This window comes from Citrus clementina, unplaced genomic scaffold, assembly GCF_000493195.1.
Source record: "Citrus clementina cultivar Clemenules unplaced genomic scaffold, Citrus_clementina_v1.0 scaffold_5, whole genome shotgun sequence".
Classification (NCBI taxonomy): domain Eukaryota; kingdom Viridiplantae; phylum Streptophyta; class Magnoliopsida; order Sapindales; family Rutaceae; genus Citrus; species Citrus x clementina.
This window is the reverse complement of record NW_006262201.1, coordinates 41,931,066-41,991,850: the sequence shown is the minus strand read 5'-3', so window position 1 is coordinate 41,991,850 and position 60,785 is coordinate 41,931,066. Positions and strand designations below refer to the sequence as shown.

The 60,785-nt window shown below is 36.2% G+C and overlaps 11 protein-coding genes and 1 non-coding gene across 19 annotated transcripts; 5 read left to right on the top strand and 7 right to left on the bottom strand.

Moving 5' to 3' along the window:
* Positions 1–3,249: 3,249 nt before the first annotated feature.
* LOC18041038 (thaumatin-like protein 1b) lies at positions 3,250–5,573 on the bottom strand. Its single transcript, XM_006435130.2, has 2 exons — positions 4,708–5,573; positions 3,250–3,903 (listed from the first exon to the last, which is right to left on the bottom strand). The coding sequence occupies exons 1-2, from the start codon at positions 5,454–5,456 to the stop codon at positions 3,699–3,701; spliced, it is 954 nt and encodes a 317-aa protein (XP_006435193.1). The 5' UTR covers positions 5,457–5,573; the 3' UTR covers positions 3,250–3,698.
* Positions 5,574–15,674: 10,101 nt separating this feature from the next.
* On the bottom strand, positions 15,675–18,118 carry LOC18041037. Its single transcript, XM_006435129.2, has 6 exons — positions 17,380–18,118; positions 17,207–17,255; positions 17,038–17,089; positions 16,578–16,762; positions 16,284–16,397; positions 15,675–15,912 (listed from the first exon to the last, which is right to left on the bottom strand). Exons 1-6 carry the CDS (start codon positions 17,745–17,747, stop codon positions 15,742–15,744), a joined length of 939 nt encoding a protein of 312 aa, XP_006435192.1. The 5' UTR covers positions 17,748–18,118; the 3' UTR covers positions 15,675–15,741.
* A 1,376-nt stretch (positions 18,119–19,494) lies between these two features.
* LOC18041036 (chaperone protein dnaJ 11, chloroplastic) lies at positions 19,495–20,351 on the bottom strand. Its single transcript, XM_006435128.2, has one exon. It carries the CDS (start codon positions 20,281–20,283, stop codon positions 19,771–19,773), a length of 513 nt encoding a protein of 170 aa, XP_006435191.1. The 5' UTR covers positions 20,284–20,351; the 3' UTR covers positions 19,495–19,770.
* Positions 20,352–27,475: 7,124 nt separating this feature from the next.
* Positions 27,476–29,161, top strand: LOC18041127 (L-ascorbate oxidase homolog; the record flags this gene model as incomplete). Its single annotated transcript, XM_024183872.1, is given in 8 exon segments — positions 27,476–27,586; positions 27,671–27,773; positions 27,872–28,226; positions 28,317–28,345; positions 28,348–28,693; positions 28,776–28,854; positions 28,947–29,052; positions 29,055–29,161. Coding segments are annotated over 8 exon segments (1,236 nt in total), but the record flags the coding sequence as incomplete, so codon positions are not given.
* Positions 29,162–29,753: 592 nt separating this feature from the next.
* LOC112098710 lies at positions 29,754–29,860 on the top strand. The gene has a single exon (XR_002905819.1). It is a non-coding gene; the product is annotated as a small nucleolar RNA Z279/snoR105/snoR108 (small nucleolar RNA).
* Positions 29,861–31,093: 1,233 nt separating this feature from the next.
* On the bottom strand, positions 31,094–35,891 carry LOC18041060. 5 transcript variants are annotated; one of them, XM_024184139.1, is made up of 13 exons: positions 35,645–35,891; positions 35,132–35,407; positions 34,712–35,037; positions 34,494–34,586; positions 34,308–34,398; positions 33,884–33,977; positions 33,317–33,414; positions 32,941–33,010; positions 32,532–32,635; positions 32,323–32,439; positions 32,093–32,169; positions 31,886–31,930; positions 31,094–31,792 (listed from the first exon to the last, which is right to left on the bottom strand). In XM_024184139.1, the coding sequence occupies exons 2-13, from the start codon at positions 35,369–35,371 to the stop codon at positions 31,267–31,269; spliced, it is 1,881 nt and encodes a 626-aa protein (XP_024039907.1). In that variant the 5' UTR covers positions 35,372–35,407; positions 35,645–35,891; the 3' UTR covers positions 31,094–31,266. The 5 variants fall into 5 exon arrangements, with proteins under 5 accessions (XP_024039907.1, XP_024039906.1, XP_006435189.1 ...); XM_024184138.1 differs by having other exon boundaries at positions 35,132–35,392; XM_006435126.2 differs by having other exon boundaries at positions 31,094–31,759; positions 35,132–35,392.
* A 4,473-nt stretch (positions 35,892–40,364) lies between these two features.
* LOC18041059 (BRISC and BRCA1-A complex member 2) lies at positions 40,365–44,353 on the top strand. The gene is made up of 13 exons (XM_006435125.2): positions 40,365–40,605; positions 40,687–40,774; positions 40,871–41,060; positions 41,154–41,244; positions 41,933–41,968; positions 42,103–42,201; positions 42,322–42,452; positions 42,580–42,628; positions 42,731–42,820; positions 42,908–42,961; positions 43,171–43,236; positions 43,885–43,982; positions 44,060–44,353. Exons 1-13 carry the CDS (start codon positions 40,528–40,530, stop codon positions 44,133–44,135), a joined length of 1,146 nt encoding a protein of 381 aa, XP_006435188.1. The 5' UTR covers positions 40,365–40,527; the 3' UTR covers positions 44,136–44,353.
* Positions 44,354–45,024: 671 nt separating this feature from the next.
* Positions 45,025–47,823, top strand: LOC18041058 (tubulin beta chain). Its single transcript, XM_006435124.2, has 3 exons — positions 45,025–45,559; positions 46,624–46,893; positions 46,977–47,823. Exons 1-3 carry the CDS (start codon positions 45,160–45,162, stop codon positions 47,651–47,653), a joined length of 1,347 nt encoding a protein of 448 aa, XP_006435187.1. The 5' UTR covers positions 45,025–45,159; the 3' UTR covers positions 47,654–47,823.
* Positions 47,824–49,729: 1,906 nt separating this feature from the next.
* Positions 49,730–51,506, bottom strand: LOC18042564. Its single transcript, XM_006435123.2, has 4 exons — positions 51,001–51,506; positions 50,787–50,849; positions 50,558–50,635; positions 49,730–50,463 (listed from the first exon to the last, which is right to left on the bottom strand). Exons 1-4 carry the CDS (start codon positions 51,388–51,390, stop codon positions 50,014–50,016), a joined length of 981 nt encoding a protein of 326 aa, XP_006435186.1. The 5' UTR covers positions 51,391–51,506; the 3' UTR covers positions 49,730–50,013.
* Positions 51,507–53,048: 1,542 nt separating this feature from the next.
* On the bottom strand, positions 53,049–56,706 carry LOC18042562 (ABC transporter F family member 4). 4 transcript variants are annotated; one of them, XM_024184112.1, is made up of 5 exons: positions 56,083–56,706; positions 55,738–55,863; positions 55,555–55,625; positions 53,588–53,928; positions 53,049–53,394 (listed from the first exon to the last, which is right to left on the bottom strand). In XM_024184112.1, exons 1-4 carry the CDS (start codon positions 56,353–56,355, stop codon positions 53,625–53,627), a joined length of 774 nt encoding a protein of 257 aa, XP_024039880.1. In that variant the 5' UTR covers positions 56,356–56,706; the 3' UTR covers positions 53,049–53,394; positions 53,588–53,624. The 4 variants fall into 4 exon arrangements, with proteins under 4 accessions (XP_024039880.1, XP_006435185.1, XP_024039881.1 ...); XM_006435122.2 differs by lacking the exon at positions 53,049–53,394 and having other exon boundaries at positions 53,537–53,928; XM_024184113.1 differs by lacking the exon at positions 53,049–53,394 and having other exon boundaries at positions 53,537–53,928; positions 55,738–55,860.
* An 87-nt stretch (positions 56,707–56,793) lies between these two features.
* Positions 56,794–57,453, top strand: LOC18042563. The gene has a single exon (XM_006435119.2). The coding sequence runs from the start codon at positions 57,043–57,045 to the stop codon at positions 57,427–57,429; it is 387 nt and encodes a 128-aa protein (XP_006435182.1). The 5' UTR covers positions 56,794–57,042; the 3' UTR covers positions 57,430–57,453.
* Positions 57,454–57,859: 406 nt separating this feature from the next.
* Positions 57,860–60,453, bottom strand: LOC18040646. Its single transcript, XM_006435120.2, has 5 exons — positions 60,099–60,453; positions 59,843–59,954; positions 59,286–59,350; positions 58,611–59,186; positions 57,860–58,009 (listed from the first exon to the last, which is right to left on the bottom strand). The coding sequence occupies exons 1-5, from the start codon at positions 60,291–60,293 to the stop codon at positions 57,884–57,886; spliced, it is 1,074 nt and encodes a 357-aa protein (XP_006435183.1). The 5' UTR covers positions 60,294–60,453; the 3' UTR covers positions 57,860–57,883.
* Positions 60,454–60,785: the final 332 nt, after the last annotated feature.

The window sequence follows — 60,785 nt, the reverse complement described above, 5'->3', positions numbered from 1 at the left end:
CAGGTCAGGTGATCAGTGAAAAGAGGCAACACTTGTGCTTCAAGATTTAGATTTTACAATTATTTTAACAATCACACTAAGTTGGTATCGCTTAGTCAAGTTACCTTATCTGATCGAATCAGCACAACTAGTCTTAATGTATAATTTACAATGATAATTATAATAATAAATTAATGAAAAGATAACATTTTTTCCTCATGGTGCCTATTCTTTTTTTTTTAAAAAAAAAATTAAATATAAATATAGCTCGCTTTGATTGACAAGTCGCCTATTTTGTGCGTTTGAATTTTGATAACAGACCACTGCTACCCACTTTTTTCTTTTATTCTATGGATCAATGTGTTTCACAAAAAACAAAATTTCTGTTTAACAATTAATGGAAATGATGATGTGAATTATGCTCACTCAATTAAAATGTCTTTTGATTTCTTTTTCAAGCAACGAAAAAGTGGATAGAAGTGAGTCAATAGACGCAAGTAAAAACCGTTTTATATTAAGCGTGTGTAAAAACAATGTTTTTGGGGTGTTATTTGTCTATTTCAAACTTATTCTTATATATTTAAATTTAAAAAATGATATAAATTATTTGTATGTCCAGCGGCCAATATACGTATATCCTAAGAATCAATTTTTTTTTTTCTGGGATTTATGGATAAGAATTTAATGTTAAACATAGTTTTTTTGGAGTACTTAATCAATTAATGTATGGCAACATAAATAAAAAAGATAAAATAAAATAAATCCTAACTATTGGTTAAGTACTCAACAAAAACTCAACTCAATATTGAATCATAATCCATTGACCATACATAATTATCTAATATTGTTCTATGGCAGCTATATATTTTAGAAAAACCCACTTTTCCCAGTAATTTGAATAATTGTGTCTTTTTTCCCTCATATATATATATATATATATATATATATATACACACTCTTACTGGTAGAAGATTCAATTAAATTATAATATTTAAATTTTTGTAATTTAACCTCTGGAGTAGTGCTGACTGGATGGGTAGTAATAATAGTTTGTTGTCATTCTCATACCTATGGGCTATGGCATTGAGATCCAAATAGGGCAATGCTATTACAGGGGTATTGCTACTTAGAAAATATAATTTTGGAGATGCATTCCCTATATCTTAAGATTGTGTTAGCATGGCCAATGTTACACTAGTTTCTAGTCAAAATTTACTTTGGAAAATTATTTTCCCGGGTTATTGCTTGTCAAGAATTTGCGATAGCTCTCTTGAAATTTAAAATAATAATAGTAAACGAACAAGAATTTGTTTTGTTCACATCCGCAGGCTTTACTCATTAGTAGTATGAGCGGTCATACTCTTAGCAAAGAATTTAGCGGCCGTACCGTTTGTTAATGCATAGGTGGTGTTTTCTCTGGGCAGTAGGCAATGGCATACATGGTTTCTCTGGTTTGTGCCAAAACTCTTCAGTTGTGCTATGCATATTTATCGATTAATTTATGAAATAATATAATTTATTTATTTAAATTTTATAAAAAATACTAATTAATTAATAAATGACACATTATTTAAATGAAATTTAAAATTTTGAGATATATGTATAAAGAATTTGGAAGATGCATGATTACTCATCTCGTATAACTTCAATGAATGGGCCACAATGTAGTAACAACAATGACGCATCAGCTGTCGGACTAGAGCAAATACTTTACTCGCTTCTCATGAATGGCCAATCCGAAGCACGCAACGTAGCATTGCGCAACTCGTAAGCAACTCCATGTTCTAGCACATGGCGATTCCAGCAGCCCGTGCTCGGCCGACCACGCTGGTACTGATAGCATCAACTGTCAACGTGGGACTATGTACGCATATGTGCTTGACTTTATGCCCACTTTTGATGTTCTATTTATATTAATTTCACTTGCACTTTCATCCGTCGACGTGCATAGTCATTGTGTACGTTAACTTTAATTCTCACTCAATTTGAGTATTAATTACCTCAGAATTTATTGGTCCGTATGATTTCTGTATAAGAATTGTGCACGTTTGTTTGATTCCAAAACATTTTGTTTTTCCCTTCAACATTAGGTTTAGTTTTATTCATACTGCAATTAACAGATCGTGCTATTCAGATAAAGATCTCGTTTAGAATTGAGGTACTGTACTTTTAAGTTACAGTTGCTGTGGAAAAAAATTGTAACTATCAAATATAAATTAATAATATGTAATAAATATAAATTTAAAATTATTAAAGATATAATAGATTTTTCATTATACAAGTAAAAAATCATATTAACATAGCTTACAAGCTACAGCAGTTAGTGTTTACCAAACATTTTAGTGCTTTATCTTTTAAGTTACACATGCCCAAATCTCAATCCCAAACGCACCCAAAGAGAACCAGGGAAATGACTAATTTAAAGTGAAAAATAATCATTATAGTAAGTTAGCAAGCGAATTGTATATGGGACCAGGATGCATGTATGCAATGCAAAGGGAAGGGATCAGAGTGCCAAACTATGTGGGGCTGCATGCATGTGCCTTAACGGATCATGATGGTGAAACCTTACTCACCAAACTACAACAATATTAAACTTCATTTGCATATATGGCTGATTGGCTGGTGGCCAACAACATGGTGTTATTACTCTCCCGTTGTTGATTTTCAATCTCGATCGAACTTTGGATATGAACATATGAACCTACCGAATTTATTCATAATCAATACTTTAAAAAAAAGAAAAGAAAAAGAGGAGAAGTTTTCAACCCTCAAACAAGTTGAAAGTCATCAGTCTCTTACAAATATTATATTCAACATATGATTATTTAAATTTTAAAATATTAATTTGGTGGGTTTCTCCTTAATGTTGTAATGACCTAGAAGACCATAATCAGAAAAATTAAATAAATGAAAGGAAAGCAGGCCAAAAACTTCTGTAGAATATACAAATGTACCTAAAATGATAGAGAAATCCAACCAACACATGCCTCAAGGAAGGAGATGTTTAATGAAAAGGTATGTACAAATTGGGGAACAACTTTCCACTTGTTCACTAGTACAAGCTGTATATTAGTCATCACATGCATCACCATCCACGCTTTCAACGCACTCGTTTTTTTTTATAATTTTTTTCAAATAATATTATCCAATTGCATTAGTACTCTCTCTATCATTCTTTTGTAATTATTTTTCATGTGCTTGCCAAAATCCATTTATAGATGGATACTATAACATATGAAATAGGACCGCTAATATAAGACAACAACGTTAATGATTAATATTTTTTTTAAAAATCCATTTATTGGATACCCAATGAGCGGTGGTTACATGTAAGGAGAAGAACCAACAAATGAATAATAAATCCTACTCCCCTACACCAACAATAATATATAAAACTCAATGCATATTAAAAAAATAATAATAATAATCCTAAATTCTAAAATAATAAATCCTATTTTCCCCCTTTTTCGTTTTTGGCGTTTGGCCCCAAAGTAGGCATCAATTATCAACGGGTGAGCTTTTCCATCACCACAGACTTTAAGGTGGCATGGCCCAGGCAACGAAGAAGTATCTATTACAACAACAAAGGTGGAGGGTCCACACTCGAAACGACAAGGCAACCTCCGTTTCCAGGCCAAAAAGTTGTATGGGTAATGTATTTTTCTGTATGATTGTATGCCCGTGGGCCTATCCTAAGTTAGTGAATATCGAAGAAATTAAAAGAGTTGCCATGCCCTCCAGACGGCGAATGTGATGCTGACTATACCCGCAATGCCATTGCCATGCGATCCCAGCACGTAGGTATACGTGGAAGGTGATGCGCTGCTTTGGTCCAAAGCACCTTCGTACACCATTGTGCTATCGATGGTCCCTGTGTTGGGCGCATTGCTTCCACTGTTTCCACCTTGTGAGGATTTCTGGCTGCAAAATCCAAAGAAGTAACCGTTAGGTCTCAGAATAATGATTAAAGAATAAAAAGTAACCGTTGACGTGTCTTCTATTAATTGGGTTTTCATATAGATTCCCGTACTGGCCGTTACCTTGTCAGAGATAGGTGTATGTCAGAGTCGCATCTCTAGGCACAATTATAGGTATTTGTGAATATTAATATAGTCGGTCATCGTATTTTTGGTTCAGATTCAGTTCCCCGATCTGGAAAGCATATCCTGTAACTAAGGGGTGCATTAATGTTTAGGTGGCTACAGACAGCAGACTCTCTTAATAAAAGGTACCCGCTAGCTCAAAAAGACTGAAATACCCTTTTTTTTTTTTTTTAATAACTAGATTCACCGTGACTATGCTTTTATTAAAAAACAACAAAACAAAAAATGCGACCGTGTATTGAAAAATGAAAAGAATAGGTTTTTGACTATAAATTTTGTTGCGAATTTAACCAAAAGGGGATGGAACACATGATTAAGGAGTGGCGTCCCGGAAATGTATCCCTGTCGGCATACGCTTAGAGGCGGGGACCTCAAGTGACTTAATTTGCACGAATTTTTTATTTAATGGAGCCTCGTAAATGTCACAACCCCCAAAAAAAAATCTCAGATATTATTCTTTGTCTGGCCGCAACTTTAAACGCCGAGCCATCAATAGGAAATAGTAAGTGCATCCAACGTTCGTATTTACAGCTTTTTAATAACTTTTTTAACGGACGAAGCTACCCTTTCTAACGGAAAAAATGGGTATAGGTAAAAGTTGCGCCAAAAAAAAAGGGTTTACCTGGTGTTGGGGGAAGGACAGAAGGTTATGGTGTAGTCGGGCCCCGAACCGCATGTAAAGGTGCTGGATTTGTCGTCGTACGCATAGCTGTAAGCGTGAGGACACGCGCTTTTGAAGATCTGAGAATAAGTAGATGGCTTGCATGTATCGGGAGTACTAAACGCGCCATTACAACAGTACTGCGGCTGCCTAAAGGCTTCGCACGCGCTCTTGCAAGCAACACCTCCGCTGCCACCGTCGGTCATAACCTTAAGCTCCGAAGGACACGCGGCGTTCAAGTCGACAACGCATCCCGTGCTTGTACAATTGGGTCCGTCACCACCCTGAGGAACGACAAGCACGGGGAGGTTGTAGCCGTCGACCAAACTGACATCATAGAAGTCTTGGCCACCATAGCCATCGAGCTTGAACTCAGCAAGAGTGGCGGGTGGGGCAGCACCACTGCCGGAGCATTCCAGCTTGCCGCCGCAATCACCTGTGACGCAGGTGAACTTACCGGTGGAGTCCTGGGAGCAGAGTGTTCTGGCCCACATGCGGCCGCCCCACGAAGCGGGTGCGTTGAGGGTCTTGGTCTCTCCCTTTTCAAGGGGGAAGCCGGTGGTGGAGAGTGCGGGAGAGTCGGCGTTAGAGAGAATGCCGGGCCATACTGTGTGGTCGCATTTGTTGATCATTGTGAAGGTGGTGGATGTCACACAGGAAAATATTAAATGAGTGATTAAAAGTAAAAGTGTTAGTTGAGAGGCGGCCATCGGAGGAGCTGGCGGCTGGTGGCTGCTGAATGTTAAAAATATAAAAAAAAAAAAAGAAAAAAAAGAAAAGAGAAAAAGGTCAATGAAGAAGAAGAGGGAGAAGGTAGGAAGCAGAGTGATTTTTCAAAATGCGGTGAGGATATTTATAAGCAACATGGCTGCTGGGGGTGGGGGTATTTATAAGCAAAATGCTCGGGGATGTGGCCTTTGGGAGGCCCAACAGAGAAAAGCTTCCTTATCCAATAGAAATGAATCCCTGTGCCTACATCGTTCGGCTGGGAATTCAACAGTGCCTTTGAATTTTGATCACTCTTGTCGCATTGAATTTGCTCAAACTAGTTGAATCAAGCAAAATTTCAACACTTCCCAACGAAGATTGTAATTTGTAACGTTACTGCCCCCTTCCTAGTGAAGTTATAGCGTTGGACTCTTCTGAACCCGTTGTGTGCTGGTCCCTTCTCCAGCACAAATTATTTTCTATTGGACGAATGAAAGTGAAATTTTTCTTCAATAATAATAATAAAAAAAAATTCAATTACCAAGTCCATTAGGATTTTTTGTGTTTAATTTTACTGTATTAATTTAAATAAAAATGAGATTAAGTACTTAATCCATCATTTTGTTTCTTCTTCTTTTTTTTCCTCCCAAATTTAATTTAAAAAAAAATCTCAAAATCTTCCACCTCGTGATTTATGAATAAGGGGAGAGAATGTGTCAATCAATTCACTAGAGTTTGTAAATTAGTTGGTCGTCTCATCGTCTTGTTTCTTTAAATCTTTTTTAGCACTATAAATAATGTCAACCAAATCAATTGGCCCCCCCGTTGCCAATTATTTAGAAATCGGTAATGCATGCCTGAGTTGTCCTCCTTAAACCCCGTTTGATAGTCCTGCGCGGTGGCAACTTCAATTTGCATTTTGGAATTGTTGCACAGCAATCCCAAACAGGGGATCATTCCACTACTTGTTGACCAAGCCTCGCTATGAATGAGTATTGAGTAGTGTATTCTTCTTCATTGTCCCCTGTTCGCGTACAAGAAATACTCCTCCGACAATTGAAATCAATTTGGATTAAACTCAAAGTTGGAATATGGGTTTGATTATTTAATTTCAAATGGATGAATTGCTAGCATATAATAGGATATAGATGCTAAAGAATGGAAGCAACAAGCGCACTAAACGAACGGAATAGAATAAGTGAAGTCAAATGCAGCTGGCAGCCTCTGTTTTTCTCTTATCCAAAGAGTCACCTTTGGTTTGCAAACGCACGCTTTATTTTTCGGGAAGGTCAAATTTGTGAGGAAAATTCTTCAAAAGGAGTTGCTGTTGACTGATTGGTCGTAGCAGTAAACAAAACCCTGGATGGTAAATTTGTAATTAATCAAACAGAGACTGTTCAATTTAGCTTCAACTTCCAACCGTAATAGCATTAGCATCCGAGGTGTGTATTTGGTGAACTGCCTTGTGTTTGGTTTGAATCACGAGCCTTACCCGAAGATAATAGTCGAACCTGAAAACAACTACTCGTTCATTCTTCATTTAAGATGCGTAATTGAAATGTCATAACATTTTGATTAACACATTTTTCCTGGAGATAGAACTAAAATAATAATACTAATTAAAACAAATAAATAAATTGTGGGTTTGAATGTGTCACTTGGATAGCCACCAGCTTGGACCCGAGTGTCATGGTTCTGTTCAATTGGCTAATTTAACACGCTATCGATTTGAGAAACGCATGAACAGCGTGGGCATTTCACATTCGAGACTTATAAATCGATGTATTTGTTATCTTATTGGCCATGCGGTCACCTTCATCACTTGTATTATTTTGAACAGCCAAAATGTGCGACCTTCGAAATTAACTGAATGTTTAACATTTGCAAATGAACTAAAATGACAGGCAGGACCATTAATTTCGGCTCCTGTAAATCAACGTTGCGATATTTTCGCCACTGCATGCGTAACGTAAAGATTTACACATTTCAATTGTAGATTTGAGGTTAGAGTTGGAATTTGAGGATCAAGGGAAAAAGATGAAGATCTGGAACTGTTTTATTATCACAACAACTAATTACAGAAATGAGCTTAGCTCAGTATTTATAGTAGAATCTAATGCTTGCTAATCACGTCAGTTACAGCTAAGCAATCTAACTACTAAAATAATAATTGCTGATGTAACTAATCTTGAACACAATTAACAAGAGCTAATTTGTTAACTAATTCCAGCCACATCTAACAGCATGGGAATCTCTTCATAACAGTTTTGCCATCTGGAGTTTTCCAGCTTCTCACGTGCACCTTTCACTTTCACTCCTAGACTAGCTACTGGATTTACAGCTGGCTTGATTCCAGCTGGCACTCCAACGTGAGTTGCATGAGGTTCAGCTTCATCAGTTAATTCAACACCCCTTCTCAAACTTAAGTCTTTTGGGAAGACTTTAAGTTTGCTTCTGAAGAAGCTGAACTTGGGATAAGTAAGAGGTTTAGTTAATATATCAGCAACTTGATCATTTGTAGACACAAATGCAATTTCAACTTCTTTCCTTTCGACTTTGTCTCTTACAAAGTGAATGTCTATTTCAATGTGTTTTGTCTTAGAATGCATTACTGGATTTGTAGCTATAGCAGCTGCACTTGTGCTATCACTTAGCAGCAGTGGAGTGTTCTGAAATCTGATGTCCAGTTCTTTAAGAATTGAGCAGATCCAAGTTAATTCTGAACAAGCCAGTGCCATAGCTCTGTATTCTGATTCTGCTGACGATTTGGAAATTATGCTCTGCTTCTTTGAACTCCAGCTGATCAAGTTATCACCTAAGAATACACAATAGCCACTAGTAGATCTCCTGTCATCAATATCACTTCCCCAGTCTGCATCAGTATATATCACAAGGTCGACAAAATCAGATCTCTTGAAAGTCAAACCATAGTTTATGGTTTCCTTAAGATATCTCAGTACACGTTTACAAGCAATCCAATGAGGTTGTAAAGGATTTGCCATGAATTGACTTAACTTGTTTACAGCATATGCTATTTCGGGCCTTGTTAAGACTGCATATTGTAATCCTCCAATAGCTTTTCTGTATTGAGTTGCATCAGTGAAGACTTCACCCATGTTTTTGCTCAGTTTTTCTGTTGTGGCCAGAGGAGTATCAGTTCCCTTGCATTCTTTCAAATCAAACTTGGCAAGGAGATCTTTTATATACTTTGACTGGGATAATACCAAAGTTTCATCATTTCTAATAACTTCAATACCAAGAAAGAAATTGAGATTTCCCAAATCCTTAAGAGCAAATGTGCTGCTGAGGTTGCTGATAAGCTGTTCTATTTCAGCATTATTATTTCCAGTCACTATTATATCATCTACATAAATCAGCAACATGATCATATCATTTCCACTTCTCTTAAAGAATAAGGATGTGTCTGACCTGGTTCTAGTAAACTGCCAAGACTCAAGAACTGATATGAGTTTATCAAACCAAGCTCTTGGTGCTTGCTTCAATCCATAGAGGGCCTTCTTCAGCTTGCATACATAGTTAGGATGTTCTGAATTTTCAAACCCTTCTGGCTGAGGCATGTAAACAGTTTCACTGAGCTCTCCATTGAGAAATGCATTGTTGATATCTACTTGTCTCAGCTTCCAGTTGTTTATAACAGCTAGACTTAGTACAATCCTTATTGTTGCTGCTTTAACAACTGGACTGAAGGTTTCTTGGTAATCAACCCCTTCTGTTTGTAGAAACCCCTTAGCTACCAACCGAGCTTTGTATTTGTTGATTGATCCATCTGAATTCTGTTTGACTCGATAAATCCATTTGTTCCCAACAAGCTTTATATTTTGTTCTGGAGGAACTAAGTACCAAGTCTGATTTCTCATCAAGACATTGAACTCTTCCTGCATTGCTTGTTTCCATTTGTGGTTATTCAAAGCATCAGCTACACTTGAAGGTGTGTCAAGGGACAGGGACTTTTCAGTGTTGTAAACTTTTGGTTTGAATATGCCATTTTTAGCTCGAGTTGTCATAGGATGTGAAGGTCTAGGTTGATGTGTAGGCTGAGATGATTCTGGAATTTGGTTGTTTGGTTCAGAAAGAAAAGAGGTTTGAGTATATTCATGTGTGTTGTTTTCACTTTCATATATTGAATTTATTTGATCAATGTTGTTGTCAGGATTATGTTCATTAGGAAGATTATCTGAGCTAGTTGTGTCATCCAATGAACTTGTACTTGCTGCTGTTGCCTCATGATTTTGGGTTGCTGCAGGAAATGATATTGAAAGGAACTTACTAAATGTGTTTATTGGTTCTGGTGTATGAGTGGACTCAGGGGTCATGAAATTTGAATCATTTTTGAAAGGAAAAGAATCCTCATTGAAGTTAACATGAGCAGCAATATAAATTCTGCCATTTGGATTCAAACACAAGTAACCCTTGTGCAGTTTACTGACACGTAAATTAACACATTTAGAAGTATGAAAATCAAGCTTATGTTTGTTGTATGGCCTTAAGAAAGGGTAACACTCACAACCAAATATCTTGATTTAAGAGTAGCTTGGTTTCTTGGAATAAAGAGCCTCAAAAGGTGTTTTATGATTCAATGTAGGTGTACTGATACGGTTGATAAGATAAGTAGCATTGTAGAATGCTTCCCACCAAAACCTAAGAGGTATATCAGCCTGAGCAAGAAGTGTGAGTCCAGTTTCAACAAGGTGTCTGTGTTTTCTCTCAGCTTTCCCATTTTGGTGGTGTGTATAAGGGCAGGAATATCTTATAGCTATCCCTTCATTTCTGAGGTAAGGTTCAAAAGCTTTGTATTCTCCCCCCATGTCACACTGAATTGTTTTGATTTTCAGCTCTAAACTTTTCTCAATTTGGTTTTTAAAAGCAATGAAGGCTGACAGTGCTTGAGACTTATTACCTAACCCATAAATCCAGGTGTAGTTTGTTTTGTCATCAATGAAAGCAATATAATATTTGAACCCCTGATTTGAGATGGTTGGTGCTGGACCCCAAAGATCACTATGAATTATCTCAAGGGCAGTAGATGATTTTGATTCACTACTTTTAAAGGATAATCTGTGCATCTTTCCATATTGACAAGCTTTGCAAAAAGACAACTCAGGCATTTTATTCCCAAATGAAATATTACAAGCTGACAGGGTTTTTCTAAGATCAGAAGAATTTGGATGACCTAATCTCATGTGCCAAAGATCAAGAGTTCTGTTGATTCTTTGATATTTACAGCTTGTACAGAGTTCTTTAGAAACAATTGACATCATAGACTCTGGTTTATTTATCTTACAAATAGAAAACAAACTAGAACATGAATTAGAAGACAACATAATAGACTTGACTTGAGAGTGATTTAGAGGCAAGTTCAGCAGCTTGTACAGTCCATCTTTAGCCACACCTTTCATGAGAACAATCCCCCTTCTCTTGTCCTTAACAACACAATATGTTTTGTTAAATTCAATACATATATTGTTATCATACAAGAGTTTTGATATGCTGATGAGATTCTTGGTTATTTGTGGTACATAGAGAATGTGGTTTAGTTTAATGTGTTTCTGGATATCAGGTTCAAGTGTGCCAAGCAATGTATAACCAACAGAAACAATTTCAAGCTTAGAGCCATTACCTACTGCAAGCTGATGATTACCTTTGTATTCAGAACTTATGCTTAAGTTGTTGAGATCATTGGTGACATGATCTGTAGCTCCACTATCAAGATACCAGCCTCCACTTTTAGCTTCTGCACCTTCAGCCACATAAGCACTCCTTTTGTTTCCTGCAAAATTAGGCACATAGTTTTTCTTAAACCTATACCAGCAGGTTACAGCAGTATGATTCTTCCTGGAGCATATCTGACATGGTCCTTTAGGTATTTCTTCATCAGCTGGAGCTTTCCCTTTCATCTTCTCTTGAGTTGGATTAAAGTTTCCACCACCAGAATTAGTTCCATATTGCCTTCCACTCTGATAAGAAGCATTTCCAGAGTTGTTGAAATTCGATTGCCAATTCCTCCTCTGGTTTCCTCTGTAATAAGCAATGTTTGCTTGATAATCTGAACCACTGACAGAGTTCTGATGTTCAATCCTATTTTCTTGACTCAACAGCATGCCATAAACCTCTGATGGAGTTATGCTTTCTGACTTAGCATTGATTGTAGCAACAATTGAGTCATACTCGGGTCCAAGACCAGCAAGTAGACACAATACAAAGTCATCATTACTCATATGATTACCAGCAGCTCTAAGTGCATCTAAATTCATCTTCATCTTAGTATAATACTCATGAACATTTAAAGATCCCTTTCTAGTTGTCTGGATCTGAGTTCTTAAGTGAAGAACTCTTGATCGAGACCTGGCACCAAACTGTCCAGAAAGTGTTTGCCATACCTCTAGAGATGAGCTTGCTCCAACAACTGCACTTAACACTTCTTCACTCAGAGTTGAAAGCAGCCAGCTCATGAGTTGTTGATCAACTTTTCTCCAGATCTGGAACTGTGGATTGACCACGGTGATCACAGTTTGGTCATTATCGACATTTACAACCATTCGGCTTGGAGGATTCTTAGTGTTGTCAATTAGATCTTCCAGTTCGTTTGCATTGATTGTGGCAATAACTTGAGATCGCCATAGCAGGTAATTGTTGTTTGTGAGCTTGATTGGAGTGTTGAAGATCAAAGAGTTAATCGATGAGTTGTTGATTGAGTTTGTGATTGGATTTGCAGTTGAGCTCGAAGCTCGAGTGCTTGTAGTTTGAAATTCATTGCTAGCCATTGTATCAACTAGCTCTGATACCAAGTTGGAATTTGAGGATCAAGGGAAAAAGATGAAGATCTGGAACTGTTTTATTATCACAACAACTAATTACATAAATGAGCTTAGCTCAGTATTTATAGTAGAATCTAATGCTTGCTAATCACGTCAGTTACAGCTAAGCAATCTAACTACTAAAATAATAATTGCTGATGTAACTAATCTTGAACACAATTAACAAGAGCTAATTTGTTAACTAATTCCAGCCACATCTAACAGCATGGGAATCTCTTCATAACAGTTTTGCCATCTGGAGTTTTCCAGCTTCTCACGTGCACCTTTCACTTTCACTCCTAGACTAGCTACTGGATTTACAGCTGGCTTGATTCCAGCTGGCACTCCAACGTGAGTTGCATGAGGTTCAGCTTCATCAGTTAATTCAACAGTTAGGCCACATTGTTTAGCTATTACAATGTTTAATTGTGAAGTTCGCACCATTTAAAATGACATATCCCCTACGTTAAGATTATATTTATGAAGTTTAATTATTTGAAAATATTAACTTACTGATAAACTACATTGTTCAACTATAATTTGTAATTAAATATCAGGAATATTGTCAAATTTTTTCTTATTGAAATCAAGAAATATCTATAAAATTACAAAAAAATAAGAATATATTTTATTATTAACTTTTTTCCACATCACAATATATATTTCTTATCTTTAGCACTTAATTTTTTTTATTTTAACTCCCATTCATACGATTTTTTTTTGGGTACATTAAGTAGCCCAACAAAGCTAAGCAATCACTCGACGAGGAATCATACGGTTTATTTAATTTATAATAAATATAAATAAAAGTGTATTTTAAAATAAAAATTATGTTGATAGAGATTATTTGTCAATCTCTCTTGTGAGGTTGATTTTTTTTTTAAGATTGATGAGTCTCTTGCGGGGTCAACATGCTTTGAAGGTGGTGTTAAACTTGCCTATAAAAACAGGGACAGCAGCCACAATTACAGGTATAAACGAGCTTAGAAGCAAAGTCCAAAAGCTACATCACTTCCTCGTGTTTAAACAGTAGAATCAGAATGATAATTGACTGCTCATAACCGAACGGGGATATGTTAGGCCATAGTTAGAATTTAATTAATTAAAATTTCCGTAACTGTTTCGTAAACATGCAAAGAAAATTCTCCGTGAAATGTTGAATTAATCAACGTGCCGGCACAGCAATGACGTATGTAATCAACATTTTTGTTTTGTCGCAAAAAGTAGTCTTGCTTTTTACTGTCAAAATAAGAATTTTACAAGAGGCGGCTTGCTAACATTCAAGATGAAAATGACATCACATTATTACCACCAATAATAATAACAAACGGGTTCGTAATTACTATTGCATATTACTAACTAAGGTTTAGGGATTTGTTTAAACCATTTGTAGATAGCTTGTCATGGATGTAATTGGACATGTGAAAAAAATTTCCTCCCACGTACAAATATGATAATTGGACATGTGAAAAAAAATTATCTCCCACGTACAATTAAAATTAACCTTCTATTGGACATGTGTAAAGAGAAACGACGCTGTAGACTAATAAGGATGGTTTTCTAGTGAAAACTTGGTCACATTGACCACTTTCGACGTGCTTTAAGACTATGGTGGCGGTGGCTGCATTTTCAGTTAATTTATCATTTATGTGCATGGGATGGGTAGAGTGTTTTTGTCATCTTCAGGGAAAGGCGTCTATACTTGGGAAAAAGACGGGATTCGGCTGACTAAGGCTGATTGGACATGAATTGATTTCTGTACCAAACTCGTAGATTCGCCCCATTTTTTTTCAAATCAATAGGTGCAAAATTCAACAAAGGAGTTTCAAAAGTAGAAGCATGAAATGAAAAAATATCCATGTCACTGCTGGATTTTCTATAATGATTTTGTATAGAGACACTCTGGTTAGAGAAAATGGAGCACGGCATTTGGACGTGCAGGAAACACGTCACCTGCCGTTTTGTCAGATTATATTCACATTCACATTAAATATTTTGGGCTCTTGCGTCAATTAGTACAATCATGAAATCATATAATCATCAGCTGATTAAACGCATTTTGAAAAGAGGATACCATCATTCGTTCCGTAATTTTCCATCAAGGGGGAAGTGATAACAATATTTAAGCAACACTGATGCCTATTTTTCTGATTTTAAATCACATCTGCTGATGCAAAAAGCAGCCTAGATTGGACAACGGAAGCACCATTATTGACACATAAGATTGCTTAATTTAGCTTTGTTATCTTTGTGAGATTCTATAATGACAAATCTGTTACTATCTTCACCTCATCAATTGGCCCATGCTGTTATCGTCTCCAATATTCCCGTGACAAATTTGTTGTCACTAAAGTGTTAAGTGTGAACCATAGGACTGCTTAGTGATCGGATTTTTTCTTTCTTTATTTCTTTCTCATCCTCTCTTCCCTTTTTTTTTTTTTTTTTTCCTTCTCCTCCAAAAAGAAATTGTTCTGTTCTTAAACGATTTGACAAATACTCGAATTATCAATTGCTTGGCGTTGGGTAGAAGATAAGAACTCTTTTGAATGATTAAATTGGACAAAAACAGAAAAGGGTGAGGATTGCTTCAGTCCACATCATTGCACTTGCAAAATGCCATCTAAGGCAAGTTCATTTTCTTTATTAAAGCGCCTCTGAGAAGAATTTTGACAGAATGGCTGCCAACTTTTTGGATTGGTTATTAGTGTGATTCGATTGGTGTTGGAGAATGGAGAGGGAAATATGCTCAATAAGGAGTACAGACACATGCCAGAAATCATTAACATCATGGGCCAAGCCCAATTATTACACTAGGCTTCAAGGAAAGAGTGCATGCCAAGCTCATAAAGATGAGAGTTGGACTATTAGCACCCCTTTAAATTTCTCTGAAACCCCACTTTTTTTATAAAAAAAAATCGGACTCCACTTAATGCCAAGAATATATTTTTATTAAAAAATAAACATTCTTTTCATTAGTAAATCTTACCATTTCCAAAAATTTTCTCTCTTAAATCTTTTTTCTTTTTGAAATCTTTGGTATCTCTATTTCTATTTTTCTCTTCAAACTTTCTCTCTCTAGAATATTAAAAATCATTAACTTTCAAAAACAAAAATAATCAATTTGAAAAAAAAAACAAATATTAATGTTTTTAATTTGTCAAAACCAATTGTACAAATGAGAGAGAGAGAGAGAGGAATAAAAGTAATTAATAAAGGGTGCCAATAGTCCAACTATGCCAGCTGAGCGGTAGGAATCAGGACTCAATCCCAGCCAAGCCCATATCTTACGCAGTGCTAGAAATTTGGAATCAGCTAACTTTCTTAACGGTAAATGGCACGCATCATTGACTTGGTGAACGGTGAGAACGGTGATTGTAATTGTTTGTACACTCATAGAATGTATAAGCTAAGAAAGGATTATTGTATTAGCAAAAATTTAAGATGTTACAGATGAAGATAATCAATAATTAATTTAGATAGTATTTACTGACATCCCCTTCGCAAGGGTAAGAAGGAAACGAGTAAGGGACTTTTTGGCATGTACAATTTTTGAATCTACTTGTCCCTGTTCTCCCTCATTTCCATCAGCAATAGCCTGCCTTTCTTGAACGGAGAGGACTCCCCTAACAAGTTTCCGCAATTCCTGTCAAAATAACATAGCTTAGTAAGAACATATATGGTCCACTTTTAGATCAACAGCAATTGCATGGCTTATATGCTTAATACAAGCATACTTATTGAAATTGGTTCAATAGGGCAACAATGTTTAGATGATTAGGCAAGGCTGAAACTATTGCCTCTTGTTAAAGTTTCAATTGCACGAGACTTTATGGGATGAAACACACTTGTATGGAAGTTCATCATTTCAGATATAGATAAGTGGTTGAAAAGGTTTCTAGTTATAAAAAATGTGCTTTCATTTGATATTTTAATTTATCATCCCTAAATCAGAGAGACCTCTTGGGCAACAGCAGTGGATAACTAATGCATTAAAACTTGTAAACCAGCTATTACCTGACGATCAAAATCAACACTCTGAACTGAATATACTTCATTCGTAATGCTAATGTCCTTATTGATCAGGCCATCATACCATCTTGTTGCTATATTGACATACTCCTGCAATTCCTGAAAACAATGCTTGAAAAGTAAGAATAGGATGATATATATCTTGAAGGATTCCGCTAGTTTTTTAAGTTCATCAAGTTTTTCAAACTATAAGCTGATTTGGATAGTATAGACTAATTGAACTCGTGGGGTCCAACATGGAGCATTGACGGTCACTTAAACAAAGAGAAGGTGCAATACCTCTTCTTCCTCTTCTTCTTCTTTCTCCTTCTCATCCTCGGATTCTTTGGACTGCTGATTGTTGTCATCCTGAATGTTTTGCATATTTGCAGCAGCTAAAGCCTGCAGAGTAGCGTGATCCCCGACTTTTGTAGCTTGAATTAAACCTTCCATCAACTCAGGTTCAACTTCCCGCAGCAGTTTTCCTAACACACATTTCACCATTCAATTAAGAACACAGGCCCCACAAACTGTAGAAAAAAAATGAATTATTACTTCACAGGGATCAATTTGCAGTTTTTATTTAATGGCTATGACTATCTTGAAATTGCTCTAAGGTAGAGCACGAATTACAACCATATACGCAAAGTAATAAATAGTAAAAAATTCATTATAACTTTGATCGCGTGGTTAGAAAAGGTGCTCTGCCTTAAAACGGTTACAACGTAGCCGGAACCTTATTTAATTATTATTAATTTACCTATATAATTAAACTGCCTCCTTTTTCCTTCTTTAACATCAGGCCCTAGTCTCTGCGACAAAAACACAAGCACCTTATCCTCTGCCGCAATGAAAACTCCCTTCCAAGGCATATTTAAAAAAGCAAAGATAACATAACAGCTAACCAAAAAAAAACTTTATAGAAGCACCTTAACTAGCATTATAGCATCGAGCACATCTTCGTCGAGAGAAGCCACGCTATAATTTAGGGAAAAACCCAAAAAAAGAAAAAAAGACAAAGCGTTAAAGGTTGAAATTTGAAATTGTAATTTGCAGAGAGGCGTAGTGTTATTTTAGAATTAGAATAGATTTTGACGCGTACCTGAGAATTCGTTTAATTTGAGGAGTGGAGAAAGCGGCAATTTGCATGCCCCAACGGACGGCGCGGCGAGCGTCGCGCTTCTTCTGGTTGCGGCTTTTCTTATCGTCGGAATCAGAGTCAGTGGCCGAGTTATCTTCATGGGAATTCAACGGTGGAGCATTCCTTGGTTTGAGTGCGCGTAAGCGGTTATGGACGTTACCGTGAGAGGAAGGTGCGGATGTTGCGGAGAAAGAAAGCGACGTCGTTTCTTCAGTGGCTATTGGTGTTCGTCGCAGAAATGAGGAGAAGAAATAGTTGAGCGGAGCACGATGGCAACAATGTTGCCGTAGTTTTGGCCATTGCATTAAAGGCCGTACCAGTCGAGCCATCCCCGTCTCTCTGTATTCAAGTATGCGAGCCGACTAAAAAGTCTCAGGCAGCGAACTATAGGGGATCAGTCACCAGTGTCTTTCAAAAAATAAATTTATAAAAATATATACATACAATATGTGACGATTTTATCATAGGAGTCGGGAGACTCCGGAATCAGGCAGGAGATAGATAATTAGTTCGGTTGGATTTTTTGGGCTGGATCTCGCCTTGGTCGTTGTTTCGGGTCGGGCCTGTTGCATTTGCAAGAGCATGATAGTGCATAGGGGAACGATCAGTCTTAACAGCCTGATTGCAGCATCCACTGCCCGCTCGGCACTTGCATGTCATATTGGATTTGTTGAGATTTTTTCAGCCAAATACTTATAGATTGAAAATCAAGACAATTTTATTTTGTCAATCGCAGTATGAAATTCTACAAATTACAAAAATAATTAAGTAGGTAGAAGAGTGACATTATCTTCAAAGTGATAGTAGCTCCTTGGTTTACAGCTCTAGTCAGTGTTGGCAACTTGGCATTAAATCAAGCAGAGACATACAGAGGGCTTAAAAATAAAGAACTCGTACTTCTAGAATTACTGAATTACAGGCGGTTAAAAATGCTGCCTGGCGCCTGATGTAACTTTCAATTGCAATCATGCCATAGGCCGTATTTACAAAAATATTAGTAGTGATCCCGGGATTTAGAAGTTTAAAAAAAAAAAAAAAAAAAAAAGAGTCGGGGGCACCAATCTTGTTATTTCCTCATCAATTTAGCAGCCCTCCCTTCCCATGATCCCATCAGAGATCAATTTCCCAATTCCCATGCTGCTTTTATAGCCACAAAAATCTATGATTTGGATGAATTGGCCAATGTAGTCACCAGACCAGACATTACAAATGGGAAACTCAATGGCCTTAAAGAGAATTAATGCATACGCTTCAGTCTTCGCGTACATTCATGAACTCCTATGCTGAATTCTCAGTTTGACTGTTAACTGCAGTATCTTTCATTTATGTGAAAGTGAAACCATGTTCTTTGCAATGAATTCGACTTACCTGTCGTCCCATGTTCAAGTATGCACCATGATGCCTCGTTTTTAATTTGTATTTGGTTCCTAAGTGCTCTGATCAACACAGGTTTTAAAACTTAAAAATCAAGACAAAATTCTTCATCAATCTCAAATCTCAAGGTAGACAAGTTTGCTTTATTGTTGACATTTCCGCAATTCCAGGCTGTAAAAATGCCGCCTGCTTCAACTTTCAAATATAATCATAATATATTTAGAAGAAGGCATCAGACGTGCATACGCGTCAAGGGTAGGGTAGGGTGGTGTGTAAGCACAGGCATCCAACTGTTTGCATGTTTCGGATCTGCTCTGTACAATGAAACTCATCCGTCACTGCGGAGTTCAAGCCTCCATGATTTCGTGCCTCCTAGTTTTTAATTTTAAACGATTCTCGGGCTCAGGAGTAATGTCTTGGCATTTTAAGAAATTAATATAAAGGTCACATTCTTTATCAATCTCAATGCAAATAAATTTCCTTTATTGTAATTTATGACATTTTTATAAGGCTGATAATCAAGTCGAGGTAATTATTAGTATCCTTAGACGTGTAAAGTCATTGTCAAACTAAAAGAAAGACTTTGTACGTTGAGTTGAATGAGTAACTCGATGAAGAGAGAGGACATTCAGCTGTTTATTGCCATTCCCCCGTTAATTTCAAATTAGTTAGTCTTCGATCTCTTTGTTAACAGAGGAAACAGAAGCAGACTACTGGAGAATTCTGCGATTTACTCCGCAAAAGAAGCGATGTACAGAGAATTGAAAAAGGCTAATAACTGAACTTTTACATTGAACCCATTGCAATTGCAGGCTGTAAAAATGCCGCCTGGATTAACAAATTTCAATTACAATCATAAATAGCTACACGCGTTAGCATTAATCCCCAGACGTTAAAGGGCAGCATCTCTAATCCTAATTCCTGAACAGCTAAGATCATATAACATAATCTTGCAGTTGCAGCTATGTATTTTATTTTCTACCAGCACTGATCAGTCTCCCATGTCCGCCTTGAGTAGGCACAAAATCTTGAATTCGACGAAGTGGCCATCGTATTTGCCACTCCCGAGACCGCAAATGGGGAACCCGATGGCCTTCTTCGCCTGAAAAGGGTACGATCGTAGTCCGCACGCTTCTTGGGATCAGATAGAGTTTCGTAAGCTTCGTGTAATTTCATGAACTTATATGCTGAATTCTCATTTTGACTCTTAGCGGCAACATCCGGGTGCAAAACTCTTGCTAATTTCCGATAAGCAGTCTTGATTTCCTGACACGTGGCACCCGTCTGAATCCCCAGGATTTCGTAGAGTGAGCCGGGTCCAGGAGAAGTAATGTGATGATGGGTTCTTGTTCTCTCCGCCGTTGAGGCGCAAGCCGATGCCGATACGCGAAGTGGGCGGAATTTGACAGACGTGGGCTGTGATTGTGAATGAGTCTCGTTGGTGATAAATCCCGGGCCAATCAGATGGGCTGAAGATGCAAGAGTAGACATGATGGATTGAATCGATGATTAGATTACTTCTTGTGTTTTGTTTTGAAGATGAGAGTAGTATCGGAGAATAATTGATGATTAAGTTCGTTAATTTATAGGACGTTGGCCTGGGGATTCATTTAACCATGGTTAGTTTAGTCGCGTTAACGAATCATAGCATTGACCTATCCAATTACGTTGGCCTGGGGATTCATTTAACCATGGTTAGTTTAGTCGCGTTAACGAATCATAGCATTGACCTATCCAATTGGATAGTTGGATGTGCATGCTGACTCAGTGGACAGTCGGTGTCCAAGAAAAAATCATTCGCCACGTACACAGCATAGGGTCCGTCCGTGACAGTGACTCGGTCTCGGCAACATCCGACTCCTCCATGAATCAATGAAAATTAGATAATAGCAGCCGTGTGGACTCATACTGGTATTTTTGTTCCAACAAATTAGAAGGTTCTTCAGCTAATTACGAAGTGGTAACCTCAAATATCCAAGCTTTCTTTCATCCGAATAGCCAACAGTCGAAAAGGTCAAATCATGTTATAGCAGTAGATTTGTTACTTTGTTTCCAAATCCTTTTGTTACTTGTTCTTATCAGAGTCTATTGTATTGCCGATAAACAAAAGTAACGCAATGAGAATAAAAATTAGCTATGGCATTCTTTTTACAATGTTTAATTTATTTTTATGCTTGGCACGTTGCCACGTTATATAATAAGACTTTCAAAAAGACCAGAAAACAATAAAACTTTCCTTGATCGTTTCTAACTTTTTCTTATAGTTTAGATGGTCTGAAAGGGATCAATGCTGACATATAATGAGATTAGAGAAGCAAGTAATTTGAACACTAAAACTAAGAGCATCTTATTAAAAATCATGTTACCATTTAAAAAAAAAAAAAGTAAATGTGTCTTTCTAGAAGAAAAAATAATTCAATAGTCCATAGATTAATAAAATTTATGTTTCAGTAGTCTTATTGAATATTGTTAGTTATTAAACTTCTCATCTAAATGATTAATTTACTAAATTATTTGGGCTTAGCCCAGGTGGCTAGAGCCACTCCCTCACAATTGCGAGGGAAGTGGTTCGATCCTCCACAGACGTATTGCGGGGGTTTAATTTAAATATTTTTTCTTGGAGTTCCAAAACTTGAATGAAGACAATTTTTCTCTTAAAATAAAAGTTGGATGTCCCTCGAATATTTGAGAGAATTATAAATTTGAGTGATATTATATCAAAATTGATATAAACAGATCTCAATAATTTATTTAGTGTAAATCATGAGTAATAGTTTTCTTTAAAAAAAATGATTAATTTTACTCATTGAATGGATGAGTTGTTATATTAATGAGTTCTAGAAGAGGACATATGAAATTTATCTGAAATTCTGTAAACGACAGGCGGCTGGCGGCACAGCTGGCAAAGCTGACCCAGCGATGACGTGACAACAATCCAATGACAAATTCGCACAAGGGGTCTTGTAGCAATCACGGCGGTGGAGAGGCTGCAACCATAAAAATCAAATTTTGTGGATTCATTTTTATCCCGAAACGAATACGAATATAATCATAACTTGAGATGAGAAATTATAGCTGGCTGCTTGTTCTTCTAGTTGATCCATTAAAGAAATTTGGATAAGGTGATGCGGATTCTTTGCATCTTATCTACTTAGCGGATAAAAGGTGGGCCCGCAAGCCGAAAAGTGGTCCATAGTATATGTGGTCGTGAGCCCTTGACCTTAACTCTAGTTATTCTAGGTTCCACCGCCCAAGTTCCTGCGTCTTGCACTGTGCTCCCATATTCTGCACCTTAAATTACGCGTCACGGTACCTCTTTTTTTTTAATTCAGTTAGAAAACCTGGTTCTAACGTTGTATATATAAAATATAAATTGAAGTTATCCTTACACGATCGGAATACAGAATTTAGCGGAAACGACGTCTTCGGTAATATTTATTATTTGGGTTTGTAAAAAATAGTGCTACAAATCTTAAGATTCATCTTAAATAATACGGCATTTATTGATTAAATGGTGAAATAACACATTATATACTATATCGTTTGAGATGAAATTTAAAATTAAAAGTTGGGATCATTAATTTTTATAAATGATAATAAGTATTTGATTGCGCATTAGTTAAGATACAAATTAAAATAAATGCAGGATTATTGACAATATAAATGGGTATATTATTATTATATATTAACAAAAAATTACAAATAAAACCTAACAAAATCTAAATATAGAGCATAATAAGAATAAACTCTCTCAATCATACAACCACATCCTACATGAAGAGATTCAAACTAGAGATGGCAAAAGTGCGGGTCGGGTCCGGGTTTGGGGCTGCCCGGGACCGACCCGCATGTCACACATAGCTACCCGGATCCGGACCGTGCCCGAATTTTTTCTATGCGGGCCGGGCATATGCCCGGCACTATCCGGGCACGGGTTTTTTCCGGGTTTTCTCTACCCGCATTTCCAAAGCTGCTTGTTAATTGCCCAGTTCTCAACCATTGTTTTCAATTACAAGAACTCGCTGATTAAAAAGAACTGCGAGAAAGATTTAATTTCCATTTATGCAATGATTAGAAGATGCAACATCCACAAATCTAGTGAACAACGTAGATCAAGAGAGGCCTGATGTGGACTTAAATTTTTTTTTCTTTTAAACTGCAAAAGAATGAATAAAACCCAAATTCAACTTTTAACCCCCACCACTTCAGAATTCAAAAGGTTACCTTAAAATTGATATAAAATTATAACCAACAAAGCGACAATTTACAAGAAGCCGACGCGAAAAATGCAAAATTCTAATAAAATTATATTTAACTTAAACCGAAGAATAAATAGTCAAAACAAAACCAATTTAAGTTTTTTTTTCAAAAAAAAATTATGATACAATATTCTTTGCATCTCTGCAACAACACTGCTGTAGTTCTGCACACTAAACATAATGGATGCAACAACACTGTTGTAGTTCTGCACTGGAAGTCTGGAAATAAAAATGCAGCCATGCTTCAAAACTGCAACGTTGCTTTGTAATAAATGAAAAGAGTTGACCGAGGAAGGTAAGAGGTTCGTGGAGGGAGAGGGGCGGTCAACACTGCATCGGTGCCGGTGGGTGGTGGCTGCTGGTGGAGAGACGAAAAGAGGTGTTGCGTTTGCGAGATTTCAGTGTGTGTTGCATTTGCGATTTAGGGTTCGGTTTGGGAGCAATTGGGCAAAGCAAAATGTATTTTTGCTTTTATATTTTCCTCTCTTTTTTTTACTTAATAAAAAACCAGGCACGGGTCCGGGTTCCGGGTTCTTAATGCTGTGACCGGACCCGTGCCCGGAAGTAGCCGGGCATTGAAAATCAATGCCCGGATCCGCTTTTTCCATGCATCCGGTCCGGGTAAAACCCAGACCGCATACGCCAGGTCCGGGCCGGATCCGGTCCGGGCGGGTTTTTCTGCCATCTCTAATTCAAACTCTTTTTATCCAAGGTAAGAAGAGGAGGGGCTGACTAATTCTATCAAAAGTTGTTTACCACTAAAAGAAAGCTTACATTACGAAGCTATTAATATATTGAAAATCTTGGTTATAGATTTTATATGTCCGTTTATGGATATATTAATAGTTTAATTGCTCTGATTTTATGGTGTTCCAAAGAGGTCCCGGATGCAAACCTCGAGCGCCGTTGGTTAGTTGATTTTTTATCAAGAAAACTAGGGTTAATTTTTTATATAATTAAAAAAATTATTTAAAAGTGTATAATATTTTCATAAACAAATAGTCTGTAACTCCATTTTTCACTGTTTATCTAGCCTCTTATTTCTTGTAAAATTTAACTATAGTGATCAATTAAATAATACTGCTTAAACTTATATAAACTTATATGTTCACATAATTTAGTAATAATTAATAATATTTTGGCAAAATTAGTCAGTATCTCTTCTCATTATTATGTAGTCAAACAGTTTTCATATAACTTTAATTTAACTAAATAAAAGCTATTGACTTGAAAAAAAAAAAACCCATTGAGTGGATTAACAATTTTGTTATTTTTTTTCCAAAATATTTCGCGAGGGTTTCATGCTCTTCTTGGAGTAAAATTCAAAATAAGATTTTCTTTTACAGTTTGAATTCTCCACCGGGGATGATAACTTGATAAGCATTCAACTTGAATTATTGAGTAAATATATAATGGATTGATATAACTTAACTCACCCGTCTGTCGTCGAAGAATTAAAGGACACGCGACACGTCCATAACTAAGGGAATGTGAGTTCTATGTCATTCTATCACATGGAGTCCACGTGAAAGAGGGACTAAAATGTGCTTTAGACACGTGTTGGCCCTCTGTACAGCGGGCGGTATGTTGCTGTAACCATTAGTCAAGCAGAAGCCAAGTCAGAAGCTTGACTTTCGGTGCTTTTGGTAAGAGACTTCAATATTAGAGAAATTTCTGAACAATAGAAATCCGTTCACTTTTTCATTTGGGTGCACTCGAAATTTCCGACTGAAGGTACATAAAACCTTGAATTGTCCGAATTTAAACGACAGAGGAAGAAATAGATGGAGAACTACATTTGTTTATTTCATAAGCCCTGAAGTTGATTCATTATTTTTGAAGATTTTTTACTAATTGAATTTGAGTATGTATATATAAAGTGTCCGACTACGGTGCAACGGTGGTACCGTACTATCATTGCATCCAGCCGTTAAATCTACTTAGATAGATGGATTCATTGTGATCCAAAAGCCGGGTGCAATGTTGGCACCGTGTCACCGTTGCACCATAGTTTTTTCCATATATAAAAGATACTCCAACACTCTAATAAGAATTTATGTTTAAAAAATATTTTGAATTTATATTTCTTTTGACTTCTTATGAAGTAGCTAAAAGATCATTTCTCCATCTTTTTCGCATCTATGATTTTGTAGTCCAAGAAACACGAAATTAGTGGAAGATTTTCATTATGGATCCCAATCTTTACTATTCATTTTATTCGTTTGATTTTATATCTTTATATTTAATAATCGTTTTTGTTTGTATCTAAATTCCCAGCACATAGTTTAATTAATAACCACGTACGGCTTACTATTAATATTTTTGGATTTAATCATTGATTATCTCTAGATCTTTCGTATAAATTATTGTGTGCCTATTGATCTCTAATTTGGAGTTAATATAAATTACATCTGTATTAATGTTTAATCCGAAATTAATTATATGAATTAATAATAATGACTGGATACATGATGGCTATATTCTTGGCACTTATACTGATCAAGGCCATTTTCTTTTTTAACACTTCTGGCTTGACCGCCCGTGCCCCAAGCCCAGATAAGATTAGCATGAAATTGGCCTTTGAGTGCGGGCGTGTGGCCTAAACTAACTTTGACCCGCAATTGGCAGGAGTAATGCTATGTATCCTCAATTTATCTTCCATTTCTTAATTAACCCATATTTATTTTATTAATTTTCAGGATCCTAATATTTGAGTCATAATTTAATTTTTTTAATGTCATGTCTCATCCATTTATTGCATAATAGATTTCATTACTTATAAAATTACTTAACCACCATTTAACGAATGAGTACTATATGGGTTGGGACTCAAATTGATATTTAGATGTTAGAATGTCTATCGTACTCTCTTTCATTTGCTTTCTCTCTTAAGCAACGACGTCTCCTTCACCACTTTTCTTCATCACCATTCCTATCTTCATTCCTATCACTATTGATTATATTTTATACCCACATTTTAAACGCAATTTTTTTCCATATTTTTTTACACCCAAAATTTATAAACCATCTTTTTCATTTTTAGAAACAAAACTTAATAATTTAAATTGAGAAGAAAATAATCATGCATACGTAAGGATATGATCATAAAAATGTAAAATTTTTTTAGTACTTAATTTCAAATTTTGTGTTACTTTTTATTGTAATGATGAGGAGAATGTTGAACAATGTTCAGCAAATATCCCATTAACAACCAACATTGTTCGGCAGATATCCCCTTAACAATGTTCAGCAGATGCTGTATGAAAATTTTAGGGTGTTTGCATGGGTTAAGAATTGTAGTCTTGTATGTGTTCAACTTGTTCATTTATTTTGGTATGCAAATAAATACGATCTAAGTTTTTAAACTCTAATACCTATTTGGCTTTAAAAAAATATAATATCTATAGGAGTTCTGCTGGGGAATTGAGTGACGTTGATTTCAAACAAAATTTGCAAAATAAAGAACGTAATTCTCACTTGGAGTTTTTTGCTTGTTTGCCCGTTTATTATTATTTTTTTCATTGAATCTGGGCCTTCTGGGGGCTGAAATCTTATTGGGCTTCAGCCTACGCAACAACAAGACTAAATAACGGTGTTTGGTTTTCTCACTTCCTCCCTAAATTTATTAAGCTTAATACTGGAACTGGAAGTATGAGAAATTCTAAAATACTTATGACGTATTACAATCAATTGATGCATGCATGATATGTTTAATTGAATTTAATATAATCACTACTTACATGATAATTTTTTAAAATAAATATACATGTGTCATAATCAGTGGCGGATCTAGCTTGGGACCGGTGGGGACTTAAGTCCCCACTAAAAAAAAAATCTTTTACTAACTAATTTGATTTGCCAAAAATTTCTAATAAATTTTTCCTAAGCCCCCACTAATTTATATTCAAGTCCCTAATACATAATTATACTTAAATTCTCACACTCTAAGTTTTTAAAACAAATAAAAAGAGATGGGCTTTGCAAACTAAAATCAAGTCCATAAATATTAATATTAATCAAATTTTTAAACAGCCTACAATAATATTGATAATGAAGTTGTAATGCAACGTTATCAATGTATGAAAACTCATAAAGGATAATTATAAACATCTATTGAAATATGATAAATCTTTTAAATTTATTATTTATTACTTTTTTAATTTTTTTTATCGCCGTTGAGTAAGCCCCCAGTCAATCAATATGCTGTCTCCGCCCCTGGTCATAATATCATTTACTTTTTGTATGGTTGACATATTTTAAAATTTCTTCTGAAAGTATAAAGTCGGCAGTAAAACAAGTCACTAACATCTATAACTCTTACTGGTCTTTATTTGTTAATAGAATACATCATGATCATGTTATTACTCCTTCCTAATTGAAGGCCGAAAATAATTTAGTACTGATACGTTTCTTGGTGTTGCCGACGATACGGTGCAATCCGTGTGAATAACCGCAACATTATTCCTGTTCCATTTACTCAACCACTCCGAGAATTTGATCCTCTCATTGGAGATTGGTATAATTCTGATCACTGGGTAAGCTTATGATACAAGTCATATGACATTAAAAAATGATATCACTTATTATGTGTAATGGAGAAATAAAATGTATTCCTACAGGACATGAGAGCATCACTTGATGTTGGAAACTCTTTGCCCCTACCGGATGGGATCCTCATCAATGGACTCTAACCTAATCAAGCAATTTTTTATTTTGAACCAGGTGACAATCCTTTTGGGGCCCAGATTGTTTTCATTTATTAATATCATATGGCTTCTGCTATTTTTTGAAGCATTTTTATTCTTCATTGTGTGTTGCAGAGGCTACTTACGGGCTAAGGATTTCAAACATTGGCTTGAAAACAACTATAAACTTCAGGATTCAGGACCATTTACTATTGCTGGTGGAGACTGAAGGGTCTTACACTCTCCAAAATTTTTACAGCAGCTTGGATGTTCATGTTGGCCAATCTTACTCAGTCTTAGTAACGGCTAAGAATTAAACTAATGGTGTGTCTTTTTACATGGTTACAAGTTCCCGTTTCGCACCTTTTGAGCTATTTGGCATCGGCATAATACGCTATCCAGGCTCTGAAGCAGACCCTTTTGGCCCTCTTCCATCAGGGCCACACCCTTTTGATTACATATTCTCAATGGAACAGGCTCGTTCAATAAGGTAATTGAACACGAATCACTCACCTATGCCTAAGAGTGAAACATGAAACAATCGGGTTGAATTTATTTTTTTTTTGGTTGTTCTTAACAGGTGGGATTTATCAGCAGGAGCTGCTAGGCCTATCCTCAAGGGTCATTTCATTATGGAAGCATTAATATTTCACGCACATTGTTCATAAAAAAGGGTCTTATGTATGATCTCGGAATGAAACTCCGATATACACTCAATGGAATATCATTTGTGCACCCAGACACGCCATTGAAGTTAGCTGAATACTTTCAACTACCTTATGATATAGCGTCTGTCGATATTTCCCCCGACTCTGACTCCCCATTTTTAACTTTCCCTACATTGGGAACTTCAGTTATCAATGTCAATTGCCATGACTTCATCCATATCGTTTTCTACAATCCTCTTTCATATTTGCAATCATACCACATCGATGGCTACAATTTCTTTGTTGTTGGGTGAGCCAAACTTGCAGTTCTTTTCTACCTGGCTTAACAAAAATGTACTTGGTGACATTGTGTGATGCAATTTGCTTTACAGAATAGATCGGGGGCCATGGGACGAGAGTAAGATGGCAGTATACAACATGGTTGACGTTGTGTCTCGTTATACGGTTTAGGTTGATTTGTCAATTGAGTTGCATAATTAAACTTGAATTATGTGTAACTGTCAAGTTAATGTTGTGACATTGTACTTGTGATTATTGAGCAGGTTTATCCATTTTCGTGGACGGCAATATTGATAAAGTTTGACAATCAAGGGACGTGGAACTTGAGATCACAAGATGCAGAGAGTTGGTATCTTGGGCAGGAGCTATATTTAGAGTTAAAAGTGTTGGGGAGGATGATCCCTCAACAATTCCTGAAGCAGTTGCAGCTCCAATTCCGGCAGCAAATATCATTAAATGTGGAAGGAAGGCCTGCTAATTTATATCATGACTTTTAAAAATATTTTTTTAATGGACCTTTGCGAATGTTGCCATTCTTTCAGTAGCATAGGATATATTTAGCTATAGTTAGATTTGTTGGTTTGTTAGTTTATTAGCTTATTTATTTTCCACTAACGGTAGGAATACTGATCATATGGAACCAAATTGTGTGATAGCCAATGGCGTTGTCTTCTGGGAATTTTGTTGCATGCCTTGAGTTGTAAGCATTGTATTTTTCTTCAACCATTGATCTTTTAGAAATAAAATGAACCGTAAAGAACAAGAAGAGTACTTTACTATTCTTGCTACAAAATTCCTCTTTTTAACACCAGTTTAGTTTGATAAAATATACGACAACATAGTCACGTCTTGGTTATAAACAACTAAATGTCGCACTTATATAGATGTTTTTGGGGACAAGCCGTTCGATTTGATAGCGTGATTGAGAAACCATGGCTTAAACTTGGGCCTTGTGGGCGTGAAGACGCTATCCCACATCGCTCATGAATAAAGGTAATTATTCGACGCGTCGCTATAAATTACCAACTCGAAGGCTGCCTTCGGTTCTTATGATCCTTCAGGCAGTAACGGGGATGTGATGAGTGGTCATCGCTCGCTAAAAGTCTGCGAGATGGGTGTCCGCCCCAAAGCCTGGTTACGACAATCTGGGCACTCCCATCTTTACCGATCTGATCCCTACTTGAAGGAATCATTCTTTGAAATAGAAATATTCATTGTGTTTTAATTAGAATATTGAAAGAAACAGAGTATTAATTTTTATTTTTTATTTTTCATTCAATTAGTAATCAATTGTTCCACTGGGAAAATTTCTAAGAGGCAATTGGAAGATTTGAAATTTAATAGAAATGCCATTTTGAATAATAGGATTTGTACGTTGCAGCACGACGTTATACAACAAAAGCAAGCAGAAGTAATAACCATGGACCTAAAAAGTAAATCCTAGGTTGGCCAACGAAGCGAATAAAAAGGCCAAAGGAACTGCTATGATGTAGCTACTCTTTTTTGAAACTCCACCGTCAAGAGGAGTGTTATCAGCCAAGCCTTCTTGGTTACTAACCCCAAACGGCTGATTGGAAGAAGAAAAAGGCTGCCGATTCACCCCCACGAATGGCTGGTTTGCGGAAGCAAATGGCTGAATGAAGCCTGAGAATGGCTGGTTTAGGCTCTGTTGTGGATAAATCACCTGTTGTTGCGGTGGTAAGACTGTTTGAGATTGCTGTCCCTGATTGTTCAGAGGTCCAATGATCGGAGTTTTGGTTGTAGCTGGAATTGGAAATGGAGGGGAAGCAAGAAGAGGTGTGTTTTCGCCATTCTGTGGAAGGCCAGCTGGTGTTTTTAGCTGTGGTGTTGATTCTTCTGTTGTTTCAGCTGGGGATAGAGCTTCTCCAGGATAAAGAAAGGGAGAGTTAAAGTTAAGAAGCAAGAAAATTAGACATGATTTCTTGGTCTTGATGATTTCCATTGGTACCACGTCGCCAGCACCACCAAAGAAGTTATGACACAATTATATAGTGAATGAATGGTGTTGGTGCAACTGTTTTCTAGATTGTGGAACAGTTGGAGATGGGGTCTTATAAAATAAAAAGAAAACCTGAATTTTGAGTCAAAGTTGTTGTGGATTGTTTCTTGCATTAACTTAGTGGAAAAGACAGACAGCATGAAGGAGGCAAAGTGCACACCGTGCCGACGTCTTATCTGGGGAAGATGGTTTAGTTGAGCTGAGAAACGAGAAACGGCAAGTGCATAAAAGCAGTGAAAATGAGTGCAGTAGGCTTAACTAAAGCAAAATGCAAAACTAGTTTGTTAAATGAATATCAAAACATGTCGCGATTTTGATAATATAATTTGTTCACAGAATTTTGCAGTTGAAAAACTGTTGTGGGACTACCACATCCAACACTCTTACCCATACGAAAACCAATAAATTTGTATAAACATTATTACCTCTCTAGTAAATAGACCACCATCCAAGAATTATATATACAATGGACTGGTACAATAGAATAAGAAAATGAGGAGATATGTAAGAAGCCAATAAGATGCCTAAAATGGGATTTAATCAAGAACAAAACTATAGGGAGCTCAATACCAGGAATCTAACCCATCCATAACATCTAAGATATTAGCCTTTGGATGGTCCAAGTTCTGCCTCCCACTCATCTCTCTGTTAGGAGAGCTCCCAGTGCTTTTGCACAATGCCCAGACTTTAGATCCCTTCTTCTTGGCTACAGAAAATTCCTGACTTTTGCTTATTCCGGGAATTAACCTCCTCCCATTCGTTTTGTCTAACAAATTTTGTTCTTCTTGTGATAGTTGAATCCTGTGGGTTTTAGTACCATAGTTCAGAGAAAGAGTTCTCGGCATCTGAGAGTGCGAAACCGTTCCCTTTTGAGTGGGGAATCGAGTGGGCAGAGGCTGGGAACCATGATCTTTATGTCTTAATATGCTGATCAATCGGTTAAGCCATATCACCAATTCAAGTATGTATTTATCTGTCTTCTGTTTGTCCGCATGATAAAGCGTCTGCAATCGGGTCAGGTTGTCGTTCGTAGCTGTACCCTTGCCAAATTCATGACTGTCAAACAAAAGGAAAAAGACCGTGGAACGTCTATCCAGTGAATCAATTCACCATATATATGAGTGTGCTGTGTGCATGTGTGTTAAATGTTTGTATATGGGGAGAGAAAGAGAAGAGACTGACCCAGTGTTCGCCCATTCTCCAACCCAGCCGAAACCTTGATGTGCTCTATCATCGTTTACAACAAAAGGAAAGGAAGCAAATGTATAAGAAAGTGGCAAATAAGAAAAAATAAAATTAAAAGAACCTTTGTTCATACAGGAAACAAAATGGAAACATAGGCAAATTCGAAGCAGTTAAGAGTATTCATAAAACTCTAGTTTGACATACTTTGTGGTATTGGTGGCAACTGGAACTAGCCACTGAAGTGTCTTTTCCATTTCTGCTTTGATCTGAAAAGCTGAGAGCTGAAGGAAATACAACATGCAACAATTAAGTAACCAAGGTAATATTATAGATTTGTATCATATCAATGCTATATTTACACTGAAGCCTCAGTTACGACCATAGTTTGACAACATTGGAAATAGGTGAAGTCAACTATTCTATGGAGAACATACCTCTTCCTTCCCATTAACCGTCTGCAATCGCGAACGTAGATTCATCTTGACAGTGGCTGGCAACCCATTGTACAATGTATCCCTCATATTGGGAGGAAGGGAGGAAGGGCGAGATACCTAATATACAAATTTCCTCAAGTTACATTTTCAAATTGGAAAATTGATTCCATATATAGCATAACACAATTACAGAAGACAAAGTAACTTACAATGTTATCTATCTGATTGATTATGTTAGCATAGTGCAGTGCAAGCCCTGCTGAACCTAGGCTCTCTGGAATCTTAGCGGGGTCATCACTAATCAGTGTCCTGCCTGCAACAAAATGACAACAGCATAAGATTTAAAGGGCATTCTTCAAAGCCAACAACTTGTACTGGAAGATTCAAGTAAAATTAGAGCAAATAAAAAATTTCCAGTTGAGATGAAAATCCAACAGATTGCAATCTTTTTCTTTGCAGCAATTAAACTTTTGGACCAAGTTTTTAAAGCCGACCAAGCAGATACTTGCACACACTCATCTAATACACGTGTATGCAGATGATTCATAGTTTCAAGTTCAAATGGTAGTTGCTCTTAGTTTCATCATAAGAGTTGATATCACTCTCCCAGATTCATACCATCACTTCCAAATGCTTCCAAGATGGCTTGATGCATATATGCAGCAATCTCAACAAACTTCTCCATGACCTGCAATCAACAAAATTAAAATTCAAGGAGTGTACTCAACAGCCTTAGATTTGCTATTGACAACAGAAAATGCAATATACCATGACCATCATAGACTCAATAGTATGAATGGTGCAAGAAAGAAAAATTAAAGTAAAATATGGTAAAATAACTTATTGAAGGAAAGTTTCAACTAGCAGAAATGAATCAACAATCGATCTTCAAGAGTCTCACAGGTTCACACTCAGCTTCTCTTGGCAGTAAAAATAAGTTGTTCATACCGACCTTTTAAAAAAAAATAATAATAAGTTGTTCATAAATGCATACCTCCTCCAAATTTCTAGACCAAAGAGATTTCTTTTTCAAACTCCTTACAAGCTTTCTTTGCTGTTTTAGGTCACTATGCAGAAATGTTACACCCTCTCCTGCATTCAATAGAATTAGCTGTTAAATAAAACTACTGCACCAACTCCACACACAAGTTATAGCTGGAAACATAAAAAAGTCATTCATCTACAGCAATATAACAGTAAGCAATATTTATCCAAGAAAAACAGCTGGAAAAAAATCAAGGACCATGAGTATGCTATGTACATAAACTGCAGACTGAACAATAAAATTTAAGAATAAAAGAGAAGATAAACTTAGTGTCAATCAATTAAAGCACAGCATTAAAAATCAGTGACGGGCTAATGATTTCTACTACAGTAATGCTAATTGAATTTATCTCTGATGTATCAAATGTCCTGCTATTGGCACATATAGGAGTAATGGTCAGTGGAAAGGCTAGCAGACCTACCTCTAATTGTCAATGGTCAGAAAAATAAAAGCTCGGCATACCTGAGCCTATTCTATTTGATCTATGGTTAGAGAACAAGTTTACACAGGCCTAACCTTTTCGAGGAAGATTTAAGGAATCCAGTTCCTCAAGCTTTCGTCGATAGTCTAGCTCAAACCTGTCCAAAGCATTGTACTCGTGATACAATTCCTACATAAGTAAAAGAAGTTAGATTCTGAGTAGAATGAGTAAACTGAAGCTTTGCAACACTAACTGCATACATTTGACAGATTTTATACTTCGACACATCTAGTTCAGCATATTACATATTTTGAAGTTTGAAATATTAGAACTGTAAAGTGAAGAAAAAGCTTCATTTTTTCAGTGGGATCACATAGCATCTGTACAAGACCCCCAAATTTGGACAAGGGCATTGCACAATTATTAATTCAAGCAATTGCAGCATCCTGTGAGAATGGTAACTGAATCCTGTATACAATTCAAGAGCCAAGCTTTATAATTATAAGAGAAAGTACTTACAGAAGTATGCTGAGCCAGAGTGGTTAATTCTTTCATTCTCGTTTCTGCCTCTCCTCTAGGCTGCCTATGGTTTAAGTACTCTGACTTTAAACTGAAATGTTGCAATCACATCAAAAAGTTACATTCATTGTCATTCACCATCAGCAATCTAACCGAAAAATAATTCATCACACAGGTCCATCTTACTTTGAAAAGTACCGATCCAAATTGTGCCATTGGGGGTCTTTGCATAGGTTTCCGAATCTAATTACTTCCCTCAAGAAAACATCGAATTCCTCCCTGTGAATACCCAAGAATTAACAATGAGACAATAGAAACCCGTGATGCCAATGTGGGTCTTTGCTTATGGTGCATTACGAAGATCAGAGCAAAGAAAAAATATATTTAATCTAAAAGACATCAACCTCTTGTCTGCAGCAGCAATCCTAAGCAGCTCTTTCATATCTGTGGAGACCAATTCTTGTACTCCTGAGGAATGTAGTACCTCCGTTTTCAGGAACTGGATATTTTCTTCCGAAAGAGATTGAAACAAGTTTGCACCTTTTGCTATTGTATTTGCTACTTCAAATGCCAATATAGATATCTTATTCCCTTTTGAAGTTACGCCAGAGATAAACCCACTGCTGGCATTCAAACTCGACATGCTACTTCCTAATGCATCTAGAACATCTACTGTCATTGCTAGGCCTGCGGCGCCGCCTCTTCCCATAAATGACCTCTTCTGGGTCATCTGCAACGTACAAAACACAAACATGAAGCAAAGATTTTCAATCAAATCCAACTATGAATATCCAAAGTGTAGTAAAATTTATTGAAAACAAAACCTTATTGGATCCTTTCTTGTCAGGCCTTGATGCCAATTCACAGGAAAATGGCAAGGACGATGTGTCTTCCAAATTCATTTTCTCCTTCTTCTTCACATGATCATCTAAATTTGCATTTGAATGATGATTCTTCCCCTGGTTACTTGCGTTCACTGACTTCAGCTTCCCCGAAAACCTTGAAGTATTTTGTCCAATCTTTTGATTTTGCCTTTTAGTCCCTCCTGAGCAAGCACCTCCCATTTTTTTCCCCCTTTCCTCTATCTGATCAAAAGAATACTATCAAATAAACATATTACAAAATTAATATGAAATTAGAGTGCAACTTGAGAAGTTTTTTTTTTTTTTTTTTTTTCACACTTTGACTAAGATGATTCAACTAAACAGGAAAAGAATCTACTAAGTCTTATCTTTTCCTCCAGTTCCTAGCTAACCAAACAAGGTTTAAAAAAAAAAAAAAACAGAAATTTCAATTTTAAGAAAAAAGAAAAAGAAAAAGAAAAAGAAGAAACTTACTTATAAAGTGGTTGAAGAAAATTAAGGCGGCACGCTCGTATGAAAGAATAACAGCAGAGGTGGCAAGCAATGAAGTTTGCCAAGAGATTGATTTGATAAACTAACAAAACAACGAGTAAATAATAAACGGCAAGAAAACCTCGTGGGATATTTGATAGCTGAAGGGAGGAGAGATTAGAAGAGATACAGTTGAATTGACTATTCTTGTCATTCTGTGTATCTTGTTTGTTAGTTGAAGGGAATGAAATCAAATCCCGCCCACCGAGTCTGAGTTTGTTACGTCTGACTAACTTTACTATCACTCTTTGAATTTCCATTTTACTATTTTGCCCCCCCAACTCAGGGCAACATGAAAGTTCAAAGTTGTTAAAACGACCATTTCACCATTCTGTTGTGCCTTGATCCCTAGGTGAATATTAAACTCATACCTTTAGTTTGCAGAAGTAACAAATTTGTCCACAGGTTAACAACTTTTTGTAGATTAGTCCTTATCATAAACACCATCCAAGTTCATTAGCCAAAATTAACCCATTTATAAGATTTTTCGAGTAACTGTGTGCAAAAGGTAATTCAAACTAGATAATATTATGTTAAAAAAATTTTGTACACAGATCAATAAAATTATTAAAAACAAACAATATGAACTATGCAACTATTATATAACAATATACCATCAGTTCGTACAACATAATTAGCAAAAAAAATTTATAATCTATGGTTAATACTACTATTTTAATTTATATTAAAATAACTCTTCAATCGTAAATAAGCATAACCTTTGTCATCTTTTATATCCATGATTTCAACCTTGCATCTTTTGATTGTGATTAATATTCTTACATCGATGGGGGCTAATTTTAGAAAAGTGGCACACTTGTATACTAAGTTGTGCTGTTCATAAACTGCAAGGACAAGTTTGATAATAAACCTTGCGCACCGCCCACGGAGACAAAGGTGAAGGCCGTTAGAAATTGCATGTGAAAACTAATTCTTGATTGATTCTTTCTATTTTAATTGCATAATGAGCAAACGTACACATCCATCTTTGCTGACATATTTTGAATTGTCAAAGTCAAGCAGCAAAAGCAAATTGAGTTTTGACTTAATCTTTGGCCAAAATGCCGGCCGTTAATTACTAAAATGCTTCTTAAACGTGGAGGATTACTTTTCCAGATTAGAAGGAATAAAAGATTGGACATTCGTCATAATAAATATCAGCCAAAAGTCCACTGATTTCACATGAATCGCAAGATTGGTTTTTGGCAAATTAATTTTTTTTTCTTTTTTTGGGGTTTGGTAACTGATTGAGATTGATTTGATTTTATTATAAGAAGATCTCTATTCCAAGAGAACTACGTACTTACATTTCTTTTTTTGTGCAGAAAAGTACGAAAGAGTTGAATGAAACTTGTTGGAGGGTAAATGCGGTAATGACGTAACCAAAACTCTTCAAGCAATAAGCCTAGAATGAGATGATCGGTTGAAAAGGTCGTATCGTAGCCATTGTTCAGGCCTTAGAAACTGATACCGAAAGTCCATTAGGGTTCTCTGTCAAAACTGTGAAATTACTGAGACTTTTCTGGCTTGGGGTGGGTTGTGTCGTTGACAAATTTTTTATTTTTTTAAAAAAGAGCTGAATGCTGCTAATTCTGCGTGTGATATCGATGGCTGAGTACACAACTTTCCCTGAATCCTTCCTGGAAAATTCTACTCGGAGAAATTGACTTTGCTAATGTTGCTTTTGGATTCTACAAAAGCAACCTCTTCCATTCCATTGCAGCTCATTAAGCCAAGTTCCTAACATTTTCGGTATAAGCTCTTGGTCGTGAACTTGATAAAAATGCAACAAGAGTTAGCGGGGGGGTGTTCCGGTTGATTTAAAATAACATGGTTATCAGATAAGTTGATTCCCTATGTCACTTATTTATTAATAGTGCAGTATAACAAATCCTAATCAGGCCATTACTTTTCTTGATTAACAACTCAATTAATTATATTGTAATAAATATACCAAAGCAATATAGTAATAACATTTACGGGATATGTTTAGTAACGAATCAATAAACCGAACAGAACCATATGAAGATAAATTTGAAAGGATACACCAACCCAGAGTATCAGCCTAGTGAGATGAACAATGAAACAATATTCACAAGCTTTTATTCCTTGATTATTTATCTTCTACACCTGTACAAGGAATTTTTGGTTTCCTCTAATGAATCAATCAATCAATAAGCAAACGCCTTAAACTATAGGGACTTCTCCAATGTTAAAATTAAACTGCTGGACCAGTCATTGATAGGCCGCCAATGCCATCTCTTCCAATAAACGAAGACCTCTTAGCAGCCTACGAAATGGGGAAAAAAAATTATAATCCAAAAGTGTATCTCAAGAAAAGGAGAAAACGACCTGGTAGCCAAAATATGAGTATATCACTAACAGAGCAACCGTGTGTGCGCGTATATATGTATATTTTCAATAAACAGAACTCAAAAGTCTTTGTTCGACATATTATTAATTTAAACTGAAAACTTCAAAGTGTTTATGTGTAAGCCATCGTCTTTATATTACTATAATCATGCATTAAAATATCTGCTCGCTTCTAAAAATTTGATCAAGTACAAAAAAGTACAGTCAATTATTTGAACATACCTTGTACTCGGAAGCCCCTTTCATCGACAGTAATTCCCTGGGAAATGGCAACTGTAGCGGTTCGAGAGTGATTCTGTTTTCTTTGTGGTGATGCTTTGTGCTTTTTTCTGACTTCAGCCTCTCAAGATTAAGATCTAAAGCATTTTGTTGCTTCTTCATCCCTCCTGAGCAAAGACCTCCCATCTTTTTTTTTAACCAAAGCAGAGCAAACGAATATTAATTTTATTTCTTATTGCGACAACTGATTAATGGCGTGAAACTGAAATGTAAATGAGTTTTTATGTTTTGTGATTGCAAGGATAAGGACAACCCTTTTGTAGAATAAGGTAAATAGCTCATAAACAAGGAATGCTCAATCAGTATTATTACTTTCCTAAATTATTAAGCTAACTTTGGAAAGGAAATAATAAAAATAGTGTATATTTGTATCAATTGAATTTTGAATCATCAAGCATCTTCAAATGTGAAGGATATATGAACACCCGGAATTGACAAAATTAAAATAAAAATGCAGCTGGTTTACCAACATCAGCTCGCATTTTATGGAAAATGAAACCCCGATTATATTCCTTTTACTTTTCTCACCTTCTAACAACCAGGCAGGAGAAAATAAATCAATTGATAAAGACAAATTTAGGCCTGAACTTCAGTTGGACCCGTTTGGAAAACGGGCCGGGCTAGGTAGTCCTTCTCGCCAAAAACAGTTATGGTCTTTGTAAATTGTAATGGACATATATAATTACTGTTACATACTAGCGTTGCCTTATCTTTGCCTTTTCAGAAAAAGCGCCGGGACAGCTGTTGGGGCGGTGAACCATGTTCTCAAATTCTACTAGGACGTGGGTTCAAGTCTCAATATTTCTTGTTATTATTAAAACTGGGTGGGTGTGTTCTTTTTTTCAACTACGAGGGTAAAGTAGATTCTCTTAAGAGAAAAAAAGCAAAGAAAATTATTACTATAAATTTTTGTTGATAGTATTAATATTAATTGGCAATTCAATTTAGTATTACTTTAATTTAAAAAAAATTACAAAAAAAAAAAAAAGTGAAACCATAAGAATTATTGGAATAGTGTGGACATAATGTGTATCAAACAACCATTGTGAGAAATTTAATCCAAATTTATCACGTAATTCCATAGGCATACAGTTGACATAAATATCTGAACAATGAAATCTAAACACGAAGAGGAATGAGTGAAGCATTTGCCACAAAATAGTTCATTTAAATCACTTTCTTTTTGTCGTAAGCTCACTTTTAGTTGGAAGAAATGGGGAAGAGGAGAGGAATGGAAAGAAAAGAGGGGGAAAGAAAATGAGTAAAAAATATTGTCAATCTCAACTTTAGTATTTGGTTGGACATGAAATTCTTTTTTCTCCTTTTATTTTTTTTGTTTTCTTCTCCTTTCTTCTTTTTATATTTCTTCAAATCAAACACGCCATTAGAGTTTAAATAATTTCAATAATGATATAAGGACTTTGAAAGAATTGGTTGAAAAATAAAAACATTGAATAAAAATGCAATGTTAATCACATTATTCTTTAAATCAACTAATTACTTCATACCACATGAATTTGTTTTGTACGAATATGTAAAGCTGTTTGTAGGTGTGTATAATTATTATTCAAGTCACCAATGAGCCTTTGGTCCAATGGAAGAAGTCTTGTACTTACAATGTTGAGTGCAAGGATTCGAGCATTCATAAGAGTATTATAAAGGTTAGTTTCAGTTCTTTCTCAATTATCAACTAATTGAGTGGAGACAATCTCTCTCTTACAAAATGTGAGTGGAGTAGGCACCCCTCGAATATTAGAGAGGGTTTAAAGTATTTGGGCAAGTGCTTCAGTGGGTTAATGTATGGCGGTGGTCCCAGTTGTTTAGCATGATTATAAATATTGTAATTGTAATGTCCGATGTAATATCAGTAACAATCTGTGTATAATCGAATTAAAAAAAAAAATATTATTAAAGTCATTTAACTTTAGGTCTTTAACCCCAAGCAATTGGGCTTGCCGTTAATGGAATCAACTGGGCTCTCAAGCCCCATTAAAGATCCAGAAACAGCCCAATAATAGTTAATCAAGCATTTCATCACCCAAACGATGTCGTTCGTCGGACTCCATTTTCCCACATCGAGCTGAGCGGCAGACAATCGTGTAGATCGCCGGTGACACTTTCAGTAGCAACGCCACCAACAAAAGCAGTCTCCCACCGACCGATTGTACATAACGATGACGTATGATGGATTCCCTCCTTTCATCTCAGCTCAGCTTCATTACCTCATTAATCACTTCGCTCATCCCGTCAGGGTATTTAATCTGGGATTTCCTTGCTAAATTAATAATTATATGCTATAATCGTGTTAAATCCTAATTGGATTTCATTTGCAGGTTGAACAGGCGTGGTCTGGGAGCAAGTACTCGAATACTCTTGATCGGTTCACTTTGCTCATACCTTACTGTTTAGACACTATCAAATGTCAGTATCATTTTAAAGAATTTACTCAACCTGTATTTTGTTTTATTTTATTTTTTTCTTTTTTGTACTGATTATTGTCTCTTAGCGTTGTTTTAGGGGATGTTATATACAATGCAGAGTTTCCACATGTACCTCCCGATGTTATATTTGGCCCTGAAGATGAAGGATTTCATCCATTTTACAATGAGAGTGGGGGAGAAGGGGATTCAAGGTCAATTAAGAACAGTTTGGCTACTTGGAATAACAAAGATCCCACACGGCTGCTGGCTCTCATTTGGGAATTAAGGTTGTGCTTTGAGTTTTTGGGTGTTTGTTTTTCACATGCTTGAGGTTGAAAACATGTGTGATTAGGGATGAGTTTGGACTATTTTGCTTGTAGGGATCAATACATGTCCTACCAGCGGAAGCGTGTTGGGGAAGTCGATGATGATCGGTTGAAATTTGAAATTTGCACTATGTTATCCAGGGAGGTAATACTTTGAATTTTAGCATTTTATTTGCATATTGATTATATAAATGTTTGTGTGATTCTGCTAAATCTTTATTTCACAAGATTTGCTCAATTTTAGTTCTATCTCTTTGAGTACTTTTACAAGAACAAAAGTTGCATAAGTTGTTGGTTTTTCAAGCCCTTACATTGATAAACTAATGGAAAGTGAGAAGTCCAAAATATGGACGTATATTTCAAGAGCTTTAGTATTGCTTATGAGGACATGACAATGAAATGGAGAGGAAAAGAGAAATCATGAGCAATAGCAAAATCATGAGCGGCAGGAACAAGAAGATAATTGTTGCATGGTTCTGATTAAACTACTTATAGTGCTAACATGTAGGACATCTCACTTGGTTTACAGGAGATCCCAATTTTTAGGGGTCTCTTTTATTCTTTGCTCTCTTGGATATCTAGAGAGGACGAAATAGGCCTGTGAGGAAACTTGGACCAGTGTCTTAGTATGTATGTATGTATGTATGTATATAATATATTACTGGCCATTAAATGCCTGTATGCAAACATTATAAGCACCTCCCTCCTTTTGTATTGCATTTTAATGCACTATGTTGATATTGCTTTTCTTTTGTTTGGAATGCCAGTTCATGGATGGAATTCTTTTGTATTCTGAAAAGTATAACTTTGTTTAATTCACTCCATTCTGGCAGGGTATTGAAATGCATATGAGTTCAGGTGTTGAAAAGGTACTTACTGAAATAAACATGTTCAGATCATTTTAATTAGCTTATGAGCTGATAATGTGTATAGTTTTTATTTATTTATTTATTCATTTATTTATTTATATTTGTGGTTTCTATGCCTCTGAATTTTAGCGTAGCCAGAGGAGGTCAAATTTGCCGTGCCTCTCATGGATATGAACATAAATAAAATGGTGGTGGGGTGCCCCTGGAGACATCCACAGAAAATATCCTTGCAGGTTGATTTCTCTTATGTCTGCTTCAACGTTCCTTTTTTGTTTAAAAATTCTTGGCATTTTTTCTCCAGCAATCATCTTTTGCCCTACTTAAAACTTTTATGGATTTGCTGATGGGTACAGGTGATATATCCTGTTAATAGAAAGTATGTTTCTGCTCCTTCAGCACCTCATCTTAAATTAATGTCAACACCTGCGTTGAAGTCACTGTTTTCTGTTGATGATGTCAAACTTCCTCCATGGTTGGACGGAATGTAAGTTATGCATTCTGGTCTATCTTTATACATTGCATATCGTTATGGTTTCTCTTTTCTTTTAACCCTACAACCATGTGTATGATTTGTGCTAAAAATTGTTTTAACCTTTCTTATCTGCTTATAGGTGTATGGCTGAATACCTTCCCCATCTAGAAGAAACCCTTGAGAGACAGGTCAGCTGCATTTCTTTCTTTGATGGTGCATTTAAATTGGTAATAATAGCGAGTGTTGCATAATGTTTTCTTTTATGTTATCAGCATTTTTTCATATTGTAGGTCTCAGAGGCAGTTTCATTAATCGAAGTTAGAAGACGCTTTATTGAAGCATTAGCTCCTCTATTTGGAAGACCGATAGAGACTGATTCGGTAGGCATTTTTATGTATGCTTTTTTCCTGCAGAATTAAATGTTTGGTATTGAGACTGACGTAGGTTCTTATGGCTTTTTATCTCAGGTTTTTTACAGAAAGTCTATGTTTTTTGTTGCCTCTGGTGCTTTCTCATTCTTGGTATGATAATTTCTTCACTACCTTCATTTTACATACTTAAAACAGGTGATAGTGAGTGCATGACGCTAAGAGGGTTATGCCATATCAAATTGTTAGGCACACTATTTATGTTATTCTTTGTCTTAATCATTTCTCGACATCATTCTTTTTGTATCGTCATTTTATGGTTGGATTTTCTTTTGGCCACCTCATGGTTTTATGTACTGCAGGTGCTATTTTTCCTTTCAACTCAATTTCCAAAGCAGCAGCCATCTCTCATGCTTCAAAGTTCCATGGTATGATACTTCTCCAATCTACAAATTTATTAGACATTATATTGTATTTGTTGCTTGAAGATGTGTGTAATTTGCCCATGGGTTTTTTCATTGAATCAAGAAAAAAGAGAATATGAATATAGTTGCTAGTCGTTAATATAGGACGAGGCAAGACAACTCGCATTGGGTTCTCTCAATAGCCTTTCCTTTTGACTTCAGAAGTCAGAACTATAGGTTGATAAGATATTGATACGTACATTACAAAATCGAGCAGTGTCTTGTGACTAGTATTGCATATGGTGATTATTTTGCTACCATTATCTGTTAATATAAAATAAAATAATATGAACTTTATTGCCTAGATTGCTTGAAATGATACTAGTGCTGTCATATTTTTATTCATCATGGAGAGCTAGTCAAGGAAATTTGTATGATAGTGAATATACCATCCACAGTAAAAAGATTAGACCATCATCAATATATCCAAGGAGCTGTGAAACTTTAAGATGGGTTTGATGATCTCTTCATATCTGTGGTTCAATCTCTTGATACTCTGTCATTTACTGTACCGTATTGTTCTTCCCCGAAAATTAGATTTGAAGCCTAACGGCATCATCCTGTTCTTGTTCAATCCTTTCTGATCAAAGCTACGATAATATGATTTTGTAGTATTTCAACTCTCAAGGCATGCCGATCAAATCACCCCTTCTGACAGATTATCCTTGGAGTCCAAGATGGGAACATTCACAAATGGCTGAGAGAACATTGTGAGTGCTTTCTATCATTTCTAGTTATTGGTCCATTTTTTTCATGCATTTTTCTAATCTGAATAAACATTTGGCAGCGAATTTTTGGTTGATGAATCTGTGAACTTTAAAAAGTACTGCAACGAAGCCCAACTTCAACAGAACCAACACTAGTGCATTGTCATGAAAGAATTAGCCTTTCATTTGTTTTAGCCCATAGTACCATTCAAAGTTGTGTAATGTGTGGAAACTGTATTCTCGAATTCTTTTCCTTGACATTTGCGAATTAGCTTTTGCGTCAGTATTGGTATAATGTTCATTAGCCTTTTGTGTTGTATTTGTTCATAAAGAAATGAAGCAACTCAATTTAGTTTCCCGTCCAAGCTTTTATTATTCCTTGAGTGCCACGTTAATTTGGTTCGCACAATGGTGAACTGACAATCAATGAAGGATCACCCCTTTCGTTGGTGTATCATATAATTATTCACTACACTGGTACTCCGGGGCCAATGAGAATATACAATTTATGGTCCGGAAATTTTAGTTGATTATCCGGAGAAAGCGACAGGCCCATGCCAGCTGCCATTTGACAGTTATGACCCTCGGATCATTACACGTGGCAATTCATAACGCTGCGGCCTGATATTTGAAGAACAGAACGGGACCGTAACGGTGAATGAAAAATGAAGTTAGAACAACCGACGTTCACATTCTGAAATTAGATAATATATATAGTAGGGCACTTATTACTTTACTTAATAATATAAAATATATAACTGTTCCGTAATCATTTGATTAAAATTTAATGAATGTAAAAAATATAAAATAACAAAATTTTATTTTTTCACCGTCTGAAATTTTTATCGAACAGCTGCATAAGATACCTTCGATAACTCCGTATAATAGATGCAAAGAATCATAAACGATGCCCCGTCGTAACGTGCGGACCCCATGCTGTACAGTTAGTTGGTTGTCCGTACTCTCTCTCAAACACACATGACAGCACACCTTGAGAAATAGCACCGCTGCTCTTTATAATTATTATTATTTCCTTGCTCGGCTCCCTCCGATTCTCTCTCACTCTCTCTTAAATCTTAATCTTCTTCAGATCATATCGTCTCTCTCTCTCTCTCTCTCTCTCTCTCTCTCTCTAAATCTTCAATTCATTTTCTCTTCGTTTCCTTTCCGTTTGAGATAAATGAGAGAGATCTTGCACATTCAAGGAGGCCAATGCGGCAACCAAATCGGATCCAAATTCTGGGAAGTCATTTGCGACGAGCATGGCGTGGACCCCACGGGGAAGTATAGAGGTGACGGCGTTGAGGATCTTCAACTGGAGCGGATCAATGTCTACTACAACGAAGCTTCCGGTGGAAGGTACGTGCCTCGGGCTGTTCTCATGGATCTTGAACCCGGTACCATGGATAGTATCAGATCCGGCCCGTACGGCCAGATCTTTCGACCTGATAACTTCGTTTTTGGACAATCCGGTGCGGGCAATAACTGGGCCAAAGGTCATTATACTGAAGGCGCCGAATTGATCGACGCTGTTCTTGACGTCGTTCGTAAGGAGGCAGAGAACTGTGATTGCTTGCAAGGTACCTTTTGGTTTTTCGAATTATCCATTTCCTTTTGTTATTCATATTCTTAATTGTTGACCTGAATTCTGATATTTTGTAAATACTAAAGTGAAAAAAAGAAAAAAGAAAAGAAAAAAACCTCAAATATCAACTGTGTGGTCGATTGATTATCATTTGATCGTATGGCATATGCTTCTGATAAGGTTGAGTTGTTATCAGTGGGGCCCATTTTTGTCTGGTGTGGAGACACTGTAGAGTGGGGACATACTGTAATTGAGCCTTTTTGCAAATTTGTGATATTTATTAATTTCTTCTTATCATGATTGTGATTGCCCAACCTCATGAATAATTTTTTTCACTATACCGTTTCTTTACTATTTGTAAATTGACACAAAAAGTGGATCTTGTACAGTTTTGAAGCCCCATTTCTGTAGCCATGTTGGCCCCTGCCAGCTTTGCATTTTATAGAATATGGACTCGGTGAAAAGATGATGAACAGTAAAATAGTAATTTAATCTTGTGAAGACTATGAAGATTATCATATTTAGATGGTGGGATAAATTGCAGCGTAAATGTGATCATCAGATCTTGGTTATTAGGTACAATATGAAGTTGATGATTTTTGAGATACCTTGAACCTTGCTCTGCATGGGACATTGGATTGTTACCAAAAATGTCATAAGTGTAATTGATAATCTTGGGATCATTGCGGCAATTTTATTGTTTAATTGATGTTGTAATGAAATGATCTCTTCAGATTGGTGGATTTTGCATACAAATTTCATTTGATTGGATTCTTGAGTGATGTTGTATAGAATGATATATGGTACCTTGTCTGCAGTTTGTAAGGTGCTATTCGTGGGAGTAAAATGGATTTAGAGTAGCTTGTTCTTGTTTGACTCTTTTCTGAAGATTCACTGTTTATATGAAGACAACTAGGATTCATATGCTATTTCCTTTGTTGTTTGGATTGGATTGAAATGAATGGATTATAACCTCTTCACTGGCTAGTAATGAATGGTTCATCCTGTTGTTTTAAAATTGGCTGATCAAACTTGTTTGCTGTTGTTGTCTTGGGCCAGGCTTTCAGGTGTGCCACTCACTGGGAGGAGGTACAGGTTCTGGCATGGGAACTCTCTTGATATCAAAGATTAGAGAGGAATACCCAGACAGGATGATGATGACTTTCTCTGTGTTCCCTTCTCCGAAGGTCTCTGACACAGTGGTGGAGCCATATAATGCGACCCTTTCTGTGCACCAGTTGGTTGAGAATGCTGATGAATGCATGGTTCTTGACAACGAAGCTCTTTATGATATTTGCTTCCGGACTCTAAAGCTTAGCACTCCAAGCTGTGAGTATCAAAACAATATTTGTGAAAATAATGAAAACTAGGAAAATATTGATCCTTTTTTTTCTTGTGCCTCTAATTTGCAGTTGGTGACTTGAATCACTTGATTTCTGCAACTATGAGTGGTGTCACTTGCTGCCTGAGGTTCCCTGGGCAGCTCAACTCTGACCTCAGGAAGCTGGCTGTTAATCTGATCCCATTCCCACGTCTTCATTTCTTCATGGTGGGATTTGCACCACTCACCTCACGGGGATCCCAGCAATATATCTCCCTCACTGTGCCAGAGCTGACCCAGCAAATGTGGGATGCCAAGAATATGATGTGTGCTGCTGACCCCCGCCATGGGCGCTACCTCACAGCCTCAGCCATGTTCAGAGGAAAGATGAGCACCAAAGAGGTGGATGAGCAGATGATTAATGTACAGAACAAGAATTCATCCTACTTTGTGGAGTGGATCCCCAACAATGTGAAGTCCAGCGTGTGCGATATTCCACCACGTGGTCTGAAGATGGCATCTACTTTTATTGGTAACTCAACATCCATCCAAGAGATGTTCAGGAGGGTGAGTGAACAGTTTACTGCCATGTTCCGGCGTAAGGCCTTTTTGCATTGGTATACTGGGGAGGGTATGGATGAGATGGAGTTCACTGAGGCAGAGAGCAACATGAATGACTTGGTGGCTGAGTACCAACAATATCAGGATGCAACAGCTGATGATGAGGAAGAGTATGAGGAGGGCCTTGAGGAGAGCTTCGAGGGCTAAGAAAGGGTAGCAATCAAAGGGCAACCACAGAAAAAGAACGCTTGATGAGACCAACCCCCTTGTACTGTGGCTTCTTTTGTTGTTGTTTACAATTTCTGTCTTTTAAGACGATATTGTTCGTTGTTCTTTTCGAGCATTTGAATAAAGAATTGTTAGTTTGATCACCTTTAGAAAGGGCTTTAATTTCCAATTTAAGCCTGTAAAAATGCTATGATGTGGCATAATATGTAATAACAGTTATAAATATCTGATGTAATTCAGTAATATGATGTGTAATAAATATTAAAAAAATTATATATATTTTAAATTATAAATTCAAAAACACTGTTTAATATAAAAATATTACTTAAATATAAAATTATTTAATTAATTAGAAACAGGAAAAGACCAATAGCTTCACTCACATTTTTGGCAATCCAGTTTCTTAGGAAATGTGAATATATTTTTCCTTGGAACGTTCATTGTGGAATTTGAGTACACGTGTGTGTGTGTGTGTATAACGATTTACTTTGCGGAGAGTAATACGCTAACGCTAGGTATGACCCTTAGCGGTTGATTAATATTATATTATTCTATAGACAATTAATTGCAACAGCGTAAAATCTTCTATAATTTTCATGAAATTTCAATAAGGTGACGTAAGTCCTGATCAAATGCAGCCGTATGGGCCGTTGGCAGCCCCTAACTAATCTACAGACTGAAGTAGCAGAAAGCAAACCCTCAGGCTCTAGGTATAATCGAACAATGCATACGCCTGACGATCACCCATATGATAAGTTGATAGAATTATCCTATAACTTCAAAGAAAAACTATATTTATTATGTAAGACACAAGTATGCAAATTAGTCTTTAGTTTGTTTATTATGACAAACGGATGGATTCTAATGCAAGTGATCGAATTCGAACCTACTAAACTTCGCCCGACTGGCTAGCTTCATTTTTAAAGGAATAAGATCAGATGGTCATAGTAAACTAAATATGAAACACAGTCGAATCTCGAAGAATTACCCTAATTAAAAACTAAAAAAAAAAAAACAAACAAATAAGTATGCATCAGAGTCATGGAAGTACGAGTTGAAACACAGCCCCCCCCCAGTATATATAAACCGGGAGCTTCTCATAGCTCAATATAATCCTCATCATTTGCACACCCTTACCCTTTAAATTTTAATATTAAAAAAATGAAAAAGAACACATTTTATGAAACAAGTGGAAATAAAAAAATTTGTGACGAGGGAGATGGAGCAAGAAATTATTCCCTGGTTAAGCGATCAAGATTCAAGAAGAAGCCACGCCAGATTTCGAAGTTAAGAAGGAGGCAGCCGTGACTTTCTTTAACAATATGATTTATATCTAAACACAAACTAAACCCTAGGGTTAAGACTTTTACGGATGACTTAACTATGGTTAGTTAAAACTGAACTAAGGTTAAGTTCTTTTGTCTTGTACAAGTCTCTTTATCATTTTTCCATTTGCCATTTTCATTTCGTGAAAAACGGTCACATCCTCTTACAGCAGATTGGGCTTGCAAATGGGCTGGGTGGCTGGGCTGAGATATCCTTTTTCGCCTCGCGCGATCCACAAGTCTTTGTTGAGCACAAATCAACCACAACCAGACATTTGTCAGTACTTGTTATGAACTGCTCTGTTTGTATTCTCTACTTGTAAATGGGGTGGTTTTGCTTCCGGATAAGTCTCAAAGTGCAATCGCTACTGCACTGATCGCTGAAGCCTCCGTCTCGAGGCTAGAAAGGGAAATGTATGTAGAAGAATTGTGCTTGAAAGATACACGTGGAGGTATCACGGCACTCATTAATTCTTTGCAAATCAATAATTGAAACGAGTAACTAGTGAAAGTTCAGCAATGCCATTACCGCAACCAGAAACATTTTGCGATGACTTGGACAACGTGCGTCACCTTTACAATACGTGAATAAGGTTAAAATTAATTAATATTAAGCTAATTAATTAACAAATTAAAGATATTTAAGATATGAAATTAATTCTTCCAAATTGGTTACTAGCGAAAAGATGGGAAATAAAACCCTTAAAAAGCAACCCTGCCTCGTCGCGGGGCAAATGTTTTAGCAAAGCTTCGTTATTTCTACTATCAATAAAAAAACACAGAGGATTTGACTTTCCAATTTTGGAAATTGGAATCACGCAGAGAATGAGAGAATACAGATGCGAAAGATGTTCAAACGAGAAATTTAAGAATATGTAACAAAAAATCAAACAAAAATCTCTAGAGCCTCTCTAATTTACAGTTTTGAACAGTTACTCAACTCCAAACAATATGCTTATAATATGCCGAATTAATTAATTAATTAATTCACCCAAATGAAACTGAAACTGAAACTCATCTACAAAAGGGAGTACGCAATTTGTTAGTAGTCTTAGACCTGCAAATCTGAATCCTCTTTTGTCTCGCTTGAGCAGCCAGGGCCGCCCTAGAAATAGTATCACCACTATTTCCAAACTCCATCGCGAAAGACTCCTCTAGCGGGGCGTTCAGATCAAGGGGAAGAGACGGGCCCACTCTGTTACCTTTGACCATGAACAATCCTCCCCCGTTGGATGGTAAGCAGGAGAGGTTTTGCTTTTGCTTTTGCCCATATTGGTACTCTGAACTTTTAATGTTGTGAGCCGTTCGATCCATGATGAGCGGTTGCTGATGTGCCACGTAGGGACTTTGCTGGTGCTGATTCCGAGCATCGAACTGGACTGCGCCCTGGATCGAGGTCGATTCCATTGCATTATCCAAGCTCAATTGGCTCTGTGGTTGTTGCATTTGAAGTTCATAAATCATCTGTTGTAGAAGATAAGTAAATAAAATTAATAATTTATAAACAAATAAATAATTAAAAAGAGGAAAAAAGAAAAAGAGAGGACAGAAAAATTACCCTTTCTTTCACTGCTTCTTTTAACTTCAAGTTAAGAGCTTTCTGTTGATCATAATAACCCTTCAATTTATTTATTTCCTGTTCCAATTAAACAAAATAAAAAAAATTAATAATTATTTTTGGAAGAGAGAGTGAGAGAGATAATGTTGCACACATGCTCTTTTGTTAGGGTAAAATCCAAGAAAAGGACAAATCAACTGTACTAGAAGAATTAATTAAAAAAAGTTACTGCTTTGAAAACCCGGTTGCTCTCGGTCAACTCTTTTTCCATCTTCAAGAACTCTTCTTTCTTCTGCAACAGCAATTGGTATTTGGTAAACACACAAATTAAAGAAAGTACTGCCAAAACTGAAAATCAAGAAAATAAACACATCTAAAGAAACCCTGAAAACCCGCAATTGAAAATAAAAATAAAAATAAGGGAAACAAAAACAAAAACATACCCTTTTTAAAGAAAGCTTTGGTTTGGAGTGGTGTTTAGTTTTCTCATCAGATTCACTAGGCGAAAACAATAACGGCGATGCAGGGCTGAGAGCCTTGGAACGCTTCTCTTTCTCGGTCTCACATGTTGAAGGAGTGGGAGTAGGGGTAGGGCCCACCACCGCAACAGGAACGGACGGCTGTGATTGTAATGATGATATCAGAGAGGACCTCTTTCTCGTTGCTCCCCATTTGAGGGAAAATTCATGTCGAGACGGAGGCTCTGATCCGGCCATTAGATAAGGAAGCTCTAGTAATATCACTGCGGCTTCCAACTCGGACTTGTCCATTGTAATATTTAAATTGTGAAACCGAGAATAATAATCGCTGCCGCCACAGCCACTGCGTTTCATTGCTTAAACTTACTTCTTGTTTTAATCAAAAGAATGATTTGATTAATTAAAACAAGAACGTAAGTTCTGCGGAGACAAATTAAGGAGAAAAGAGTAGAGAGGAGAGAGGAGGCGAGACTGGATATTGTTTTGTTTTAATTAGCTTGGAAAGGGAGGTTTCTTTCGTTAATATTGGCACGAGAAATCCTTGCCCGGGGTGGGTCTGGCGACACGTGGCGAAACATGGGAGATTCAGATTAGTCTAGGGTTTATTATGGTCTTTTTCGTTATTTTAAATTTTTTATCTTTTCTCTCTCACTTTAATATAGCTCCGTACTCCCATACTGGTAACGACACCTGTTTGGTACAAATAGGCACACTATATATATATATCATTCCTGCAAAAATATATACATTGAGGGATCTAAATGTTATTAATCTACAATATTTTCAATCATAACCTCCGGTAAATCTAACAATTCACTGAAACTTGGGCGCCCGTATGGAAAACGAAAACATATTCTGCTGCACTCCTTTCCGAATCATTAATTCAAAGCCCATTTTGGTGAAATTCTTTAATTTATTCACTTATTTGATTGAATTTGAAAGAACAAAAAAATGCTTTTACTCTCTCATATAAAATGAGGTCTAAGATAATCGTTAGCATTATGCAAATAAATTATGATGATTTTGAGTCTTGATTAATAAAGTACTTTTGATGCATTCTAAAATTTCTAGTCAATTAGATCATGATTTACTTTTTTTCAATCATATTACTTTTGTTTTTAATTAATCTGATTTATTGTCAAAACAATAGCATTAATTTCCTTCACTGAATTAGATCATAAATGCTTATATTGAGCAATCAAAATGAACAGTAAAAAAAAAAGAGAAAATAAAGATGCACGATTAATTAATTAAATAAGAAAGAGGAAAAATGTTTGAATCTTTCGCGTGTTGCGCACTTGCGCTAACAACATCGTACGATAATGAAATTGCACATCTTGCTACAGAAGAGGCACAAAATAACATAGAACGAGAAACCAAAGCCGAAAGCGTTGTATGTATAAAACAAGTGTCAAAACTTTTCCAGCATAAGTTTCTTCTTGGAGAAGTTGGCAAAGGCGTTGATGTTGAATCTTCCGTGCAATCGTAGAAAAATGATATAAAACACTGAGATTTCATACGTACAATCTTAAAACAAAAGAAAATAATAATAATAATAATAATAATAATAATTAAAAAAAATAAAATGGTCAGGAATTTTTTCTGGGCCTGTTTTTACTCTTTCTGAATTTCGAGTGAGCGAAAGCTCTTGCAAGCAGAAATATTTGTAGAGAAAAAGGTCTGGAAATTAGTTTTATTAGTTTTTACTATCGATTTTCAAATCTTGATTTACCAAATTAATTAATTAATTAATTAAAGATGCTATTATTGAAATAAAAATGTATTTGGAATTTCACAATATACTTTTATGTCCAAAAAAAAAAAAACCACGTTGGCAATGAGGTCCGTCAGCATGCTGACAAGGACCATTTAGAATTTAGAAAAGATATACCTGATGCGACATAGCCACAGAATTAATGGGAACAATTTCCCGAAAAATGTGAAGACAATATTATTATACTTTTTGAAGCTAAATTGAAATAAGTAATTTCTAAACTTTTGTCAGTCATAGTTCCAATTTCCCCAGTGGCACCCGAACGATGGACTTTCTTCGGGTTTTCAAATGGACGCATCATTGATCATGCTGTTTCGATTGGTTTTATTCCTTCTCAAAATTTGCATTTGTGATATTTCTTGGCCAAAAGTCGTTCGAATATTTCGGGCCACAGATGATAAAATATCATGGAATGAACCTTACACCATGTCCACGCTGGTTGGTAGCCATTGCTTTGGTAATCATGCGACAGACTCACAGCATGTTTTGGCAGTCTTGCCATCAGAAATTTCATCTAAACTTTTTAACCATTGAGGCCACCAATTCGGAGTTTCCATGGGCTCTTTCCCTGCTTTTCTGAACTTCTAAAAATAATATCGTGGATAGTAATTATTAGATATGCAGTAACATGTAACTAAATGTTAACTATAAGTGCCAGTCATTTAGAAGAAGAAATACATGCCATCGCATGTTCCATAAATTTTACTAAACAGTTGTTAAGAACATCAATTTCATTTTTAATCAGCAGTATAAGGTCATTAAAAATACAATGTTTACCGAGTGACAGTGAATAAAGGGTGGAAAAAATACTCAATCACTTGGCTTTTGGTTTCTTCACCACCTTTTTCACTGAGAAGTCATCATCAGAGTCATCCTCGGAGCTTCCATCATCAACCTTCCGCTTCCTTGACTGCTTTGCAGCAACTTTTGATTCTGTTGTGCTCCTCCTATATAGAGAAACTGGGGAAGATGGTGGTTTTTTCTTTACAGTTACAGAATCAGTGTTTCTCTCTACGGCAGAAATTGCTTTTATTGGGGAACTGAACTTATTCTTTGTCTGTTTTCTTTCAAAAACTTTCTTTGCCGCATCAAATGAGAGTAAACCAGATTCCATCATCCTGCAATAACATAGAGATATGTATATTTCTATTAATACAGGCTTCAAAGTGTCAACACAGAGACCAAAGTGCAGAGAAAGCAAATAATTTGGTATAAAAAAACAGTAGAAGACTGAGTTTTCACTGGTTCAAATGAGCTAAATCAACTGAATAATGATCTATAAGACAAGTTTCCAATTACTAGGAGTTTGATCAAGATTAGGATCATAATGTATATTCTTAATTTACTAGAATCTAGAAAGTAGAGCATTCAATCCATACACTAATTCTGCATTAAATTCAGTAATCAATTCCACCTACCCCTTTGGGAATTGGATCAACAAGAAAGAAAACATTCATTATTAATAATTTCATACACCTGCCACTTGAGCAACATCAAAAGTTTCAATTCATGGAAACTGTTTTGTCTTTCATCCTTTTTCTTTAAGATAACAAAGAGCAGACAAATGAGAATCGTGGATGTGTATTTCAGCCACTATCAATTGACCAAAAAAGTTATATTGAGGTTCCACTCCATTATGAGAAGATTATGCAAGAAAAAGGAAAGAAACCTTTCGATTACAACCATTTTACCAGAAATTAACTGGGATAGCTTTTAATGTTTATCAGCTTCATAGAAGAAAGGTTAAGAGCAAATACTAGGACAACTTTTCACACTTAAAATGTAAGAGAATTAAACAAATGCAAGTTTATGAATTAATTCAGAGAAAATAAAATGAATACCAGATTGTAAGCAAAAAGTATCTCCAGTTCTTTCACTAGAACCAAAAATTGGGCTGCCTAGGGATATAGATCCCACATGCTCATATATGAGAAGTGGTGGTTAGGGACTGCCAAACAAGGTAGTCTACAATTGAAAATAACACCCATCCTTGAAAGCAAATGCTAGACCCCTATAAGGAGGCAAGAAAGGAAGCACAATAGTAGTAGCAAGTTGGTGACTGAATCCCACCGATTCAGGAAAATGAAAACGCTCAATACTCCACTTTGTCCAAATAATATACCAATTCTGCAATAATACGAACTCAAAAGTTACACAAATAAATAGCACTATGACTACTATGAATGTCACAATGTCTCAATCCAATTCAGTCATCTTGCACATCAATGCTTCACAAAAATCTATAAAATGCAGGATTTCTCCAGTCATCTCCAATTGCAACCTCTAATTTGTTGCCCTAAGGTGAAGATTTTGTGAAACGATGATTAAATAGTGTTTTTTCTACCAAGAGAAGTTCCATTTCACACCCATTAAATAATTTGCTTATCCCTTTCAGATCTTGCAGTCTACTTCCATATCACTATTTTTTAACACTGTTTTCATTGTTTCCACCAGCCTCCAGCAATATAAGCACAGGCAATCCTAACGTTTGGCTGTAATGGCACCCAATACTCATGATTTCTGTTCCTCTTCAATTATGAATAGCAGATATAAGATTATAACCTTTATGGTCTGTGTATTTCTTGATACATGAGGAAATAGAGGGAACTAAAACAATTTTCTTTCCTTTCTATTTTTATTTTTCTAAGTTCAAATGCTGAAGGTAATAAATATAAATGCAGCATGACAAAAAAGTGTTAAATTATGGACAAAAAAGGAAACAATAACAGGAAAAAGCATCTCACCAGAGTTGTGCCATTTCACTGTGGGGAACTTGCTTATACAGTGTTTCATAGAAAATCCTTAGGGGGTCTCTCTGCAATTTCAAAATGCCCCATTACTGAAAAACCATTCAAGAATTCAAGAAAACAAGAACCAAAACAAACACTTAAAAGAAAATTAACCAAAGATACACGACAATAATTTACCTCCTCAGGAGGTTCCCGCTTTTGACCCGGCAAATCGAAAACTTTCCTTTCCTTCTTCTTCCCATTCTGCTGAGCTTCAGATTTCTTCTCCTCCCCCTTGATTTTCTTCTTCTTCACCTCCTTCTCCTCAATTTAATTAATTAAAAGTAAATAAATAAACCACAAAAATATCAAGTAAAAGCTAGTGCCTTACTTAAAACTAAACAAAATTTTCCAAAATCAAAGAAGCCGTTAAGCTAGAACGCGCACTTGAGAGAGGGTTTTCTCTTATTCTTAAAACTTCCCTCCATTTTTCAGATAGATAAAAGTAATTTTTACTAAAAAAAAGAGAGCAAAAAGAAAAACCTTGCTATCAGCCTTAGTAGAAGTAGAGGAGTTCCTAAGGGAGATGGGTTTGTGATCATCATCATCATCATCAATGGCATTGTTTTCCTTCTTGACCTTAGAGCGAGACGCAGCTTTTTTTAGGGGTTTCTGAAAATCATCATCGTCATCTTCATCTTTGGGTTCTAATTTCTTAACTCTGCCATTTGTGGGTTTCTTCTTGCGAGACTCCAACATGCAACTCAAGCTCTTCTCGTCTTCTTTCTTCACTGCCTTTGCATCGTCAGACGGCATCTTCAGAGACCTTGAAGTTCGATTTTGATACCCAGGTATTGGTATTTGGTAAAGTGGTCGCTATGCTGGGAAGCCGCTGCTCCCTTTGTGGGGCTTTCTTATTTTCGTCAGGTGAAAAAGCCTGCCGTTTCGGGGCTTAAGGTTTTCAACGCAAAAACTGAAACCGCAGCGGAGAAAATATTAGCAGCACGGTGTCGTTTCAGAAGAAAGTGAATGACTAATCCAATTTGACGGATCAAAACCTTATGTATTTGGGCTTGACTTTGGGCCGGACCCACTATTCACAATCTCATGCGTCGGTGCAATGCATGGATGTCACTTGTCGCGCATCGATTCTACCACGTATAGGGGAAGGCGGGATGCCGGGAAGCCAGTCACGTCAGAAGGAACTTAATTTTGGATTTTATATATATATATATATAAAGAGTGCAAGTAAAATCGTTTAGAATATATTCCTACTTTATATGTATTTATACTGATACAAAATTTTATAAAAATAGTAAAAAAAATATTTTGGTATCAACAATCAACACCATGGCCAAAAGATTGGTGGGTTGAAGATAGAATCAAAACCCCAGAATTTATACCAAAGCAAGCACTTTGCAGTTTGCATATATAAATGTATCTAGCCAGCTTCACAAAACCTAAAGTTTGAGAACAAATAAAAAGCTTGAAGATCAAAGAGAGATGGGTTTGTTTCACAGAGAAAGCAGAGGGCCAGCATGGAAGCAAGGCTGGACAGAGCGGACTCTAGGCTCCCTTTCAGCACCTCCTCTTCCTTTACTTGCCATTTTTGGGATTATTATTCTTCTTATGACAGTTTCATCTTACATAAAGTACAGGTTGCAGATGCAGTACACTATGCTCAACTTAAAGCTGTTTCTTTTGATTTTGCCTTTGGTGGTGATTTTTGCTGCGCAGTTAGTCTGGTCTTTTAGGCTTGGTTTCACAAGGCGAGGCTTGGATGATATGGCAAGTAACGTGCCCTGGTCTATGGTGGCGCTTGTGATTGTGCTTCTGGTCTTGGTCTCTTACCAGTCTCAAATTCAATCCATGTGGACTCCCAGTTTTTAGACCACTGAAAAAACGTTGTCCTTCCTTTGAAAGGGACGTTGTATCTTTGTTTATTAAGTTAAAAGAGCCAGTTTAATTTGTATTGATTGTCTCATGGTTCCTCATGAAAGGGATCATATTATGCACTTGTGATTTCTTTCTTTTCACAATTAATATCCAACGTTATATAAATGCATACGAATGTCTGTTACAACCATGATGCTCCAAAAGCTCCATTGAACTATTCCTCATAAACAAGTACAGAGATGTGAGCTTAAAAGGAGTCATGAAACTGTGAATTACAGATATATTTACCTCCACGGTACTGAGTATATAATTTACATCAAATCCACGAAGACACTAGAGAAAATACAACGAGAGAGAGAGAGAGCTGGTAGTGAAGCCCATTGAACAAACACAAAAAAAATATAGCCACACGTTGTCTAATTTTGTGCAGCGGCACCGTTTAGAAGGATCATCTCACATTTAGATGAGGAAGCGAGTTCTTCAATTTGGGAAATTTAAATTTAGACGAGAACAACTTCGGAGTGTCCAAAATGGGAATTACATCAACTGCTTTTCTCTTTGAACTTCTGGTTACCTGATCGACAGAGATTTGTTTGATGAGCTTACATGAAAATAAATAAAGGGATATTTCATTATTTCATCTATTCTACTTTTACATTGAACAACAAGACTTTACTTGTGATAATGCCCTTCTGGTATTAGTAAACCCCAACCAAACAAATGTGGGTGTTTTAACATTATGGCAAAGTTAATGTCATATTCTGATATCCCTCTAACTAAACTAAAAGATAGATAATAAATGTACTGGCTTTGGCTGAGAACTAGCCAAGTAGTCACATAAGTTACTCTTCCTTTTAGTTGATCACATGATACCAACTTCAATCACAATTTAATAAGGCTGATTTAAGTCTTGAATATCAAATCTAAAAGGATTGTCGCATCAGTTCATAATAAACTAGAGTAAGAATGTAAGATGTCCCTTGCAAAAAGCCATGCTAATGTTGCATAAAACACATTTGGGAAAGGTAAAATTTACGTTAGATTTTAATTGATGTATCCAAAAAGCATCCAGAAATAAGCAGAAAATGATCACATGAATCTAAGTCGACAAGTAACTCAGTAAAGTAAAAGAAAAGCCAATTTTGAAACTTAGGTAATAATCAACTCATAAGTACCTTTTCAGAGTCCACATGAAGAGGGACTTGTGCAGCTGGCATTTGTTTATTCACAACAACATTATCTCCATTCTTGCCTCCCAGACTTTGAGCTGTTGTTGTGGAATGATTTGACAGAGGCGTCACCGAAGAACTTCCAGACTTTCTTAACCGCCCTTTTATCCCAGCAGTACTACTTCTATTCTGAACACTGTCCCCTGCATTTGAAGTTGTAGCTCCTGCTATGCGAGTGCAACGATTTAAGACTGGTGTATCCGAAGCAGTTCTAGACTTTCTCAACAGCTCCAACTCCTGAGTAAGTCTGGAGATTTCGGTATTCCATTTTTTCGAACCAGTCTCCATCTGAGCAATTTGTGTTTTTAATTTTGCAATAGTTTCATCCTTCTCATTGTTAGACAGCTGAAGCTGCTCCGTGCTAGCAAGAAGTTTCCCAATCCTTTCATTTGCTCGATCGACTTCTGCACGCTTGCTATTAATTTTACTTGTGAGATCATTTTCCATTACCTTATACTGGTTCCATAGAAATGCCCTCTCATCCAAGAATGCAGACACCTCAATTGATTTCGGTTCACCATCCTGCAAACATTAAAATATCACTACATAATAAAATTAAAAAAAAAAATCCTTAAAGATCTCCAGGGAGAAAAAAGAAAAAGAAAAAGTAAAGGATCATACTTTTGGTTTTTGTCTGAGTAAGTCAAACCAGGCCATGAAATCTGCTAACTGATCATCTGTGTACTCTGCAATTACGAACAATGTAATGAAATTCATTTTATTATGTTAAACTAGAACGTCGAGCCTCTTAATAAGTATACTCCTCAATACCTAATCATCCGAAAACTTTTGAGTAAAAATACTACTAAGTGTATGATTGTTGCCCCAGCCACAGTAACTAATATAAAATGGAGAAGACAGTGTCATTGATATTATAAAGAGTAAATTTAAATGAAAATTCCCAACAAACTCAAACCAAATTAACCCATTTAGCCCCTCACCCGCAATCCCAATTAACCAGGTCTAACTTGTTTCTGCTGAATTCACATGTTATAGGACTGATACGTTTTCTTGGTTAGCAGATAATTCATAATTCGACTCACCATATTAGACTATCAGTGTTGGAGAGAACTTAAATACTATGATTAATTGCAAAGATCCCAAAAATAGAACCAATAATGTGAAAAGAAATAAATAAATAAATAAACAAGAAAACACATAAAACAACAAATACTGACCTAACATAAGCTTTAAAAGAGAAGCCTCTCTAAGCTTCAATCCCACTACCATATCAGACTTCGCCGCATCAAGCAAGTGTATCAGTTCTTGTGACACAATTTCACTCTTCATCTACAAACGAAACGATCGCAAGAAGATCCCCATAAACAAAATATCAATTAAACCTTAAAAGTAAAAAAGAAATAAATAAATACATAAATAATCACAAAAAATTCAAAACCCCCGCTTCAAAAATCAACAAAACTCCGGGCTTACTTGAGAGATATGATCTTCGTAGAGACGAACATCAGATACCCACTTATCATGTTGCATCTTTAAGTGATCTTCGAGAATCTCTCTCTCTTTAACGAGAGTTTCGATCTGTTCTTGTTGGGACTTCAACATTTTGACCAAGATTTTGTCCCGTTTTTGACGTTCCAAAGAGGCTTGAGAGCGCGTTGTTTTTCCCATTCGATAAAATTTGTAATTTAGAGCAAAAGATTGTGAAGCAGAAGAAGAAATTAGCGCTCTTCAGTGTTGAGCAAAATAGTACCGTTGAGATTCAACGGTCGAGTCCTGGCCTATTTTAAAAGAGATAAATAAAGAAGAATGGGGCATGGGGAACTGAACTCCCGACTCTCTAATTCTAAATGACATACAAGTTTTTGTTAACTGGGCAATTTGTACAGGAAAAAAAAAACGCCACTGCAATATATTCGGCCCATTAGTTTTGTAGCCCAGTAGTACTTTTTGACTCCTTTAAAACCTTATTTTTATGATCATAGTTCTATTATTAGAAGAAACTACATTAAAGAATAATTATGGATTTAACCAAATTTTAATATCTTTATGCCAGTAAATCATGACCCTCCCGTATTTAAAACCTAATTTAAGATATAATTAATTTTTTTTAGATAATTTTGAGAGAATAAATAAATAAATTACCTAATGATGAGATTTTAA

What these genes read in the sequence shown, in the direction of transcription:
- LOC18041038 (XM_006435130.2), bottom strand. Translation starts at nt 5,456, where the DNA reads ATGGCCGCCTCTCAACTAACACTTTTACTTTTAATCACTCATTTAATA. An exon ending in TGTCCTTCCCCCAACACCAG is followed by an intron (nt 3,904 to 4,707) that starts GTAAACCCTTTT and finishes TGGATTTTGCAG; the next exon opens with CCAGAAATCCTCACAAGGTG.
- LOC18041037 (XM_006435129.2), bottom strand. Translation starts at nt 17,747, where the DNA reads ATGGCTCGACTGGTACGGCCTTTAATGCAATGGCCAAAACTACGGCAA. An exon ending in GAGGCAGTTTAATTATATAG is followed by an intron (nt 16,763 to 17,037) that starts GTAAATTAATAA and finishes AATGTGTGTTAG; the next exon opens with GAAAACTGCTGCGGGAAGTT. An exon ending in GTGTTGATTTTGATCGTCAG is followed by an intron (nt 15,913 to 16,283) that starts GTAATAGCTGGT and finishes TTATTTTGACAG; the next exon opens with GAATTGCGGAAACTTGTTAG.
- LOC18041036 (XM_006435128.2), bottom strand. Translation starts at nt 20,283, where the DNA reads ATGTCTACTCTTGCATCTTCAGCCCATCTGATTGGCCCGGGATTTATC.
- LOC18041060 (XM_024184139.1), bottom strand. Translation starts at nt 35,371, where the DNA reads ATGGGAGGTGCTTGCTCAGGAGGGACTAAAAGGCAAAATCAAAAGATT. An exon ending in CTCTGGCTCAGCATACTTCT is followed by an intron (nt 33,978 to 34,307) that starts GTAAGTACTTTC and finishes TTACTTATGTAG; the next exon opens with GAATTGTATCACGAGTACAA. An exon ending in GGAAGCATTTGGAAGTGATG is followed by an intron (nt 32,636 to 32,940) that starts GTATGAATCTGG and finishes ATTTTGTTGCAG; the next exon opens with GCAGGACACTGATTAGTGAT.
- LOC18041059 (XM_006435125.2), top strand. Translation starts at nt 40,528, where the DNA reads ATGACGTATGATGGATTCCCTCCTTTCATCTCAGCTCAGCTTCATTAC. An exon ending in GCACTATGTTATCCAGGGAG is followed by an intron (nt 41,245 to 41,932) that starts GTAATACTTTGA and finishes CCATTCTGGCAG; the next exon opens with GGTATTGAAATGCATATGAG. An exon ending in GACCGATAGAGACTGATTCG is followed by an intron (nt 42,821 to 42,907) that starts GTAGGCATTTTT and finishes TTTTTATCTCAG; the next exon opens with GTTTTTTACAGAAAGTCTAT.
- LOC18041058 (XM_006435124.2), top strand. Translation starts at nt 45,160, where the DNA reads ATGAGAGAGATCTTGCACATTCAAGGAGGCCAATGCGGCAACCAAATC. An exon ending in GAACTGTGATTGCTTGCAAG is followed by an intron (nt 45,560 to 46,623) that starts GTACCTTTTGGT and finishes GTCTTGGGCCAG; the next exon opens with GCTTTCAGGTGTGCCACTCA. An exon ending in AAAGCTTAGCACTCCAAGCT is followed by an intron (nt 46,894 to 46,976) that starts GTGAGTATCAAA and finishes TCTAATTTGCAG; the next exon opens with TTGGTGACTTGAATCACTTG.
- LOC18042564 (XM_006435123.2), bottom strand. Translation starts at nt 51,390, where the DNA reads ATGAAACGCAGTGGCTGTGGCGGCAGCGATTATTATTCTCGGTTTCAC. An exon ending in GCAACCGGGTTTTCAAAGCA is followed by an intron (nt 50,636 to 50,786) that starts GTAACTTTTTTT and finishes TAATTGGAACAG; the next exon opens with GAAATAAATAAATTGAAGGG. An exon ending in AAGAAGCAGTGAAAGAAAGG is followed by an intron (nt 50,464 to 50,557) that starts GTAATTTTTCTG and finishes CTTCTACAACAG; the next exon opens with ATGATTTATGAACTTCAAAT.
- LOC18042562 (XM_024184112.1), bottom strand. Translation starts at nt 56,355, where the DNA reads ATGCCGTCTGACGATGCAAAGGCAGTGAAGAAAGAAGACGAGAAGAGC. An exon ending in AGCGGGAACCTCCTGAGGAG is followed by an intron (nt 55,626 to 55,737) that starts GTAAATTATTGT and finishes TTGAAATTGCAG; the next exon opens with AGAGACCCCCTAAGGATTTT. An exon ending in AGTGAAATGGCACAACTCTG is followed by an intron (nt 53,929 to 55,554) that starts GTGAGATGCTTT and finishes ATGTTATTGCAG; the next exon opens with GATGATGGAATCTGGTTTAC.
- LOC18042563 (XM_006435119.2), top strand. Translation starts at nt 57,043, where the DNA reads ATGGGTTTGTTTCACAGAGAAAGCAGAGGGCCAGCATGGAAGCAAGGC.
- LOC18040646 (XM_006435120.2), bottom strand. Translation starts at nt 60,293, where the DNA reads ATGGGAAAAACAACGCGCTCTCAAGCCTCTTTGGAACGTCAAAAACGG. An exon ending in TCTTTTAAAGCTTATGTTAG is followed by an intron (nt 59,351 to 59,842) that starts GTCAGTATTTGT and finishes TCGTAATTGCAG; the next exon opens with AGTACACAGATGATCAGTTA. An exon ending in TACTCAGACAAAAACCAAAA is followed by an intron (nt 59,187 to 59,285) that starts GTATGATCCTTT and finishes TAATGTTTGCAG; the next exon opens with GATGGTGAACCGAAATCAAT.